Below are 72,089 nucleotides of genomic sequence, written 5' to 3' on the forward strand. Positions count from 1 at the left end.
CAGAGCTCATGAGGAATGGTGTCATTGTGCAGCCCAAGGCCATCAACAAGGAAGAACTTACCATGCTCCAAGCCACTCAGTACCTCTTTGTGGTTGATACCTTGCAGAAGATGGGGCTATTTGATCTTGTGTGCTTGAAGCCTGGCAGTACATAGGGTGTTGGGGTGTATTGCCCAATCCTTGTCCGTCAATTCCACTGCATTGTTTTCTTTCATGATGCTGCTGCTCGCACTGTGACTTGGATGACTGGACAGGAGCAGTATACTTGCAACTACCTTGACTTATGTCAATCCATGGGATTTGGTAGTGGTTGCGCTCATGGTTTTCAGATTCACTCTCAGGAGCAATTCACTCATGGGGACATTGCTTTCTGCTACCCTCCTGAGCCTACACATGCTCCTCCAACCATCTTAGGGATGTACTACTCTTATCTAGTGCTTGCCAAGATATTCCGGGAGAGTCTCATCAGCAAGTCACGAGACTCATGTGAATGCCGAGCCTACCATCTTAACCTCATGCACTACAGCCGTCCTAAAAATATTAGGACGATTGATGGCTGTGACTTCCTCTACTGTGAGCTGAGGCGCTCAGTTCGCAACCATATGTCTCCAAACTATGCTCATTATGTTCATCAGCTCATCAATACAGTTGTGCCAACTCCTAACAACAAGAAATATCAACTAATCAAGATGGAACCGTTCAAGATTCCTCAACGGGGAAACAAACTGGAAATCCCATCTATGATGCCTTCTGAGCGCGGGTCCAAGGAAAGGAATGACCCTGCAACTAGCTCCGGCTCTTCTATGCATCCCACGTGGGGTGCCTCTCGCTTCTTGGCTAGCCTATGACAGATGTGCAGGAATACCAATGATGTTGCTCATCAAAGCCTTGCCCTGAACCAAGAGACTAGGAGGCGCCAAAATGAATTCATGGCTGCAAGAAACCATCCTATTCCTCCATCTGGACCTGAGATGGAGCATGTGGTTGCACCAACTTGGGAGATGCCTCCCATTGATGATGAAATGCTCCAGAACTTTGATATCTCCATGTTTGCTCATGGTGGTGCTCCTCCTCCTAGGACTAGATCTGCTCCTGCTCCTGATGCTGCTGGATATGGAGATGATGATAAAGATAATGAAGAGTATGATGAAGATGATGATGAGGATGGTGATGAGGACTCCCCACCCACTGGGACAGAGTTCTATTGATGGGAACGCTAGCATCCCTACTCTTTTCTTCGCCTTTTAGGTGTTTCGATGCCAAAGTGGGAGAAGAGAGTAGAGTCTAGGATCACGGGGTTCCTCGGTTGGTGCATAAGCCATGCCATTGATACTTTATTTGCTTCTTACTTGGCTTGTGCTATTTGCCGGCTTTCATTTCTAGAACCATTTGCTACTTTGAATAATTCGTGTATGGACAAGTTATTGTATGCTTAATCTCTATGTTACGATGATTATGCTTTATGCTTATATATTGATATATATCTGTCCATACCATGCTTGTTTCCTAAAGATATTGGGGGAGCTTCTCATATTCTACAAATGGTGCACTTTGCATTCAAACGCAAACTCTCCAAGTGCACACATTATGGTGGAGCTGTCTTAGTATCTTATATGGAATCAGGGTTTGAACTTATCATAATATTTATATGTGACTCTAGCTCGGGTTTCCATCGTATACCAAAAGGGGGAGATTGTAAGGGTATTTTACCCTTATCCATTATTTTGGTAACAATGGCACCGTTGCTAGAGTAATCGGACTAATACAAGTCTATAAGATTATTCTGAATCCATCCGAAGAAGTTCATCTATCATCGACTCAGCCACAGGAGTTACCATCTCATCGATTGAGTCGATATCATTCTTTCGCCGCGATTTTTTGGCCAAGCAATCAGATGCAAAATTGTGTATCAATGGAACAAGAAGGTAAAGGGAAACCCCCCACTTCGACAAAAATGAAGAAAGGTTGTTCTGCCTCTGGTCGGTCTGTGATCCGGTTGGACCGGCCGTGGCACCGGCTGGCCCGGCGCCGACCGGCCCCTGGACCGGTGCCATCCGGGCGCTATCCAGTAACGCCTCCACCTCCACCTGGTGCTGGCTCGGCGCACGGTCCGGTTTGGACCGGATGGTCCGGCCTCACGCTCGGCCACGCCAGCCTGTGGACCGGCCTCCCCGGCACATGCCGGCTCCTGCTCCGGTGACTTATGGAGCCATGTACTGTAAGCCAAGAATCCGCCCCGATCTCGGCGCGGCGCATGATTCGGCTCTGGCCGGATGGTCCGGCATATGGCCCGGTTGGACCGGCCCCTGGGCCGGATGGCTCAGCCTCACGTCCGGCTGACCGGCTCCCTCGACCATTTGCTGAGCTGGACAAGTCACAATGCCTGGATTTCGAGGGACCAGATAAATACCCCTTCACCTAGCCAGAACACTTAGGCACTACATTACAAACTGTTCTTGAGCTCTCTCTCTCTCTCATACTCAATTGATAGAAACACCAAAAGTCTCAGATCTCCCTCCTCCTCCACCCAAACTCGAATCCCTCCAGGGAAAAGATAGAAGAGGCCTTGATCTATAGTTCCACCAAGCCAAATCTTGTTCCCCTTGTATTCATCGATATACCTGTTCTCTAGGGTTCCTTGGAAACCCTAGGTGGGCAAAAGAAGTCTGGAAGCATCCGGGCTTTGGATTTGCTCCTGACAAGATTGTGAAGGTTTGGAGGCTGCCTCAAAGTCTACCACAAGTGAGAAGAGCTATTCCTTCACGGGATAGGCTCAGGAGAAGAAGGTGAGCCTTTGTGGCGTTGGGGAATCCTTCGTGGGACCCCCACCTCTCCAAACGTGATGTACCTTCTTGCAGAGGAAGGGAACACGGGAATAAACCTTCATCTCCGCGTGCTATCGGTTATTTCTAACCGAACTCTTACTTGTGATATATCTGCCTGTGAGAGCCTTCGCGCTCGAGTTACTTTATATTCCGCAAAGCCTAACATTGCAAAGAAAGAATTAAAATTTGTAGAAACCTATTCACCCCCCTCTAGGTTTACCATCTCTGAACTTTCATATATACACAGTGAGAAGAGAGAAGAAGCTGCTAGAGCCATCAGAGCTTCAAAGAAAGCATAGAACAGAAATTTCTCATTTCTCCTTCATATCCTAAGCTGAGTTGAATCCGTATGAGTTTAAATCAGCATGGTATCAAAGCATGTGGCAAGATCTTCTGTTGGCCGTCCTGATTGAGGACCCTTGGTCGCGATGGTCGGCGTTGGGCGGCCGATTTGGAGGGCTAGCAGGAGGGCCTCTGGCTGCTTGTGTTTCATCACCTTGGTCACCTTGAGGACCATTTTTTGCGGTTGCATCTAACATGATAGCTGGTGGCCGAGACAGAGCTTCTTCAAGGAAGGCAAGGTGAGGCTGTAGCAAGCTTATTGAGAGGTTGTGGTTGTTGTGCATTGGGGTGCACCTCGCCGATTAGGTATTGTGAAGGTGGAAAAGGAGGTTTCAAATAAGAATTTGGGAAATTAGCTCGAAGAAGAAAGTAATCAGAGAAGGATTTAGATAATGGTAACAAATCTACAAAGGCTCCATCTAGTGTTATGGTGGGGGAACTTGCAGCAAAGTTGCAAGCGATGGATGAAAAATATAAGCCTTGTCACCATGATCTTCTTAGTAAAGAGGGAGGAAGCTTAGGAACTGAAATTGAGACCAAGGAGGAGATTCATCCCCTACATATGCATCTTATGAAACTTGAAGGGTGTGAAACTTATGCAAATTGGGAAGAACATGCTGAAACAATCCTAGTTTCAAGGAAACTCAAGGGTTATAGGTCGGCACCATTCAGAAGCCACTAGAAGAAATCTCAAAATAAGGCTCAAAATGGAAAACGACGAATGCATTGGTAAGGGCTTGGCTGTTGAGTTCATTATCACCTCAAATTGCCAAGCAAGTTGAGAGGATTAAAGATGCCTAAGAGATTTGGAGGCTTCTGAAAGGCGCCTACTCTAGAGTTGGGAATTAGTTGTTGGCTCGTAGAATTCAGAGGGAGTTACATGTGTTGAGTCAAGGCGAGAAAAGTGGTTGAGTATTTGTTGGAGTTATAATAACGGTGGAGCGATCTTGAGTACTATGATATGCCATTGAATTAGTGTGTGAAAAATGCATTGAGAAGTTATTTTTAAAATGGGGGAATTAACACCCCATCCTCTGCATCCAAGAGATGCACACATCTTGTTTATTAGATTATTTACAACACCTTACAAGAGGTTGCAAGAGGAAATGCATTGATAAGTACAATAAGTGAACATATAGGAGGACGGTAAGGGATTTTCTAAATGGACTCAATCGAAAATTTGAAAATAGGAGGGCTGCACTCTATGGTAGTGCTACATTGCCTAATTTAGAGCAAGCAATTTTAGCAATTATTATTAAGGAAACTCATCTAAAATTGGAGGAAGTAGGGACAACTACAAATGGCATATCACATAGAGGTGCTCTGCATGTTTTGTGTCAGAAGGCACAAACTACCAACAACCAAGAACAAACACATTTGAGAGGAAGTGTTTCGAGTATGGCGAATGAGGGCACTTGAAGGTGTGGCATGTCCTGAATTACTTGGAGGAGGTCGTGGAAGAGGGCATGATTGGCAAGGCAGGGGTCATGGACGCATATTTTATGGTCGTGGTGGTGAACGAGGAAGGAGCATAAGGCCGAGCAAATGTCTCATCTACTATTGGAGAGGTGTCTCAAGTGATGAATGTCAGGATGGCTGCAGATGACTAGGAGAAGTGGGCTCACTTCAAAAGAATGAGTTTGATAAATAGTCTACTGAAGCCCGTGCTACATCTGCATCCTCTATCTCTACCAACTTGGCTGGTAATAACCCTCATACTCTACAATTTGAATACACTAGTGCATCGTGGCTAATAGACTCGGGTGCATCAAGGCATATGGCTGGCTCATATAAATTGTTTTATGATTATATTTGTGACTCAAAAAGATAAAATGTAAAACTGGCTGATCGGTCCTCTCAAATTAGTTTGGGTTCAGGAAAAGTCATGTGCACCCTTAATATGCTTCTCTCATCCGTATTGCATGCTCCCTCATTCCAAATCAATTTATTATATTAAGCTATATCACAAGCGATCTTAACTGTGTTGCCATCTTCTTTCGAACGTGGTGCTTAGGGCATCTCCAACCGCGTGACGCAAACCGCGCCCGCGCGTCCGTTTGGGTCGAGCCGGACAAAAACGCGGCCCAGCGCGCGGACCTATCCCTAAAACGGATGGCCGCGGCGTCCGGGACGACCCAAACCCGGCTCAAATCTGGGACGAGTTTGCGTGGCCGCGGACGCCGGATGCTGGTCGCTCGCGTCCTCCCCTTGTCCGCCCCTGGCCCGCCTGTCTGTCTCCCAAAACACACCCAGTCCACTCCACTCCCAAAACCTAGAGATGGCCGACGAAGCGACTGCCGCCGCCACCGCCACCATCGGAGACGAGGCACAGGTCGCGGCCGTTGCCGGTCCTCCCTTGGCGGAGGCTCCTGAACTGGCCGGGCCGGTGGTCGTGGAGCCCGGGCCGGCGACGAAGAAGGCGAAGGCCGACCTCACCACGGAGCAGAGGAAGATCGAGAGCAAGAAGAGGGCCGACCGCCGCAGGGCGCTCGACCAACGGAAGAGGGATATCGCTGCCGCGGAGGAGCGGCAGCGGGCGGCGGAGCAGCTTCTCCAACTCAAGACGGAGGCCAAGGCGGACGTCATGCAAGAGCATGCCATGCTCTTTTATGGCCACGCAGCGCTCGCTCAGCACTTGATCCTCCCGGGCGCCGGCACGGCCTCGGCGGGGAGCTCGGCCTCGTCCGCGACCCGGCCCCTTCCTCCAAGGTCAACATCCCTGCCGACTGCCCCATTTGGGTACACGCCCAGCGCACACGAATTGGGGACGCAGTCGGCGCGCACGCTGCATTCGTCACGGGATGGGTCACCGGAGGTGGGCGAGTCGTTCACGGGGCCGTCTCCTTCGTCCATTGACCTGAACCGTGCGCCGGCGAACTCCAAAGGCCCCAAGAACATGGGAGCAGCAGCGATGGCCGGCGCACGGAACCTGCTCGACGATTTGTCCACCGTGCAGGCCCCTCCGGTGTACACGCAGCCAATGCCGACCACCATGCCCTCTGCTTCGACCGAGCAGGCTCCCCAGCCACCTCCCGTTGACACACATCAGGACAGCACTGCATGTCCCGGCAGCATTAACATCGAGGAGGAGCCGTTGTTCGCTCAGGAGTTGACGCAAGCCGCAACTGCACAAGCTCGAGGTCGCCGCGTAAGCAAACGAACCAGCAACTACACGGAGAAGGAGGACAAGGTGCTGGTCGAAGGATGGTTGACCATCGGGCAAGATCCATTGACGGGTGCCGAGCAGAAGGGGACCGCATTCTGGCGCCGGATCTATGACTACTTTCATGAGCATCGCAAATACGGAGTGGAGCCATTTGAGAGCGACCGCAGCGACATATCGCTCCAAAAGAGGTGGGGAACAATTCAAACGGAATGCAACAAATTCCAGGCGGCGTATGATCACGTGAAGCGGCTACCCGTTAGCGGCATTGGCGTCAAGGACTTGGTATGATTCTTATCGTTCTTGTCTCGCTTATTCTTCCAACGTTTGCACATATGTTTATCGTTCTTGTCTCGCTTTGCTCTAGGCGTGGCAAGCTTTGGATTGGTACAAATCGGTCAATGGAGAAAAGACCTTTGCATTCCCTCATTGTTGGAAGATACTCACAGGCACCCCCAAGTTCCAGGAGGGGTACGAAGGGTACATGGCGACCTTGACTGGCAATAAGACCGCCAAAGATGCGACGGTCATTGACCTTGATGGTGGCCAGCCTTGCGGTAGCTCCGCTTCTCGTGCAAGTCATCCTCGCGGCCACAAGGCAACCAAAGCCGACTTGAAGCGTGATGCCTCGTCCATGTTATTGTTTGGCACTTTGAAGGAGCTGCATGCCGATAGAGAGGTGTCCACGGACAAGAGGGATGAGAGAAGGCGCCGGGAGAAAGAGGAGGACATGAAGAACTACTTCGATGTCCAAAAGAAGAAGCTTGAGATAGAAGAGGTCAAGGTCAAGACCAAAGCTAGAGAAATTGAGCTCAAAGAGAGAGAAATTGAGCTCACAACACTAGCAAGGGCCCAAGAGGTGGAGTTGAAGGCGAAGGAAGTTGAGCTCAAACGCCAAGCCGAGGACAACCTGATCATGAACGCCGACTTGACCAACATGAGCGAGGCGAAGAGAGCTTGGTTCGAGAAGAGGCAGAAGGAGATCCTAGAGCGTCCAAATTGAGTTGACAATCTCAAATTGTAATTTTTATATTTGTTCGAACTATGGCACATTTTATTTCTTCATCATGCAACATTTTATTTGATATTGTTTGATGCTATTTGATATTATTCTATAATTGTTACATATTATTTCTATATTTTACATACTATTTATAAGTATGTGTGGCCAGATGGCCTATTTCCCAAAGAAATAGGCCAAGGGGCCAAATGGGTGGCCACTGCGTTGGGCGCAGCGTGCGACCCAAACGGACACGCGGACGCGGGGCGCTGTCCGCGTGTCCGGCCGGCCACGCAAACGGCCCAAAACAGACGGCCCAACGCGTCCGTTTGGGTCGCGCGGTTGGAAATGCACTTATTTCAGAAACTTGGGACGAGGAGCAGGCATGATGGGTTGTACTATTTGGATGACAAATTGCTACAACTGCCTTGCGCCGCTCTCCGGTTGAGTTTATGTTGCAACATCGTTTGCTAGGACACATGTATTTTGTCACTCTTGGACGGAACTTTATCATGTTCTTTATAATAAAGTTAGTAAGGATATGTAAGTGGGAGTGATGTTTTGGCACATGGGAGCATATGCTCCCTTTATTTTGAAATATATGTTAGACACATTTTAAAATGTCAAAAAATTGAAACAAAAATTTCGCACGTACATCTTCATGTGCTATGCGTTCACAAAGTCGTTTCATGAAAAATCGACATGTCATGTGGCGTGTGTAAAAAAGACAAAATTCGGTGCTGAAATAAAGACTTGTCACAAGATAAATTTTCTCTTTTTCGCTTAGACTACAAAAAATATTATTTTTTCGTGAAACTTGACGAATACACATATATTGTGGAGATGTACATGTAAACTTTTTTGTCAAAAAATTTTAACACTTGGAAATATGTTTTTATGGTAGAGGGATCATACGCACCCGGGAGCCGAATTGAGTTTCTGTAAGTTGAGATGTGATGCTTGCCAGTATGTACAAGTAGTGTACCACTCCAAACTCAGAGTTCTTATATATTATCCGATAATACAAGTAGTGTACCACTCCAAACTATTCACTCGGATGCATAGGGTCCTAGTGGAGTTCCATCTATTAGTGGGTATCGTTATTTTATGACTTCTATTGACCGTTGTAATAGAACTACTTGGGTTTATGTGTTAAGAAATAAGAGTGACATGTTTGAATGTTTTAAGAATTTTCACAATTGAATCATGTCCCAGCAAGCTGCGTGTGTGAAAATATTACACATAAGGGTGTCAAGTGGGATTCCACTTTTGTCCCACTTGTAGTATAATTTGACTTTTCTAGTACAAATTTTGACATCAAAATTTGAACTACATAGTACAAAATGACATCCCACTGGGATCCCACCTTGACACCCTAATTACACACTGGTAATGGTAACGAGTATGTTAATAAGGAGTTTGATGGATATTTGTCAAGTTTTGGAATCATACATCTTACTATTATATTTCAGTTGGTCGTACGTCATACAACGCGTTTGGTGTCATACAACGCGTTTGGTGAAGGAGATTGAGACTATCCCATCCATCCAAACTAGATCTGATGGTACGTAGCATCCTCACTCAATAGTTAGATTAGCTAATTACGTTGCCGTGCCACCGATAAGTGGAAAAGTACCGATTCGTCATAATAGAATATATATGCAACCAAAAGAGAAGGGCCTTGTAAAAAAAAACCGAAAAGAGAAGGGCGGCCCATCGTGACCTCCTCACAGGATCCCTAGAACAGGTCTCGCCGCCGCCATCCCCACCCCTATTATCTCACGAACTCACTCATGCCGAGCGAGACCCCCAATGACCGCCGTCGGAAATCCACCGCGCTCGACTAGGGAAGTTCAAATGCACTTGCTGCTCCGCCGACCCAGACCTGCCCGAGCACGCTGCCCATCCCCTGCATCATCCCGCTGGTCAGGCGGCGCTCCGCTTCACTGGGCGCGGGTCCGCTAAGATGGCGGCAGCACCAACGACGAGCACCTCGATCAGCTTCTCATCGCGGGGATCAAGTCACTGCGTTGCTGGCCCCGGCGGCGGGGTGCTGGGTTCGACCCACTGGCCACTACTCTATCTGCACCACTTTCTCGACGCCATCTGCTCCTTGACCTCGTGGGATTACTGTGACTAGGTCCTGATTTCAGCTCAGTGGTCATATCCAACAAGCAAGAGGGAGGGCAGCAACTAGATCGATCCGAGGAAATTTTAGATCTCCACAAATAATATGTTCTTTCCTATTCTTGACTGGGCAATATTGTGAGTAGGTCCTGATTTCAGCTAAGTGGTCATATTCCTGATTTAATCAAAATCTTATTCGTATCAACAACGGTTTCACTTGCAGAGTCAATTCCTACCCCCTGCTCTTGTCACATGATCGTAATGAAGAATCTTTGCCATTTTGCTTTCTTCTGAATTAATTTTTTTTTCTGGAGAAGCAAACACTTTTATTTGAGGGAGAAGTAACCACTTGCTATGCAGGGCTCAACCCCGAACTGAAGGGACCGACAGCAACGAGCAGAAGAAGTGCAAATGGCCAAAAGTGACACATAGCTCATCAGATCTGGCCAATAAGAGCCACAACCAGGGGCGTATTTCCAAGTACTCACGAGCTTATGGTACAAATGCTTGGTTTGGTTATCATTAGCAGCAGTTGTAAGATGAACCATGTTATATTAGTACTTCACGAACAGAATCTCTTCCTAGCTTGCGTCGTAGCTCTTGTGCTTTTGTTAATATTAATTCAGTATGTATTTTTCCAACTTCAGATTGTTTATTATAGATAGCGGCATCTTTGTTGTTGGAACAGGCTTAGTCCAATTGGCCATGATGTGCAATATTTGTTTGCTCCACTAAATAGTTATTTAAATTCCTTTATCATATAGCTATTTAATTAAGGAAATAACTTATGTGTCATAATCAAATATGTTTGGTTCGTACCTATATTTGTAAAGGAAATCATTTAATATTTTGTAAACATAGTTTTTGCCATACATAGTATAAGCATATTAATTCTGTATGGATAGATGGAATCACAGAAGGAATAGGAAGATGCGTTTAGATTTTCCCTAGGCTTTCATGTGATGTTTGCCATTTCAGTGTTGGTACAGGTAAAACAAGGATGAGAACAAAGAGCTTGATTTTAATTTCGGGTTTAAGTTAATGAGGCCGTATTAGAAGTCCCATCATTTCTCATGTTTGATGCTGCCAGTGGTGCAAACAAAAATATAGCCTTGCAGAATGCAAATATGTTTTATAGAGGTAATAAGATTGAAAAGGTATATTTTTGGACTGGGTATATTAGACTTTAGAGCACATATAATTGTTTGCAATGACACTCTTTCTTCTCAAGACAAGTGTTTACATAGTTCACGGTAGTGAGAAAGCATGGTTGTCTTGCTTGGAAAATTTTATGTATCTGTCTTTTGGCCACTATTATTTTGTAGTGGGCACCAAATGAAACATATACCCAGAGATGCCCTAAGGTGAAAACAAGTATTCATGATGTCATTAGCAACTTGAACCTTTTGCAATAAAAAATATTTCTTTTGCTTGTAGCTTCCTTGAAAATATTTCTATTTTCTTTAACGTAGAAAACACCCCATTGAACAAACCTCCATGAAAAGACACTACTTTGGTGAGACCTGCCTCTTGCAATATTTTTTCTCCATAAAATTGGATTTCTTATGCAGTGTTTATTTCTATCACTACATAAATGTGTTGCTGCTTGGGAAAATACATGATTCTATGAAGAAGCATTAATTTGGAATTGTTTGGAAATGACATAGATTTTAAATCTGTCGTAAGAAAAGAAATTGAGATGAACGGGCATTCAACTATCATCTATAAAAATGCAAGGATTTCTCCATCAGACTATTCTACTTTTTGTTAATCGTGTGCAAAATTATTTAGATGCCACTAGGCCATTTTTTTTTGTTGAACCACTTATTTATTTATTTATTTCCAGGTTGTAGTAGTTCGACATTTTTGATCGATTACGAAAATGATGGTGCATTGTATCCTTCGGTTCTTTAGTTCCAAAGAAGTTGAGTTAGATTCTCCGATGAACAAAAATGCAAAGCAATATTTCTTTTCCGAGAACTCAGTACACAATGGTCAATATTTACTTCAAGCTAGATGCATGTTTGTAGATGATGAATCTGGGTTGGTACGGCCAAATCTCTGGGCTTGGTGACAATTTTTATGTGAAATTCAAGGATGCATGTTTGTAGATGACGCATTAAATTCAAGCACTCTTTCTTTGTTCGACGTGATTTTGTATAAGTTGCAGCGGTGCTTCATTGCTTGGCAAATTGGCGTGAAAAGAAAATAGTTGATCGATTCATGTACTAGTATGCGAAACATGCAAGCTAAGCTAGTATCAACAAGCAATATGCGTAGAGCTGGCCATTTCAGTGGATACGTGGAGATAGTAAATTAGCAATTGATGGATCCTTCGAGCTTCATGAGGCTATGACACAGGCAGCTTTCACCTTCACGAGCGCCTAAGCTAGCAACGTGAAGCGACTAACTCAATTATGTTTATTATTTTGATTTCTACAGGCATACGAGTACAAGCCCAAAAGTAAATACGTACATCCGTGCATATACACCGGCCAGTTCGTGTATACGCACTACGTCACGTCTCCACATTGCCGGCACTTTGCTGCAGGCATTTTTTATAATTTGCCGTTAATGTTAGGTTTAGCTGGCAGTTTAGGATTAGTGCCGCTAATGATGATCTAATTACCGGCGATTAGGAAAAGTGCCCCTAATTTTGGATGAATACAGGCACAATTAAGAGCACCGCTAGTCATTTGCGGCAGTTTTAAAAGATGCCGCCAAAGTTTCCCTGATTAGCGGCATAGAAAGTGCCGCAAATATTATTATTTTTTAGATCGATGACACCCGCCAGAAGGGTACCTTAGTAATTTAAGAAAGAGCCGGACGAAAAAGAAGAAAAAAAACCCGCTTCGCTCTCGTCCAGGGCCACACGGGGGCGACTCCATCTCCCGCTCTCACCGTCCCCGCCTCTCCCGCCGCGGCGAGGATCCATGGCGACCGGCGCCGCCGCCGGGCGGGCGTCGGTGCGGCCCGTCGACAGGAACGGCGCGGCGCCACGCGGCAGCGCGCGCTCCAAGTCGGTCTCGCCGCGGCGGCCGCCATCCCCCGCCCGAGCGCGCCCCGCCGCTGCCGACCACGACGGCGCCGCTGGTACGTCGGCTCCTTCCTCTCCCGCGAATGTATCGGATGACGCCCCGCCCTTGGGCGCTCTTCCTGTTTTGGGGTCAGCAGTAGCAGAGGATGGCCAAGGAAGGAGCGGGGGGAGGGCCCGACTGGAACGGTCTGCTCAAGTGGAGCCTCGCCCACGGCGGCGACGGCACCACCCCTTCGCGCGCGCTCAGGTCCGTCCAGATCCCCCCCAAACCCTCCCTCTCCCCGATTCAGATTTTAGGGAAGGCTAGAGTTGCTGGTGTATCGGTCAATTGGGATTCAGATTTTGCGGCTAGAGTTACCAGTGGGTTCTAGTGTGTATCAATCAGTCGGGGTTCAGATTTCAGGGCTAACGTTACATCTCAGTTCTAGTGTGTATCAATCAGCTGACTAGTGGAATGAAACCGTAGCAGCCGTAACACACTGAGTCATTAACTTGTTAGTTTTATCTAGAAGTCTAGGCACTATTCAAGCCTCTGAAATTTCTTGCTTGGGGCAGATGAGTTTCCCGGATTTTAAAATGGCTGAAAGACATTCCGAGCGGGGCAGGTATTCCTGTCGCTAACACTCCCTCGATATTCCGTTTGCAGCGAGGAGGACAGGAAATGGTTCATGGAGGCGATGCAGGCGAATACAATCGATGTTGTCGGCAGGATGAAGGAGATCGCCCAGGTGATGAAAACCCCTGATGATGTGTTGCAGTCTCAAGGCGTGACTACAGAGAACATTGAAGGTACCTTTTCAAGTGATCATGTCCTCTTCTTGCCATCTCGATTCGTTCTCAAAGAAGCATTTGCTTTATCATGGCTTCTACATTCTGGCTGCTACATAGCTGTTGTTTTGTTTTATACAGAGTTTGTTTATGTACCCAACACACTGTTTAGCTGCTAGTGCTCACATCTCTAAGAGCGTTTTCAACATTGCAATAGAACCAGTGCTGTACAACATGCAAATCTTTCATTAGTTTTATAACTAGGACCTAGGAAGTTTACTTAAGTTAATAGTTTTTCTATGCTAGAGGATATGATAGATGAATAAAATGTGGCAAACGGACAAGTGACTACAGCGATGAGCAATATTTCCTGTTCTGATTTTACACAGTTGGCTTGCTTTTCTGCTGCCTTTATGATGTGAATTTATTTTTCTTTTATTTGATTGTGCAATTGTGTGCCTTGTCGGATTGTTTGACACTTTATGATATACATGTGGTTTGAGGGAAACATTGTTGCAAGTGCCATCAAGTTTTTCTGCTATGTGTTTCTGTATCTATTTCCTTCCTGCTTGGCCGCTTCATGTTCTAAATGCAGTATATGACTATTTGGACTAGCTACTGCTTTTCCTTTCATACCCTCTGTACATGTTTAGAATTCCCTTTTGCACCTGAATCTGATTTTTATGTGCATGCTAAAAGTCCATTGAGCTAACCATTCTATAACTTCATGACCAGATATGTTGGATGAGTTACAAGAGCACGTGGAATCCATTGATATGGCAAATGGTAAGATCATCGTTGTTGAATCAAATCATCTCTCTGATCTTATATGGTCATTTTGTGGTTAATCATATGAATTTTTTTTTGCGAATTAGTTACATCATGATAACTGGCACATTACTGTTCTTATTACTACCATTTACAATTTCTAGATCGTTTTCGGAATTGATAAATGGTGCGCTTCTCAGATGTGTGCAGAGTAAGGGTCGCGGGAAGGATCCGGCCGAAGAACGCCGATGAACTAGCTCAGGGCGCTGACTTCGATAATATTGTGGAGTTGCAGCCTGAGGTTAGTATGTCCGGCCTATTTTACTCGCTGAGCCCGTGCTTCTTTATTAGCATCACCGACATCATGGATTAAAGTTCTTTTGAAATTTTTGCTCGCTATTGCAAGTACATTGTATAGGATTGGTGGATTTTGCAGATCATTGTTACTCCATGGTTGAGAGGAGAGATTCCTGTTGCATAGTTAGCACTATATTATAATAGATCACATGATTAGTCCACCTACAAAAGTGATGCCATAAACTTGTTAATTTGGTATATGTAAAGTGAGTTATCTAAATTTGTGAACAATCTCTCTGCTGTTTGCTAAGAAATTTAACTGTAGCTTTACGGGCTTGGCTAGTCGATTCTATGTAGTTCCCTTGTGTTTGAGATTTTGGAATGTAGACAGAGGCACGCTGATGATAGCTGAGTCCGCACGCTGATGAAATTATATCTCGTATTGGTGATAATGTTTTTTCTTTCTTTTATCCGCAAGTTCTGTTTATACTCAACAAAATCTGTGCACTTAGCAGCACCTATTATACATCTTCAGAAATCGTAACCTAGCCGGACACTTACTATTTCCTATGTCCTGAATCTAATTCACATGAACTGGATTTCAATTTTTCTTGCCCTTCTTCTCTTGTTCATGTTCATGCCTTTTATGTCTTATTATTAATCCTCTTTTCAACTTATTACTAATCTGGCATCTAGGTGAGACGTAGAGCAGTTGTACCATCTCTACACAAAATATTTCTCCCAGTGATCGTTCGTCGTCGTAGCTTTTATATCTTACTTATTAACCCTTTCTTCAACTTATTATTTGTCTGGCATCTATTTTAGGTGAGACGTAGAGCAGTTGTACCATCTCTACACAAAAGATATCTGTCAGTGATGGTTGATAAAGTATTTTGTAATTGTGCCGAGAGATTAGTGGAAAAGCTTGAGACATATGCTTTGAGTGGTGAACCTGTTAATATGGAAGCGAGGTTTTCTCAAATGACTCTAGATGTGATTGGTCCCTTGTTCAACTACACTCCCATAAATTTTAGAAGTTTACCATATATATCAGTATCTGGTTCCAAACACTAAACTAACTCTTAGAAGTTTGCTGCTCATCACTTTCTCGTGTTCCCATGTAGAATGTTGAATTAGCTCTTATTCTGTACTCCCTCCGTTCCCTATTAACTGACTCTGATTTATTACAACTTTTTACTAAATCAGAGTCAATTAATAGGGAACACAGGGAGTACTTGCTTGCTTAATGCTACCCCCTACAAAAAAAGATTGGCAATTGAAATTCTTTGGACAGTTAATCAACAGTTGACAAAAAACATTCAACCTGCTGTCGACGATGTCCAGTCTTATTCACTTGCATTTCTTTTCACATTTAATGACATGCCACTTTCCTTTGAATCTTTTACTAGTTCATTGCTCTCTGATCTGCTTATATTTTGGTTAGTTTTCATTTAACCTTTTGTTGTGTAGAATAAGATTGTATAGGGATCTGTCGATGTCGAACTATTCTTAGAGGCTGCACTTGGTTTATATTATGGAAAAGTAAACAAACCTGACAGGCTAAAGGTGATCATTGTATTGCTTACTGGTTAGGGACATGTTACAGTTACACAATCAAACATGAATTGGATTTATTGTGTTCTCAGCTACTCAACTTACCTCTAATTCGGAACATACATTCTGTAGGCTCTTTTACTTCTTGCACGCTCCATTGAGGCAGATCCAAGCACATTTGTGTTTTATCTTCATATTTACTATCAAAAGGATGAAGGACTTGGAACATTTTCAGTGAACTGCAGGAGGATGGGTGGAGGGTGGAGGGTGGAGGGCGGAGGGCGCGCTCACCGGTGCTCTGGCATCATGCTCGACGAGGAAGAGGGCTTGGCGTCGGGGACGTGAACCTGGCTGTGGCGTCGGATGCATGGCGTAGCTGGCGCAACTTCCTGTTTGCAGGCAGTATAGCAACCTTAAAAATGCCTAAGAAAATAATCAGCGGCACCAGAATTTAAAGCCTGAAAAAGTAATTGTAGGCATCCTTTAAAAGTGCCGGCAAAAAGTTTAGATGGTATCCCTAGAAAAGTGCCAGGAAAAAGATTTCGTGATATTTTTCGAAAAGTACCGGCAAAAAGATTCTATGGCATTTTTGGAAAGTGCCAGCAAAAAGATTCCATGACATCTTTCAAAAGTGCCGGCAATATTAACTAGCGGCATTTATGGAAGTGCCTTAAAATATAATTAACGGCACTTTTGTAAAAAAAAATGCCGGCAAAGACCTACCTCGACTGGAATAAACGCAGCATTTTTTTTTATGCCTTGAAAAATCTTTACCGGCACGTTTGGTGCCTTTGCCGGCACTTTTTTGTGCCGGCAATCTAGGTACCTGACGCAGTGACGCGTGCGGGCCGGTACACTGATCGGTTTGCCTCACAAGATATTTTGGCCAGCTGAAAGCGATCTGATAAACATCAAAAACAAGATCGCTATTAGCGCGCGCGTGCGAGCGTAAGATAAACATTGCTGCCGCCATAATCGCGGAAGGAGACTCCGCGCAGCTATCCATCGCCGGCTGCCTATAAAAGGAAGACACAGCTCGTTCTTTAGGGGAACAGCCGGAGGACGGAAGAGACTCACGCAGAAGATACGAAGACGGAGGAGAGGAAGGCAGCATCTGTCACACCAGAAGGGAAGGAGGTCATCGATCGTACCCGGAGGCGCAGCTCTTTCGTCGACACGAAGCAAACACCATACACGCACATCCATCTATCACCCATATTAGCCCAAAACACATACACAGGACCAGAAGCGAAGCAGGAGACAGCGGCCATGGTGGAGAAGATGACGGTTTCTAATGGTGAGAATGGTTAAATCTCTTTTCCCTCTTTCTCCCTCTTCCCCATACGCATACATATCACTCTATGGCGCACGGAGTTGGCGATGACGGTGTCCGAGCTGCCGGCGTGCAGCCGAGCATCATCTCTACTTCGGCAAGCCGCGATGAAGCCGGACACGACGAAGCCGGCGTGCAACCCGACGCCACCTCTACTCCCGCGGGTCGCCCTGAAGACGACCACGTCGGGGCTGTCGGCGTGCAGCGCGCCATCTCCATCACCCATGAGGCGCGGCGATGACGTCCAACGACCACGTCGGGGCTGTCGGCGTGCAGCGCGCCATCTCCATCACCCATGAGGCGCGGCGATGATGTCCATGCCGGGGCTGCCGGCGCGCAGAGCGGCGCCATCTCCACTACCCGTGAGGCGCGGCGACGACGTCCGCGACAAGGCTGCCGACGCGTAGCATGGCGCCATCGACACCACACCCGCGAGGCGCGGCGACGACGTCCATGCCGGGGCTGCCGGTGCGCAGAGCGGCGCCATCTCCACCACCCATGAGGCGCAGCGACGACCTCCGCGAGGAGGCTGCCGGCGTGCAGTGCGGCACCATCAACACACCCACAAGCCGCGACAACGACGTCCGCGATGAGGCTGCCGGCGCGTATAGCGCCATCGACACCACACCCGGGAGGCGCGACGACGACGTCCGCGACGAGGCTGCCGGCGCGTAGCATGGCGCCATCAACACCACACCCGCGAGACGACGACGTCCGCGACGAGGCTACCAGCGGGTAGCGCGGCGCCATCAACTCCATGGCACACGCGAGGCGCGACGACGACGTCTGCGACGGGGCTGTAGGCGCGTAGCATGGCGCCATCGACACCACACCCGGTAGGCGCGACGACGACGTCCGCGATGAGGCTGCCGGTGCGTAGCATCGCGCCATCAACACCACACCCGCTAGGCGCGACGACGACGTCCGCGACGAGGCTGCCGGCGCGTAGCATCGCGCCATCAACACCACACCCGCGAGGCGCGACAACAACGTCCACGACGAGGCTGTCGGCGTGTAACATGGCGCCATCAACACCACATCCGTGAAGCGCGGCGACGGCGTCCGCGACGAGGCTGCCGGCGCGTATCATGGCGCCATCGACACCACACCCACGAGGTGTGACGACGACGTCCGCGACGAGGCTGCCGGCGTGTAACATGGCGCCATCAACACCACACCCACGAGGCGCGACGACAACGCCCAGGTTTATCGGCGTGCAGCACGATGCCATCTTCAACTACACACCATGCCACCGACGATGACGTCGGGGCTGCCGGCGTACAGCCCGGCGCCATCCGCCATGGCGAGGACGACCTCGACCTTGACGAGGCTGCCAGCGTGCAGCGCGGCGCCATCAACACCACACTTGCGAGGCGAGGCGAGACGACACCTTCGACGCCCCTCCCCCACTAGTCCGTGCGACGGCATCCTTGTCTATGCCGACAAGCATTAACTTGGCGTTGGTCCAAGACGAGGCGCCGACCACATTGGCTACACCGACTGGCGTGTGCGTCGGTTTTCAAACCGACGCCAATCTCCAACGACAACTTAATCCCGCGAGACATATACCCCTTGCGCACCTCGACGAGGCTGCTGGTCGTCGAGAAATCCCAGCTGAGCGGACCCATGCTACTCCAACCCAACCTACACCAACATCGTCAAGACCGACGAGGCACGACGACGAGGGCGGGCGTGGCCGGAGCAAAGGCCACGCCACATGCGGCGCGTGTACCGACGAGGACACGGGCTCTGCCGCCGCCCACACACACCACCACATCATGCATGGAGAACGCGAAGCGAAGACGATGAAGACGACCACACGGCTTAATCGGAGGTGTCTCGCGGCGTAACCCGCGGGAGTAATTAACCGGGTGCCTTCCGAGGCCCCGGGAACCAGGAGATCGCAATCGCCATAGTCAGGCTGGCCGCGTAAGCAGGCCACGGAGCCCTTTGTATTCGGGGACTTGTACTTTGTTTCTCCAAGAGAGATTAATGAAATGCATGCTTCCCTATCTTTTTCTTGTGTACTACGGTACACTGACACGCCCGCACTTCTTTATTTTACCCCGGCGCATGAGAGAAAGACGCTACCATCCCCCCCTCAACATAGCGCCTCTGTCTTTCACAGACGTTTTTCTCGTGTCAAACATTCTTATTGTGACAACCCATTATAGATGGATCATTAAGGGTCTTGTGTGTATTACTATATGAAACCTCAACTGATGACATTTTTGTTTTTCATATTGCGTGTGGGTCTCCCACCAGTATGGTCAGCTGCGATTGTAATCTAAAGGTATATATGATGCCCCCCATAGGGGGTCTCACAGAGATTAGCTGCTCGTGGCCGTTGGATCTTACCCGTCTGGCAATCTTGTCCGTCTTTTTTTTCACTGGTGGAGTAGTCTAGGACGAGGCCCTCGCGCGAACCAGCTTTTTATCCATGGGTCGATGAAGCCCTCCCGGCCCAGCCTCTCGCGTCGCTCGTTACCCTCCTCTCCCCTCGCGCCGCGCCGCCGCCTCGCGCTCGCCGTCTCCTCCCCTCCCGTTCCCGTGCGCGTGCGGCGGCCGCCGCCGCCATCCCCGCCGCCAGCCTCTCTTCCTCCCCCACGTCCCTAGCCCACTTTCGCCCAATCCCCGCGCGAGATCCGTCCTCGCCCATGGCGGCGGTTTCCTGCCGCAACTCCTCTTCGCTGCGCCTCGCCTCCCACCTCTCTCCTCCCACTCCTCCCTCTACCTCATCTCTGATGGCTCCGGTTCGCCTTGGGCGCGGCCACCGCGCAAGGCGCGAGCGGGGCGTCGGCCTTGGGCGCGAGCCCTGCTATGGCACGCCCCGTCTGCCCCGCTCACCGCTGCAACGAATCATCGCGTTGCCGGGAGGAGCCGCGCCGCGAGCTGCGCCGGCTCGGCCAAGGCGACGAGGACCAAGATCCGGGGCGGCGTCTTTCATCCTCGCCTTCCTCTCCCACTTCCCCACTGATTCGGGGAGAAACATGGCAGCAGGAGCGACATGGAGCGACCGAGCGTCGGCGGTAGGAAGCGCACGCCTGGGCGACAGCGGCGGCAAGCGCGGGCCTTGGCGACGGCGGCGCCCATCGGTGAGCAGCGAAGGGGTCTCCGACGGCGGAAGGAGTGCTGCGCCCGGCGTCCGGACAAGCTCCCATCCTCAATCCCTCCATGTGCGCCGTCGTCCGCGTCCCGTCGCCGTCACCTTCGTCTCGACGCAATGGGGCCAGGCACTCCCTCGCACGCGCTCATCCTAGGTTGGAGATGCGGATGAGGCAGTGTGGCGCTGTGTGACCCAGCTCCTACAGCTGCAGACCGAGATTAGGGAGAAGAGGCAAATTCAGGTACGCATCTGCTAGATTCCTTCATCCACGCCCTGCATCCGTCCAATGGCATGTGTAAACTTTTGCTCTCCTATCATTTGTTCATCTTCTACACCACTTTCTGAAGAGAGATGCCACACAAGGACATGGGAGACCAACGTGGAAGGAGGCTCAGCCAAGCCGTGGCCATGGTGCAGCTCTCTCCCAATTTACAGAGCGTTCCATTTTGTTCAGATGTATTTGATAAATTTATCTTATATACTGGCTATGATGTTGCTAAATCCTGATTGCCTAGACATGTAACACTTTGTTCCACTACTCTCTTTTTTAGGTTTGTTTGTGGATATTTTTTTTATCTGTGCCTACCAGTTTTTGATGAAAATCGTGGCAACCTAAAGGTGAATATTCATCCATGAAATGTTTATGCTCGCTTACTTAATAAATATTTCGTTTATACTGTTAATGCTTCGCTGCATACTAAATAATCAGATAAATGTCATGCATAGTCCAGTACTTATAAGTTGTTCTCAGTTAGCCATTTCTTGGATTGTATTATTGTGTCCTCTTGGTCATTTGCATTCCAGTGGTTTGAGGAAGAGGGTCTAAACAATGTGTTTGTTGATGGTCCGTAGATAGGTGTACTAAAATGCAGTCTCCCCCTTGCTAGATGTGCATCCATGGATGGAGCTTACCCGGTGGCCTTGCTAGATAGCTGAGACAGGTTGTACTTGGAGTGAAGGTAAACAAAAGTAGCAAGCGATTTCTGAATTGTGAGGTTATGGTTCATACAAAACAATTTGTTGTAGACCTACGACAACAACTACAAATGTCTAGCTTTCGGTTCAGTTTATGTTGTGGCGCCAAAGTACACATCAGTTTAGTTCTGAAATGCATAATTACTATTTGCAGTCCATGGTTGATAAGGTTCTTAGTTAATTTTCTGTGTTTGTATTTCGTTTCGCAGATGATGATGATAGATCAACGATTACAAGTACTGAGCCACTCACAGAATATTCAGCTCTTCGGTTCATGTGGTTTTATCACTTCTTTCAGACCATGTGAGCTGATTCCTTTTCCTTTATATGCGCAGATTATTTACTTGCTTAGGCTACAATTTTACCTGGTCGGTTATTAATGCATGCCGAGATAAGAAAATTTATCCAGTGTTTCTTGCTATACCAAATCAGATAACTAACTGAGTATTGTAGTTATATACATCCGATGATTTTTATTACCATGTTTGTCAGCTATGGTGATGGAAAATCAAGCAGAGCCACTTGATTTTTTTAGTCTATTGACGTTTTTTCTGTGGTTACCTTTGCTTCTTTGACTGATGTCAGTCTGATTAGTACAAGGGTGTTGTTTGCTGTGTAGTAAGGTACTGAGGTGCTGTTTGCTTTGCAGTACAAATGATAGCTTGGTTGCTTAAAATGCAGATGTTGTTTGATGTTTAGCTTCCTTACTTGAAAATCAGAATTTGACTGCAAAATGGGCAGTCCACGGCTTCTCCTTAATTTGCACATCCTGGAAAAACAAAACTGGAGCTGTAGCCCCTTTTAACACCACACTGTGATCTAGCCTGCTAAGATAAAAAGAAAAAGAAAAACTAAGCAACCCAGGACAGATTAAGTATTACTAGAGAGACATGCTCTAGAATAACTTTTACTCTACAGAAAATACTTTGGTTATATCAGAACCATATGCTAATTACTATTGTAATGTATTATGTATCAGAACCATATGCTAATAAGTATTGTAATGTATTTTCCTATTTCAGTTGTGCTATGTATGCAGTTGCTGCCCTGCCTATATTTACGTGTGAATCTCTTGGGAATTTTATTGGTCACCCTCACGTGATGTTATATATTCTTATTCGCTACTTCTATGTGTCACATTTCAGCGTCGCACCACCTGGTAATCCGCAAATGGTTCTTCACTTTGTTTAGCCTGTACAAGTCATCGATGAACCATATGAACCAGAATTAGACAAATACCGATAGTACGATTTTTTTTACTAAAATAAATATATTACCAGGTCATTAAAACAGCATACTTACCCCCTCTATTTCATTTCCTCTTTCATCCCCATCTCTCTGGCTCGGTGGCGGCATAGCCTGCGATCTGCCGAGCTGGTGTTTTCGCTATTATGGTCCATTTCGTTTCGACCATTTTTTCTATAATATTGTTTATTATCTTTTTATTTCAACTATTTTATCGATTGTTGTACACGATGTGTTACTTGAGGTTTTTTTTTTTTAAAATTCTTACCAAAATTGAGATAGCATTTCTGAAAAATTATCCACCAAAGATGATGCATGAGGAGCAACTAATATATCATCATTTCTATATTTGGTTTTGTTTCCTATGAAAGTAAACAGAGTTCTGAACAGAACATTCATCTTTCTATGGCCATCAGATTGAATTAGAGTTTGTTTGTGCTTATGTTATATTTTTTCGATAAAGGGAATATATTAATATCAAAAAGATACCAATTACACCCAGCATCTGCAACAACGCACCACCCTAATGGCACTACGGATGCACACAGCCAAAAAAAGGAAAAGAAAAACTAAGAAACAAAAGTCCCGCTACAGTGTCTCGGGCCTAACAACAGCAATACATCCACCGCCAAAACAACACCTGAAATACAGACTCTCCAAAAACGACGCCTCCAAGAAGGGAACAGTGCTCTAACACCGTCGTCGCCCGATCAACGATCTTAGGTTTTCACCCTGAAGATAGTCCCCGCTCTCAAAACAATGCCTCCAACAAGGTCATTGCCAGGCATAGTTTTATATATTCTCGGAAGGTATGAAAGGTCATCAGATTGGGTAAGAGTTTGTTTATGTTTATGTTATATATATTCTCGGAAACGTTTGAATAGCGACTTGTGTGGAATAGTTTTTGTTTAGAAAAATCATGTGATCTCATATATTCATGCCCTTACATAGTACCAATGACTTTTACAAAACGGATGCAGAGTAGTCAGCCATCTCATTTATGCTCTACACATGCTTCTATGTAAACCAGGGGCCTCCCTACATGTGTCATGCCATTCCTTTATTCTCTCGCTTGTCTTTTAATTGCAACTTTAATATTTGTTTAATGGAGAATATACTAAGATGAAGAGTGAACTGAATCATTTTGAATTTGGTGTCCTTTTTAAACGACTTCCATGGTTTTACAATTTTACTTCACCATGAAGTCATATATCAAGAAATTACGGCTCATCAACAAAATAATGTATATGAATATTATCAGTTCATCGTGCTTTGGATAGTTGCAGCTTCCGGATAATTGTATCATATAGTAGATTTAGATATTACTTGGTTGAGCTACAGTTTTACATATTACTGTCTCGGTATTTAGCCACATCTGGTCATATTTCAGCTGGGATATGCTGGTTTTTAAGTTTTGGTGCTTTTGCACTCCTTTTATTTCTACCAAGTTAATTATGCGATTTTACTTTACTTTTGATATTTCAACTCTAAGCTTGTCGTGCCATGTTATTCAGGTTTCCGTCCAATTTAGTTCTCCTTTCTTTTTTGCCTTTTTGGTTCATGCTAATTCTTTGTGAGTAAAACATCTCCAGGCAGCGGAATTTTGCTTGAGGTGCACTAAGTTAGCACATGAATGGGAAGGAGTCGAGCAAATTATAAGCGGCCAATCAGCCATTTCTAAGGTATATCGTTATCTCAGCTCAGTCACTTGCGTTCCAATGGTTTGAGGAGGTTAGAAGATTTGCATGATACGCTTCTATGTGTTTAATTATTATTCTTCTAGGTGTTTTTTGTTGCATCTACGTTCAGTTGTATTTCTGTTTATTGCACATCTCTTTATCGAAAGACATACCAAACTATCATATCTCAAGGTTGAATATTTGCATTATACATCCTATATTTCCATTCTAAGGGCCTGCTTGGAATGTTGTTTTAAAAACCGTTCGGAGCCGGATATTAGGGAGCATGCCGGAGGTTTAAGCGTGGCTTCCGTAGGTCCATAATAATTACCTCCGTTTTTAGCTAAAAACAAGGGAACCAAGCGGGGCCTAAGGGGTTTACTTTTGTTGGAGTTATGTTCTAGGTGAAAGGATGATAAACAATAAGCCAAGGTGATTAACCTTGGTGGTAAGGGGATACAGGGAGGCAGCAAGTACAAGTGCGATGTGGAGGATGACAATTTTTTGACATATAGTACATTCCCAAGGATTTTTTGGGTGCAAATTACGATAGAGCTCTACTGCTGGTTCATATAAAATTGATTACTTAGATACTTCCATTCTGAACCAAAATTGTTATTTTAGGTTGATTTTTTATTATATAAAATCTATTGCAAAGATGATCATCACTGCGAAAGAAGGTGGCCGCGCGCCAAGACATGCACCTAAATCTATAACACGCCGTACCAGCGGATAGCGCGACCCTGTGTATTGGAGAGCAATGTGTTTTGCTTCAAACTTAAATGTCTATAATATTGTTTATTACCTTTTTGTTTTGACCATTTTGTCGATTTCTGTACAAGGTATGTTAGTTGCGGTTTTTAACGAAATGTTTATCAAAACAAAATCGGGGGCAACCAATTTTTTAGGCTTAATAGGTTTTCTCCATCAGTAATATGTAGCTTTTTTATTCACCAGTTTATGGAACTAAAAAATTCCACGGTATCTAATTAAATTATGCCAAGCAGCCATTACTTGGATTTATTAGAAGGGATGTGTCCACGAAAACTGAGTTTGTACTTCAACTAGGTGTTCAATGGTTTCCCTGGTTGGCAGTGCCTTAGATTCTGCACAACTTGATAGCGAATTTATAATCATTGTATTTTGTATTGTCAGGTTCTGGATATGGGGAACTATCATGTAGCAATGGATGCAAGAAAGGTCTACCGAAGTTCATTTTCACACCCTTGAATAAGTAAGGGAACTATCTACGTATAGCTGTTTTTAAATTGTTTATCAGTGAGGTGTAGGTCTTTGTTCTCTAGACAAATGCTAAATATTGTGTATCTTAACTATCTTAGTGGACAAGAGACATGCTAACAAGTCTGGAAAAGCATTTGGGGGAATGTGAAAGAACTACTTCTCTTAAATCTGCAACTGAGTTACACCTGTCGTATTTTTTTTTATCAAACATGCATTAATCTCCAACTCTTAACATTTCTTTCATTTTTGGTCTAAAGATTCAACAGATGACACCAATTTGTGGAAGGTTTAGTAACAAAATACAATACTCCTATGTTGTTATGTACCACTAATTAGCTGCTAAACATGGGTTGCTCGTGCTACCGCTATCCTTACGAAAGTACAAGTCATTGTTGAGATATATTCTGTGTTTTGTACTTAACTTTAACTAACATAATAGTGCAAGTACTTATTATGATGATCCCATGAGTTCCTCAAAACTGAGCTGAACTGAGATCCATCATTTCTGCAAGTGGTAAATTTAATTGGGCTAGAATCTTATGATGATCCAGCCGCGCGGGTTGTCGGCGTGGGACGATGACCTCGGGTCTGGCATGGCGTGGTTACCAGGCGCCATAGCATGGCCTCTTCAGCGATGGCTTGGCGGGCGGCACTGTGGCGTTGTGCAACCTTGGAGGGCGGCACTCTGTTCGCCACGTGGTACGAGCCGGCAACTGTGGTTTGCCTAGCGACGGGGCTTGCTGGAGCCCGATCTGGACCGTAGCACCACATACATATGTGAAAGATGAACTTGCTTGCACTTTGTACAGAACATTGATGTGATAACTGGAGTGCACCAAAATTTTTTCTACCTTTACACCACATATACATATGGTCTAACCCAAAAGGTTTCTTTGTAGTTGGTGCCCCATAGCCTAGGTTACCAGAAGCTGGTAGTTAGTTAAATTGTGTTTCTTTCGCAGGTAACTTTACTATAGACAAATGCAATATGCCAGATATAACTGTAGTATGTATTGCTATTTCATATTCATCGTTCTCGGTTCCTCCTTCACCAGTACTTCTATCTTTGTTACTCTGATTGACAAATTTCATAGATTCCATATATTTAGTATTTCTTTTCTGTAATGTTGAATAATTGTGTCCTTGAATGAATCTGATATCCTTTTATTTACTATGGTTATATTTTGCAGGTCCAGATAAGTATCTATCCAATGATATTTAATATCACACTTGATAGTTCCAGATTTGGAAGATCAACTGGATGCATATGCCTCATCAATGTATTCGATTAGTAAACATATTTTTACAAGTACAGTAATTGTTGAGGTAGTGATTACGGATGATGTGCATGATCATGCTATCAATTACCACTGTAAGATTGTACATAACAAAACTAAATAGTACTTTACATATGTGATAATTTTCTGTTCCTATCCTGCACTTAGAACACTTTCCACAATTATTGATAACTCTGGTTAAACATCGGCAGCCGGAGATCTTGGGAAATTGTTGTTCTGGTGTAGAGAAAAAATATTTAAATTGTATGAGGCCAAAGTTTTTGGCTATCTGATACATTATAGGCACACAAGTTGTTATTATTTGTTGATTCAATTCCTTTTTTTTCCTTTTGTAGAAATTGGAGTTTATATACAGCAGCCGAATGAATCAAAATAATATCTCTGCTCTGCTTTTTTTTGCAAGAATTAGGATTTCCGTTTCTCATGTGCATTATTACTCCATAGACAATCTCACTAACAAACGAATTGGATTTGAGCCATCCTACTATCCATTCTTAGTGTTCAATTTCATTGGTGAAAAAAAGCCACCGCTCAACTTGCATCCCTGGCCGCCGGTACCGGTGTCGCCCGACCGCCAAAGGCGGTGAGGGAGTGCGCGCACCCTGGCAGGGCTCCTCGTGCGAAGAAGCATCGCCTTCTGGGTCGCGCGACCTCGGCGAGGCGGAGTGGAAGCAGTGATTCAGAGTGTTGGAAGGCGTTGTGGCACGGTGCCAGCTGCGCGAGAGGTTGGCGGCAACGCTCTGGCCCGACCTGGGCTGGACGGGCCACGACCGTGCACCCCCCGTTCTAATATCCTTCCACCGATCCTCCGCTGGTGGAGGACGCCGTGCATGCGAGCAGGAGCCTATTGTTGTTATGGTCTATAGTCGAGGGCACCTCCTTACCAAGTTGTATTCGCTTGGTGAGGACGACCGTGTATGTGTGTGTATCGTGTGTATTCCCCTGATGTCTTCTTCCTATTCAATGAAATCGAACGCAAAATCTCTTGCGTTTCCTTGAAAGAAAAAACTAAAAAACATATTACCATTTTCTCACTTAATTTTTTATCACCGTTATATAAAATGTAGATCAATACGAATTTTACGGGATCGTGCGCCAAGGCGCACATCTAAATCTAGTATCATGTTATTGCAGTCATATATGGGATGTTTATCTGGCACAAATAATTTGTTCATTTTGGTAAAAAGCAGTAGGGAAGGATCCCATCGTAGATACATAATTGTACATGAAAGGATCTATGTCATTCTATCGATTATGTATCAGGTGTTCTTCCTGCAGAAATTTTACTTTCTTTTTGGATAATTTTTTTTTGAATAACTGCAGGAGAGCTGCTGTGTTCATTGCATTAGAAGAAAAAGGTACATAGACCAAAAACTGCTCAGTTTATTGAAGGAAAACCGAGCGAAAACCTTTGCATCCACAAAAGCACCGCTAGACATAAAGGACGTCAGGAAGGTTAGGAGCGAAACAAACATAAAAGCACACCACCGGGGCAAGCAGCGTCACCGAACATCATTCATCGTGCTTACGATGGGACGACTTCGACTTCATTGCAACAGCACCAAGGTCACTCCAATCATGTTGCATCGATCACATTTGCCACGAGCTTGTTCGTCGGCTTCAACAACACCAGAGAGAGAAGACATAACCGAAGGGAGGCGGCATGTGCCGCTCTGGTCTTGAGAGGGCGGAAAACAGGACTCGTCTGACGCCGTCTGCATGTCGAGAGTGCTCTTGCTATCGCCACCACGGGGCAACCCACAATCACCACAGACTCGAAAAACGTCCGCCATTGATAGTGCCCGGCCAACCGCTTGACCACAGCCCAGGTGCTCCCATCGGTACTAAGTCTCCAAAACGATGCTTCCAACAAAGTCGCGACATCGAGGATGCCGCCATCGCCAATCCGACAAGCGGATTTAGGTTTTCACCCAAAGACAAGAACCAGGAGTGGGAGAGGTGCACGATCTCCTCAGTGACGCCTTCAACAAGGCAAACGACACCCAACAGTGACGTCGTCACCAGCACCGACGGAAGTCGAGCAAGATTTTCATCCGGAGAATCGCGCATCTCGCCGGAACCTGAATTCCGGCACACCTCAGTCACACCCAACTGCTCCACATACCTCGCCGGAGCACCATGGAAGGACGCCTTCATGACCAGTACCTCCGCCGGCAACTAAGAGCCTGAGTGCTCCGCACCAACTTCCGGCCGTCAGCCAGGCAGCATGCAAACCGCCTCAGCCGCCAAAGCTCCGGATCTGGAGCAAGGACCGCTTGGCCATCCGCTCCACCATGACTGGAAGCAGCCGGAGCAGTGCATCGTGCCACCGCGGAAAGGCCGCGGCCCGGGCTGCCCAGATCCGACCCAATCGGGCCCGCGCGGCCAGGCGCAAAGCAGCACGCCAGAGCGCCGCAGCTGCCGACCACCATCGGCCCGCCTGGAACCGCCGCGCCCCGTCCCACTTCCGCACCGGCGCCCACTTGGGCGAGGCCGTTCTCATCCGCGCCGACGTCGTCCGCGCTGAGCAGCAGCCTCACATCGCCGACGACCACCACCGCAGCTGGGCCCACCGCCCCGGCGCACAACCGCACCAACGCCCGCGTGGCGCGGCCGGCCTCGCGGCCGCTTGGCCGCGGACGGCCCTGCCCGCACCGCCGCCCGCTTGGGCGCGACTGACATCACCCGCACCAACCAACGCCCGCTTGGGCTCGGCCGGCGCCATCGAGGGAGGGCCTTGCATCATCGCTACAGGGAGAAGACCCGCCGCCACCGGCCACCGTACGGGCTTTGCCCGGCGGCATCCACCAGCGGCGGCGCGGGAGGAACCAGGGGGAGGGGGTGGCTAGGTGGTGCTGGTCTGGGATCCGCCCGAGCCGCTCCAGGAGGAGCGCGACGCGGGGGCTGCTTCAGGAGACGGCGCTGGCTCTGGTTTCTCGTTGTCTCTCATTCACCTCTTTTTGGATAATGATGTGGTACTATGGCACTATTTTTTCCTTACGGATAGATCACACCAGATAGGACCAAGGCAGTCATATATGGTGCGCCTTTGCCCAACCGTGCCCCCACTAAAGAAGATTTGAATTCAATTTAAATTTTATTATATACTACAAATATAAATAAATTTAGATAAAATTTAAACTAAAATAAACTAAACTAATGTGGTTGTTGATGTGCTAAGGAGGGCTCGATGGTGCGCTCTGGGACCTCCCACTATCTCCTAGCTAGCTTGGTTCTCCTTTGGCGGCGAGACCAGGCCGACTTCATGGCGCATGAGCTCGAGCTCTTGTCGCTGGCGGAAGAATAGCTCCCTCTGGGCAAGGTGTTTGGCATCCTAGAGTGGCTTGCCATGCTTCTCGGCCGTTAGTGTGGTGCGGAGGGCATTTTTCTCGAACGCTTAGTGGCACCGGCGACATGCTGATGCCGCCCGCGCTCATCCTCCATCTCAAGGGTAGGCACATATCGATCTGAAGGGTAGGCACACATCTAGCACGGGTACCCATTTTAATACATGACCCAGGACAAACACTTTATTGGGCCGCCTCAAACCAAAAACGCATTTCAGGCTCGCGGTTGGGTGTAAAAATTTGTCGGACTGCATCATAACCTATTTAGGGAGGCTGATTTGTGGTGCGAGTGGAGATGCTCTAATGTGAGGAAATAAAGATAACCCGATGTTGAAATGTAATGCTTGGAAAAAAGAGGGTCCGTGCATGGGCATTCAACTAGTCAAACTAATTGTTCAGTTACATCAGAACAAAATGGTTTAGCCGAGAGGAAAATAGACATATCTTAGTAATTACACGATGTATATGTTAGCTATGAATGTCCCTAAATTTCTATGGAGTGAGGCACTAATGGTTACAAGATATTTGATGAATAAGATGCCATCAAGGGTACTTGGTTACAAGACACCGATAGAGTGTTTGAGTGGCAAAACAACATATGTGGTTCCACCCAAGGTTTTTGGGTGTGTCTATTTTGTTAAGAATTATAGGACATCTGTTGGCAAGCTACATCCAAGGGCCCTAAAGTGTGTGTTTGTAGGGTACTCAGGAAAACATAAATGCACTGCAAATCGTGTAAGCAGTTAATTGGGCCAAAAAGATTGTTCCTTGACAATCCAGAAACATAAGGTTTTTGACAAGGCATAATTCTGACAGAATAGATCCAGCCAACACGTTCCCTCTTAATTTCAAGATGGCAAGACTTGGGAGTGCATATATGCAAGCAGGGAGAGAGCCACTCAAGTCATTATTGCTAATATCAAGCACAGTAAATTCCTGGCAGCGACATATATCCTCAGGAAGTTTCCCAGTGATTTTATTGTCATTTACCACCAAATGAGAAAACGATACTGAGAATTCTTAATGGAGTAGTACATTCATCATACATCATGTATTTTTATTATTTAATAACCCAGAATAAACATACTTTTTCATGAAATTTTATGAAATAAAAGTACACCCTTGTGTAAAAACATCAGATTTTTCCTAAGCTTTTAAATGTGGATCTGAACTATTCTTTAGATCCCCAGAACCCACAATGTGCGGAGCTTTCTAACACATCTTGCTCAAATGACTGGAGCTTTATTTATGTTTTTTGCGGCACCAAGCTTATACTTTGCACACAACTGTCTTTTGCTGATTGAACAGTCTACCACTGAAAAAGCCATAAGCATCAGAACAAACATGGATAACATGTAATGAACAAATAATTTGTCAATACACTCTTCCTGATTGCTACTATTATGCAAAAAAGAAGAGGACGATTTGTATCCAACCTTTGATTTCTATGAGTGTACATATGTGCAACCAACCAACCAACCCAACAACTTACATGCACCAAGAAATGGTCCTAACCTAACTGCTACAGACTTACAACTCCTGCAAGTAATTAAGTCTCCCACAACCCACAGGAAAAATCAAGTCTCCAACAATTCCGAAGCATCAGCAAAGCAAACGAAGCCTAATGCCTGGCACCGATCTTAGCAACTATCTCATCTCTCGCTATGCGTATCAAAAACACGAGGGCGAGCGATATGGACAAGATCAGCATGAAGAACACGCTGTTCCATCCTCTGGTCGAGATGTATCCCGTCAGTAAGGGTCCTAGCGCAGCGCCGACAGAGCCAGTGCCATCGATTATTGCAGATACCGTAGCCAGCGCTCGTGAGTTCCCCTTGATCGCATCCTGGGTGCCGAGATCTGTTGCCACAGCAGTGGTGATGAGGGAGTAGGGGCCATTTACGAAGTAACCAGAGATGAACATGAGGGCAATGTTGTGGCGCATGGATATGCTTCCGAATGCCCGGTAAAGGATAAGGGAAGGGATTGACAGGAGAAGAAACAAAACTGATGTTATAGCACGGGCACCTATTGCGTCCGAGAGGTAACCAGCTGAAATCCCTCCCAAAACTCCGCCAATGTCGAATACGATTGACAAAATTCCTGAAGCCTTGTGCGACAAGAACTGGCCAGCTACAGCTGCAATATAGTGGCATGTGATATAAGTATATGCACCATGTGTGCTAAGACTACAAATGATACTTTGGAAAAGTTCTGTATTAAAAAAAATGGTTGCAAATATAACAGCAATCTCCAAATAGCACTCATCACTTGTATTTTTTGTCTTTCCGTTAGACTTCAGACATGAAACAAAGAAAGTGTGGGTATTTTACACTACTACAAGCTGGATTAGTCGCCTGTCTTGTTATCACATTACTACCCGCAAAACAAGACAGATAATTGATATTTGGAGCCATTGCTGTTGATAAGACTAATCTCAATCAACAAAAGAGGGTTCTTCACTATGCAAAGTTTTGACCGCTCACAAGTCAAACTAACACAGCTACTCCATTACTTTTATATGTGTGGAAAATGCTGACAGGGATGTGATCCCTGGTAATCACAAGAGATCAATATCCCCCTTGTCATAGAACTACTGATTATGTTGTCCAATCAGAAGTAACCAGCTAATCATGAAATCAAAGTGAAACTACTGGTATATCCAGCTGCTAAGGTAGGATGGATGATTTAACAGTTCAGTTTGAGACTTTTGGGTTACAAACTTACAATGTCAAATGGTAGCAGTTCAAACTAATTATGATCTATTTCTTCATTTTATTTGACCCAATTTCACCAAGTATCCAAGTAGTGAACAGCAAGCAGCAGATAACAGTGTGGTATTTTTCACGTACCATTGTTCCGTATATAGAATGGCAACCAGTAGAGGAAGGTATAAGCAACAAGCTTGGAGAAGAAGAGGCAGAACGCATAGGGCGCGACACCGGGCAATCTCCATGCCTCCAAGAATCCAATGGCCCTAGGAAGAGGAAGTTGAGACCCCATCTCCACTTCAAACTCGTCATCATCCACATGAACCTCTTTCTTCTCGTCCACGAGAAGCTCCACCTCCTCCCCACCTTCCCCATTCATCTCAACCTCCATTGCATCCAGCTCCAAACCAGCATCACTCGGGTGGGCGACCAAGAACACGAGCACCACGACTCCGAGCGCGGCAATGAAAAATGCTGGCACCAAGAAGGACCACCCCCAGCCGAACTCGAGCACGGCGGCGGCGAGGAAGGAGCCCGCGATGTTGCCGACAGAGGTGTGCGAGGTCCACACCCCCATGATGGTGCCGCGGCTGGAGGCGTGGCCGAACCAGTTCCCCACGACGGCGACGACGCAGGGCCATCCGGCGGACTGGACCACGCCGCTGGCGACCTGCGCGGCGAGGAAGAAGGCGAGGCTGTGGATGTCGAGGAAGTAGGCCGCGCCGAGCGCCGCCGACGTGGCCGCGGAGGCGAGCATGGCGGCGCCGAGGAGGACGCGGAGGTCGGCGCGGTCGGCGAGGTGGCCCGCGGCGAACATGGCGGCGGCGTAGGCGGAGAGGAAGGCGAGGTCGAGCTCGCCCAGGTGGTGGGTCCCGCTGGGCCCGGAGAAGGGCGCCCAGTCCGTGGAGAGGACGGCCTTGACGATGCTGGGCGGCTTGCGGGAGGCGTGGAACGCGGCGTACGCGGCGAAGGTGAGCGCTAGCACGGCGTACTGGCGGCGCCGGAGGGCACGCGCGGCTGTGGCGGCGGTATGGCCGCCCTGAGCGCTCACGTCAGAGGCCGGCGGCGCCGCCGCCGGTTCCATTGGAGGAGACGGGAGCTAGGGAGGTGGTGCTGGGTTCGGGGGCATTGGAGGCAAGGGAAGGTGGGATCTGAAGAGAAGGAGACGACTGGAAGAGAAGTAAGATCGAAGGAATTGACTCTTCTTTGTCACAAATAGAACTTTCTTCATTCGCAAAAAAAGGTACTAACTTTCTTCATTGTTAAATTGAGAAGACGAGAAGAATTTCCTTTCTCACTCCTATTGATCTATCTTCAGTAATTTAAAACAATAGCGTACTTGTATTCCCTGGCAAAACATATTAACCAGTTAGCCAGAAGATAACAATCACTTGGGTAAACTAGGTAAATGAGTAAAATATATCACTTCCAACTCATTCTAAGAGCCCAAACCGCGTCGGATTGAGCGTTTGGGGGACGTGTTTTTTTTGTGCCGTCTTTGGGGGACGTCGCTCCCCAGCCGCGTCCCCCAAACGCCGCCCCCAAACATCTAAAATACTTTTTTTGGCTTTTTTATTTTAATTTCCACAAATTAATACATAATTTGGAACGTGGTTTACACGAAAACACAGTTAGGCACATGGTTTTCCACAAACTAATACATAGTTTGAACCGTCATGGACACAAATATAAAATTTTGCAAAGAAATTAAACCTAACTAGGCTGTGCATCGAAGGTTTCCTGTGTTCGCTGCTAAGAAAGAACACTCGAGGGCACACTCAGTCACCTAAACTGGAAAATCCAGCGGGAGGATGGTGCCCTTGTTGGTTCTACCGATGAGGCGAACATCCAGAAACCTCCGTGCACGTGTTCGCTGCGAAGAAAGAACACTCAGTCGTCCTCCTCGTCGGTGTTGTCGCCGTGGTAGTCCCGGCGGCACCGCGTCTCGTCGAAGACCTTGGCGCTCATGTCCCTATCACCGAAGTAGGAGAACAGGAGGATGAAGCCGGCTTCGAGGCTGTGGTGCCGCGCGAACTTCTCCCAGCCGATGTTGAGGTACATCTTGCCGCGCGCGTCGTAGATCACGTCGACGATCCACCGGTAGTAGCCGCACGCAGCCTCCCGCAGATGCATTGTGCGCGGGCGGTCGTCGCCAGCGACGTAGTCGGCAAAGGAGTCCGGCAGCCTCTGGATGCCGCGCGGGTCGCCCTTGAGGACGAGGACGAACTCGAACCGCACGTCCGGCTCCACGTCCATCTCCGATGATGAAGCCGGCGGCGTGGAAGGCGACGGCGAGCGTTCAGCTATGCGACCACGACCACGACCACGGCCGCGAGGTCGGCCTCCGCCTCTACCAGATATAGCGTCGAGTCTTGTTGAGATGGTGGCGTCTAGGGTTTGGGAGAGAGGTGCTGGCGTGCAGTTGACGTGGGAGATAGAAATCTTTGTGGTGTAACTTTTCTTCAGGTCCCCGGCAACGGCGCCAGAAATTTGCTTGATGCGTGTGGTTGACACGTCCGTTGGGAACCCCAAGAGGAAGGTGTGATGCGCACAGCGGCAAGTTTCCCTCAGTAAGAAACCAAGGTTTAATCGAACCAGTAGGAGTCAAGAAGCACGTTGAAGGTTGATGGCGGCGGGATGTAGTGCGGCGCAACACCAGAGATTCCGGCGCCAACGTGGAACCTGCACAACACAACCAAAGTACTTTGCCCCAACGAAACAGTGAGGTTGTCAATCTCACCGGCTTGTTGTAACAAAGGATTAACCGTATTGTGTGGAAGATGATTGTTTGCAGAAAACAGTAAAACAAGTATTGCAGTATAGAGAATTGGACCGGGGTCCACAGTTCACTAGAGGTGTCTCTCCCATAAGATAAATAGCATGTTGGGTGAACAAATTACAGTTGGGCAATTGACAAATAAAGAGGGCATGACCATGCACATACATATTATGATGAGTATAGTGAGATTTAATTGGGCATTACGACAAAGTACATAGACCGCTATCCAGCATGCATCTATGCCTAAAAAGTCCACCTTCAGGTTATCATCCGAACCCCCTCCAGTATTAAGTTGCTAACAACAGACAATTGCATTAAGTATTGCGCGTAATGTAATCAGTGACTACATCCTTGAACATAGCACCAATGTTTTATCCCTAGTGGCAACAGCACATCCATAATCTTAGAGGTTTCTGTCACTCCCCCAGATTCACGGAGACATGAACCCACTATCGAGCATAAATACTCCCTCTTGGAGTTACAAGCATCTACTTGGCCAGAGCATCTACTAGTAACGGAGAGCATGCAAGATCATAAACAACACATAGACATAACTTTGATAATCAACATAACAAGTATTCTCTATTCATCGGATACCAACAAACGCAACATATAGAATTACAGATAGATGATCTTGATCATGTTAGGCAGCTCACAAGATCCGACAATGAAGCACAATGGGGAGAAGACAACCATCTAGCTACTGCTATGGACCCATAGTCCAGGGGTAGACTACTCACACATCACTCCGGAGGCGACCATGGCGGCGTAGAGTCCTCCGGGAGATGAATCCCCTCTCCGGCAGGGTGCCGGAGGCGATCTCCTGAATCCCCCGAGATGGGATTGGCGGCGGCGGCGTCTCAGTAAGGTTTTCCGTATCGTGGCTCTCGGTACTGGGGGTTTCGCGACGGAGGCTTTAAGTAGGCGGAAGGGCAGGTCAGGAGGCGGCACGAGGGGCCCACACCACAGGTCGGCGCGGCTAGGGCTTGGGCCGCGCCGCCCTATGGTGTCGCCACCTCGTGGCCCCACTTCGTCTCCTCTTCGGTCTTCTGGAAGCTTCGTGGCAAAATAGGACCCTGGGCGTTGATTTCGTCCAATTCCGACAATATTTCGTTACTAGGATTTCTGAAACCAAAAACAGCAGTAAAACAAAGAATCGGCACTTCGGCATCTTGTTAATAGGTTAGTTCCAGAAAATGCACGAATATGACATAAAGTGTGCATAAAACATGTAGATATTATCAATAATGTGGCATGGAACATAAGAAATTATCGATACGTCGGAGACGTATCAGCATCCCCAAGCTTAGTTCTGCTCGTCCCGAGCAGGTAAAACGATAACACAGATAATTTCTGAAGTGACATGCCATCATAACCTTGATCATACTATTTGTAAAGCATATGTAGTGAATGCAGCGATCAAAACAATGTATATGACATGAGTAAACAAGTGAATCATATAGCAAAGACTTTTCATAAATAGTACTTCAAGACAAGCATCAATAAGTCTTGCATAAGAGTTAACTCATAAAGCAATAAATCAAAGTAAAGGTATTGAAGCAACACAAAGGAAGATTAAGTTTCAGCGGTTGCTTTCAACTTGTAACATGTATATCTTATGGATATTGTCAATATATAGTAATATAATAAGTGCAATATGCAAGTATGTAGGAATCAATGCACAGTTCACACAAGTGTTTGCTTCTTGAGGTGGAGAGAAATAGGTGAACTGACTCAACAATGAAAGTAAAAGAATGGTCCTCCATAGAGGAAAAGCATCGATTGCTATATTTGTGCTAGAGCTTTGATTTTGAAAACATGAAACAATTTTGTCAACGGTAGTAATAAAGCATATGTATCATGTAAATTATATCTTACAAGTTGCAAGCCTCATGCATAGTATACTAATAGTGCCCGCACCTTGTCCTATTTAGCTTGGACTACCGGATCATCACAATGCACATGTTTTAACCAAGTGTCACAAAGGGGTACCTCTATGCCGCCTGTACAAAGGTCTAAGGAGAAAGCTCACATTGGATTTCTCGCTATTGATTATTCTCAACTTAGACATCCATACCGGGACAACATAGACAACAGATAATGGACTCCTCTTTTATGCATAAGTGATGACCCACAAGTATAGGGGGTGTATCGTAGTATTTTCGATAAGTAAGAATGTCGATCCCAACGAGGAGCAGAAGGTGTTGACAAGCAGTTTCGATGAAGGATTCACTGTAAATGCTCACATACAAGTATTCAGGGGGGTTTGATGTAACAGTTGAATAAAGTACAAGTAAGTAAAGTGCGAGAGTAACAATTGCAGCGAGTGGCCCAATCCTTTTTAGCACAAAGGACAAGCCGGTTTGTTTACTTATAATGACCAAACGTTCTCGAGGACACACGGGATTTTAGTCTAGTGCTTTCGCTACATACGGCTAAATAATCTTCATTGTTATGATAAGTGTTGTGTGGGTGAACCTATGCTAATGCACCGCCCTTCCTAGGACTAATACATACTTGTGATTATACCCCTTGCAAGCATCCGCAACTACAAGAAAGTAATTAAGAATAAATCTAACCACAGCCTTAAACTCTGAGATCCTGCGATCCCTCCTGCATCGATATACCAACGGGGGTTTAGGTTTCTGTCACTCCGGCAACCCCGCAATTAGCAAACGAATACAAGATGCATTCCCCTAGGCCCATAAATGGTGAAGTGTCATGTAGTCGACGTTCACATGACACCACTAGAAGAATAACACCACAACTTAAATATCATACCATTGAATATTACTCAACCATAGTTCACTACTAACATTTAGACTTCACCCATGTCCTCAAGAACTAAACGAACTACTCACGAGACATCATATGGAACATGATCAGAGGTGATACGATGATGAATAACAATCTGAACATAAACTTGGTTCAATGGTTTCACTCAATAGCATCAACAACAAGTAGAGATCGATACCGGGAGAGTTTCCCCTATCAAACAATCAAGATCAAACCCAAATTGCTACAGCGGTGACGAGGTGCTGCGGTGGAGATGGCGGTGATGACGGTGGAGATGATGATGATGGTGATGGAGATGATGTCCAGCTCGATGACGGTGACGATGGCGTCGATTTCCCCCTCCCGGAGGGAATTTCCCCGGCGGATTCCTGCCCGCCGGAGAGCTCTTTTCTCTCTGGTGTTCTCCGCCCCGCAGAGGCGGCTGTAACTCTCCGTGAGGAACCCTCTGTGGCTTAGGTTTTCGGGACGAAGGATTTCGCGAAGAAAAGGAGGCGAAAGGGGTCGTGGGCCCCCAAACCACATGGCGGCGCGGCCGGGGCATGGGCCGCGCCGCCTAGGGTGAGGGCCCACCCTGGGTTCTCCTGGCTCCTCCTACTGGCCTCCTTCGTCAACATGAAAAATAGGATTTTTGGTATAATTTCCTTCCACAGTTGATCTTCCGAAATATCGCGTTCTGACGGTGCCTTTTCCAGCAGAATCCTGGCTCCGGTGCTTGATCCTCCAATAATGATGAAACATGCAAAATAGATGAAATAACAATAGTATTGTGTCCCAATATGAAATATATCAATGAATAACAGCTAATTATGATATAAAATAGTGATGCAAATTGGACGTATCAACTCCCCCCAAGCTTAGACTTCGCTTGTCCCCAAGCGAAACTGAGCTCGATAGACAGGACCACATGTTTATGGAGTGAAGAGTCGATAAATAAAATACGGACAAGAAGCTTCATATTCATTCACACAAGACATCATAGTAAACACCCTCTTATAATTCAACTTGAAACAAGTATAAGGTAATCACAAGTAAAGGTGCATAAGAAATCATAATTGGTGATGGCAAACTTCGTTCTTGGTCAGAGAACAATTAACAGATTATATTTATCTCATTGAGCAGCGCTCTCATGTTAAAGTTTATAAGGCACAACTTGCATACTCAATCATAATGGTCTTTTCATAATCATTGATAACTTGCAAAGCTATATTCATTCAGATAAAACTTGTACTAAACAAGGAAGAATAAAAGACATGATGAAGCAAATCACAATATAATGGTTTGATCACAACTACTCAAATGCTTGCTTGAGATGGAGGGAAATAGGTTTACTGACTCAACATAAAGTAAAAGACAGGCCCTTCGCAGAGGGAAGCAGGGATTAAATCATGTGCTAGAGCTTTTTCAGTTTTGCAATCATATAAAGAGAATAAAAGTAACATTTTGAGAGGTGTTTGTTGTTGTCAACGACTGGTAGCGGGTACTCTAACCCCCTTGCCAACCAACCTCCAAAGAGCGGCTCCCATATTATTTTCATTTTGTGTGGCACTCCTTCCAACCTTTTCTTTCACAAACCATGGCTAACCGAATCCTCGGGTGCCTGCCAACAATCTCATACCATGAAGGAGTGCCTTTTTATCTTAGCTTTATTATGATGATGACACTCCCCCCAACCTTTGCTTACACAAGCCATGGCTAACCGAATCCTCGGGTGCCGTCCATCAATCACATACCATGGAGGAGTGTCTATTTAGTTTAATTAATTTGGGACTGGGAATCCCATTGCCAGCTCTTTTTGCAAAATTATTGGATAAGCGGATGAAGCCACTAGTCCATTGGTGGAAGTTGCCCAACAAGATTGAAAGATGAAACACCACATACTTCCTCATGAGCTATGAAACATTGACACAAATAAGAGATACTAAGTTTTGAATTGTTTAAAGGTAGCACATAAAGTATATACTTGGAATGGCAGAAAATACCATGTAGTAGGTAGGTATGGTGGACACAAATGGCATAGGTTTGGGTTAAGGTTTGGATGCACGAGAAGTATTCCCTCTCAGTACAGGTTTTTGGCTAGCAAGGTTAATTAGCAAGCATAAGAGTCGAGGGAAACAAACAAATATACATGTGAGAGAAACAATCATGCATCTTCCTTGTAAGCACAAACAATCTTGACTTCAGAATAATAAGCTATGAGCTAACAAGAAAGAAAGACAATGAAACAACTACATGTATTTCTCTTTTCTATTTAAACCTCAAAGTGTTGTGGCTATTGACCAATGCTAAGTTTGCCAAAACCAAATAGATTTATTCAATGCTCCCAAAGTGATACCAATACTAACAACAAGGTAAATCATATAATAGAGATTGCAAACTAAAATAAGATGTGCAATATGTAAATGATAAGACTTCTCATTAATATTCCATAACGATAACTCACACCAAGGGATACATAGATAACCAACTAAAGGAGAGACACTTCCAAACTGCAACCCATCTTATATGATAACTTCCCTACTCATGATATGACACTACTTGACAATAAAAGTAAAAGGTAGTGATAATGTGATACTGCGGCACTCCCCCAAGCTTGGAACAAACCAAGGGGATGCCAATACCGATGATGAATTACTCCTTCGGCGATGGTGGTGATGAATTTCTGATAAGCTTCTCAACGAGCTCCTTTAGCTTCAGTTTCTCAGCTTGGCAATTCTGCACTAAAACTCGAAGATATTCATTGTTATCTGAAGTTGGCGATGATGACCTTGTGATGCGGATCGAATGGTATTCCAGTATTCTTCGGAGACGGCAATTCTCCTCTTGGAGTATCTCCACTTCTCTTCTCAGAGCCCGATATTGATCACAAAACTCATCGGTAGTCCGTAGAGCTTCTTCCAACACAGGGAAAGAGTCGAGGCTACGAGCGGGTGGTAAAGGTCCCTGCAAGTTATGAGAAAAAGAACGTCGAGTGTCAACAGATCCCACCAAGATTTGCTTGCTCCCTCCGGCTTGCTGCTCTTGTCTTGATGGCACCTTCTTCACTTCTTCCTCCGAAAGTCCCTTGCCCTTGTTGTTGGAGGCCATGGTGCTTCTAAACCGAAAATAGATCCTGGCAGAAACAGCTCGAAACAAAACACGTCGAGAAAACGATATACGGACCTCCAGGGGTCCGGGGGATTATATAGCAAAAAATTTCGCGACATAAAGAAAGTACCAGATCGAACCAGAGTCGGAAAGGGGCGACGAGGCGGCCAAACCATAGGTCGGCGCGGGCCCAGGTCAGGCCGCGCCGCCCTATGGTGGCACCCCCTCGTGCGTCCTCTCCACTCCGTTTCGAACTCGTAATTTTTCATATTTTCCAAAAACAGCAAAAATATTGTTCGGAAGGTAAATTGCGTACTTTTTATTACCAGTACTGTTACCTATTCAAAGTCGGGTTAAAGCGGATGTCAATTTGCCTTTTGATGAAAGCCTCTGGTGTTTCTACTTGAATAATATCAACATCAACATTATAGGAATCACCTGAGATATAATGCTTGAGTCTTTGTCCATTCACCACTTGCGTAGCATTGCCTTGGAGAGAGCTAATTTTAATTGCTCCTGAACGATACACCTCCTCGACAACATATGGTCCTTCCCATTTTGAGAGTAATTTCCCTGCAAAGAATCTGAGACGAGACCGATACAATAGGACTTTATCCCCAATATTAAATTCTCTTTTGATAATCCTCCTATCATGCCATTTTTTAACTTTCTCTTTAAAGAGTTTAGCATTTTCATAAGCTTCACTTCTCCATTCATCTAGAGAACTTAATTGCAACAACCTCTTATCACCAGCAAGTTTAGGATCTTTATTTAACTCTCCAACTGCCCAATAAGCTTTGTGCTCTAGTTCTAAAGGTAAATGACAAGCTTTCCCATAAACCATTTTATAAGGTGACATTCCCATGGGATTTTTATAAGCAGTTCTATAAGCCCATAGTGCATCCTTCAATTTACTAGCCCAATTCTTTCTAGTTTTATTAACGGTCTTTCCCAAAATATATTTAATCTCTCTATTTGATAATTCTACTTGACCACTAGTTTGAGGATGATAAGCGGAAGCAATTCTATGATTAATACCATACTTAGCAAGAGTTTTTCTAAAACCTCCATGAATAAAATGAGAACCTCCATCAGTCATAATATATCTAGGCACTCCAAATCTAGGAAAAATAATATCTAAAAGCATTCTTAAAGAGGTCTCACCATCAGCACTTTTTGTAGGTATGGCTTCCACCCATTTAGTAACATAATCAACAGCAACAAGTATATGAGTGTTACCTTCTGAAGAGGGAAAAGGTCCCATGAAGTCAAATCCCCAACAATCAAATGGTTCAATAACAAGAGTATAATTCATAGGCATTTCATTACGTCTGGAGATATTACCAACCCTTTGGCATTCATCACAAGATAAAATAAACTTTCTCGCATCTTTGAAGAGAGTTGGCCAATAAAAACCTGATTGTAGAACCTTTTGCGCGGTTCTTTCTCCGGCGTGATGTCCTCCATAAGCACTACCATGACATTTACTCAATATCTCTTGTTGTTCATATTCGGGAACACATCTTCGCATAATACCATCCACTCCTTCTTTATATAAGTGTGGGTCATCCCAGAAATAATGCCTCAAGTCATAAAAGAATTTCCTCCTTTGCTGAGCTGAAAAGGTTGGAGGCAAGTACTTGGAAACAATAAAGTTAGCATAATCAGCATACCAAGGACTGTCTCGCGAGCTCACCTTTATTACAGCCAATTGTTCATTTGGAAAACTATCATTAACAGGAACAGGATCATAAGCAATATTTTCCAATCTAGACAAGTTATCAGCAACAGGATTATCAGCACCTTTCCTATCTACAATATGTAAATCAAATTCTTGCAAAAGAAGTACCCATCTAATAAGCCTAGGCTTAGCATCTTTGTTTGTCATAAGGTATCTAATTGCAGCATGATCAGTATGAATAGTAACTTTCGAATCAACAATATAAGGTCTAAATTTATCGCAAGCAAAGACTACAGCTAATAATTCTTTTTCAGTTGTAGCATAATTTCTTTGAGCAGCATCAAGAGTTTTACTAGCATAATGAATAACATTCAGTTTTTTATCTACTCGCTGTCCAAGAACAGCGCCTACAGCAAAATCACTAGCATCACACATAATTTCAAATGGTAAATTCCAATCAGGAGGTTCAACTATAGGAGCGGTTGTTAAGGCTTTCTTTAGAGTTTCAAAAGCTTCCTTACAATCATCATCAAAAACAAATGGTACATCTTTTTGAAGAAGATTAGTAAGAGGTTTTGAAATCTTGGAGAAATCTTTAATAAACCTCCTATAAAACCCAGCATGACCAAGAACACTACGAATACCTTTAACATCCCTTGGATAGGGCATCTTCTCAATTGCTTCAACTTTAGCTCTATCAACTTCAATACCTCTCTCAGAAATTTTATGTCCCAATACAATTCCTTCATTGACCATAAAGTGGCATTTCTCCCAATTAAGAACAAGGTTAGTTTCTTCACATCTCTGCAAAACTTTATCAAGGTTTCGCAAGCAACTATCAAATGAATTCCCATAGACGGAAAAATCATCCATGAATACCTCTACAATACTCTCACAAAAACCATGAAAAATAGCAGATGCATCTTTGAAAAGTAGCAGGAGCATTACATAAACCAAAAGGCATACGTCTATAAGCATAAGTTCCATAGGGACAAGTAAAAGTGGTTTTCTCTTGATCTTTAGCTTTAACAGCAATTTGAGAAAACCCAGAATAACCATCAAGAAAACAAAAATGAGTATTTTTAGACAATCTTTCTAACATTTGATCAATAAATGGTAAAGGGTAATGATCTTTCTTAGTAACTTTATTAACTTTTCGAAAATCAATGCACATTCTATACCCTACAACTACTCTTTGAGGGATGAGCTCATCATTATCATTAGGCACAACAGTCATTCCTCCTTTCTTGGGAACGCAATGCACAGGACTAACCCATCTACTATCAGCAATAGGATATATAATACCAGCTTCAAGAAGTTTTAATACCTCATTCCTTACCACTTCCTTCATCTTCGGAATTAGACGACGCTGGTGTTCAACAACAGGCTTTGCATCATCTTCCATATTAATAGCATGTTGGCAAATAGAAGGAGAAATCCCTTTCAAATCATCAAGAGTGTAGCCAATAGCTCCTCGGTGCTTCTTCAATATTTCCAATAACCTTTCTTCCTCAATCTCTGAAAGCTTAGAACTAATAATAACATGATATATTTTCTTATCATCAATATGAGCATATTTAAGGTTATCAGGCAAAGGCTTTAAATCAAAAACAGGATCTTCCTTTGGTGGCGGTGTTGTACCCAGATCTTCCACCGGTAAATCATGCTTGAGAATAGGTTGGCGAAGAAAAATTTCCTCAAGCTCATCTCTTTCTTTCCTAAAGACTTCACTCTCGCTATCCTCCAAATGTTCTTTGCAAAGGATTATTAGGAACAAGAACAATAGATGCACATTGCTCCATTTTAAAATCATTACTAGGCAAGTCAGCTTTATAAGGAGTTTTAGTAAATTTAGAGAAGTTAAACTCATAAGATTCACCAGCAAATTTAGTCAAAATTTTCTCTTTCTTGCAATCTATAATAGCTCCACAAGTATTTAGAAAAGGTCTACCAAAAATAATAGGACAATAATCACTAGTGCAGAATAACCAAGTACCAAAAAGTCACAGGATATTTAATCTTACCGCATAAAACTTCCACATCTCGAACAATACCAATTGGAGAAATAGTTTCTCTATTAGCCAGCTGAATAACCACATCAATATCTTCAAGTTCGCAAGAATCAATTTCGTGCATAATCTCCGTGTAAAGCTCATAAGGAATAGCACTAACACTTGCACCAATATCACATAATCCATAATAGCAATGATCACCAATTCTAACAGATAGCATAGGAACACTAGCTTGTTTGGGTTTATTAGGATGTGAAACAATATTAGAAGCATCTTCACAGAAAATAATATGACCATCCTCCACATTTTCAGTCACAAGATCTTTAACTATTGCAACAAAGGTTCAACTTTTATTTGTTCTTCAGGTTCTACGGTGTTTCTTTTCACTTTTATGAACCGCACTATTTATAACAGAGTACTCCTTCATTTTAGCAGGGAAAGGAGTTTTTTCAATATAAGCTTCAGGAATAACATGATCAGCAGTTTCAACTACAATGCATTTATTAATAGATGAATCAATTTTATCTTTATACGGTTCATGATACTTATCAAAATTCTTCCTTGACAATTCATAATGAGAGGCAAAAGCTTTATAAAGATTTACAACAACTTGAGAATCAAGACCATATGTAGCACTCATATTACGAAATTTATCAGTATCCATAAAAGCTTCAATGCATTTATAATCATAAATTATACCTGATTCTCTATCCTTGTCGATCTCCCAACCTTCAGTATTTTCTTGGATCCGATCAAGAAGGTCCCTTTTAAACTCTTCTTTGTTGCGTGTAAATGATCCAGAACAAGAAGTATCCAGCAAGGTCTTGTCTTGAAAAGAAAGTTTTGCATAGAAATTATCAATAATAACATTACCAGGAAGCTCATGAATGGGGCATTTGAGCATTAAAGACTTCAATCTCCCCCAAGCTTGGGCAATACTCTCTCCATCATGAGGCCAAAAATTATATATGCGATTCCGATCCTTATGAATTTCACTTGGAGGATAGAACTTAGAATAAAACCGGGCACAATATCATTCCATTCAAGAGAATCCCCATTATCCAGTAATTTATACCAATGCGCCGCCTTACCAGACAGCGATATAGAGAATAGTTTCTTCCTCACTTCATCCATAGCAATACCTGCACACTTGAATAAACCGCATAATTCATGCAAGAACAATAAATGATCTCCAGGGTGGACAGTTCCATCCCCTTCATAGCGGTTATCCATAACACGTTCAATAATTTTCACAGGTATTTTATATGGTATCACTTCCTCACCTGGCGCCTCATCCACTACCGTTGCAGTAGTAGTAGATTTCCCAAATAAAAATTGAAGAGAAGATCTCTCCATAATGACTTATAGTAGCAGGCAGAAATAAAATCAGCACCATCAGGAAGGGTTTTCCTTTCCAATTCCACTTACCAATAGCGCTTCACTCCCGGCAACGGCGCCAGAAAATAGTCTTGATGACCCACAAGTATAGGGGGTGTATCGTAGTATTTTCGATAAGTAAGAATGTCGATCCCAACGAGGAGCAGAAGGTGTTGACAAGCAGTTTCGATGAAGGATTCACTGTAAATGCTCACAGACAAGTATTCAGGGGGGGTTTGATGTAACAGTTGAATAAAGTACAAGTAAGTAAAGTGCGAGAGTAACAATTGCAGCGAGTGGCCCAATCCTTTTTAGCACAAAGGACAAGCCGGTTTGTTTACTTATAATGACCAAACGTTCTCGAGGACACACGGGATTTTAGTCTAGTGCTTTCGCTACATACGGCTAAATAATCTTCATTGTTATGATAAGTGTTGTGTGGGTGAACCTATGCTAATGCACCGCCCTTCCTAGGACTAATACATACTTGTGATTATACCCCTTGCAAGCATCCGCAACTACAAGAAAGTAATTAAGAATAAATCTAACCACAGCCTTAAACTCTGAGATCCTGCGATCCCTCCTGCATCGATATACCAACGGGGGTTTAGGTTTCTGTCACTCCGGCAACCCCGCAATTAGCAAACGAATACAAGATGCATTCCCCTAGGCCCATAAATGGTGAAGTGTCATGTAGTCGACGTTCACATGACACCACTAGAAGAATAACACCACAACTTAAATATCATACCATTGAATATTACTCAACCATAGTTCACTACTAACATTTAGACTTCACCCATGTCCTCAAGAACTAAACGAACTACTCACGAGACATCATATGGAACATGATCAGAGGTGATACGATGATGAATAACAATCTGAACATAAACTTGGTTCAATGGTTTCACTCAATAGCATCAACAACAAGTAGAGATCGATACCGGGAGAGTTTCCCCTATCAAACAATCAAGATCAAACCCAAATTGCTACAGCGGTGACGAGGTGCTGCGGTGGAGATGGCGGTGATGACGGTGGAGACGATGATGATGGTGATGGAGATGATGTCCAGCTCGATGACGGTGACGATGGCGTCGATTCCCCCTCCCGGAGGGAATTTCCCCGGCGGATTCCTGCCCGCCGGAGAGCTCTTTTCTCTCTGGTGTTCTCCGCCCCGCAGAGGCGGCTGTAACTCTCCGTGAGGAACCCTCTGTGGCTTAGGTTTTCGGGACGAAGGATTTCGCGAAGAAAAGGAGGCGAAAGGGGTCGTGGGCCCCCCAAACCACATGGCGGCGCGGCCAGGGCATGGGCCGCGCCGCCCTAGGGTGTGGGCCCACCCTGGGTCCTCCTGGCTCCTCCTTCTGGCTTCCTTCGTCATCTTGAAAAATAGGATTTTTGGTATAATTTCCTTCCACAGTTGATCTTCCGAAATATCGCGTTCTGACGGTGCCTTTTCCAGCAGAATCCTGGCTCCGGTGCTTGATCCTCCAATAATGATGAAACATGCAAAATAGATGAAATAACATAAGTATTGTGTCCCAATATGAAATATATCAATGAATAACAGCAAATTATGATATAAAATAGTGATGCAAATTGGACGTATCAATAAGCATGTAACAACAATTAATAATTTTCTCATATGAGATTGAGGATATATGTCCAAAACTGAAACTTCCACCATGGATCATGGCTTTAGTTAGCGGCCCAATGTTCTTCTCTAACAATATGCATGCGTAACCATAAGGTGGTAGATCTCTCTTACTTCAGACAAGACGAACATGCATAGCAACTCACATGAAATTCAACAAAGAATAGTTGATGGCGTCCCCAGTGAACATGGTTATCGCACAACAAGCAACTTAATAGGAGATAAAGTGCATAAGTACATATTCAATACCACAATAGTTTTTAAGCTATTTATCCCATGAGCTATATATTGTAAAGGTGAATGATGGAATTTTAAAGGTAGCACTCAAGCAATTTACTTTGGAATGGCGGAGAAATACCATGTAGTAGGTAGGTATGGTGGACACAAATGGCATAGTGGTTGGCTCAAGTATTTTGGATGAATGAGAAGTAATCCCTCTCGATACAAGGTTTAGGCTAGCAAGGCTTATTTGAAACAAACACAAGGATGAACTGGTGCAGCAAAACTCACATAAAAGTCATATTGTAAACATTATAAGACTCTACACCGTCTTCCTTGTTGTTCAAACTCAATACTAGAAATTATCTAGACTTTAGAGAAACCAAATATGCAAACCAAATTTTAGCATGCTCTATGTATTTCTTCATTAGTGGGTGCAAAGCATATGATGCAAGAGCTTAAACATGAGCACAACAATTGCCAAGTATCACATTACCCAAGACATTTATAGCAATTACTACATGTATCATTTTCCAATTCCAACCATATAACAATTTTAACGAAGAAGAAACTTCGCCATGAATACTATGAGTAGAAGCTAAGGACATACTTGTCCATATGCTACAGCGGAGCGTGTCTCTCTCCCATAAAGTGAATGCTAGGATCCATTTTATTCAAGCAAAAACAAAAAACAAACCGACGCTCCAAGAAAAGCACATAAGATGTGACGGAATAAAAATATAGTTTCAGGGGAGGAACCTGATAATGTTGTCGATGAAGAAGGGGATGCCTTGGGCATCCCCAAGCTTAGACGCTTGAGTCTTCTTAGAATATGCTGGGGTGAACCACCGGGGCATCCCCAAGCTTAGAGCTTTCACTCTCCTTGATCATGTTGCATCATACTCCTCTCTTGATCCTTGAAAACTTCCTCCACACCAAACTTAGAACAACTCATTAGAGGGTTAGTGCACAATCAAAATATACATGTTCAGAGGTGACATAATCATTCTTAACACTTCTGGACATTGCACAAAGCACTGAAAGTCAATGGAATCGAAATATCCATCGAACATAACAAAACAGGCAATGCGAAATAAAAGGCAGAATCTGTCAAAACCAGAACAGTTCGTATTGACGAATTTTATTGAGGCACCAGACTTGCTCAAATTGAATGAAAGTTGCGTACATATCTGAGGATTACTCACGTAAATTGGCATAATTTTCTGAGTTACCTACAGAGAATTTTGCCCAGATTCGTGACAGCAAAGAAATCTGAAACTGCGCAGTAATCCAAATATAGTATGAACTTTACTATCAACGACTTTACTTGGCACAAAAAAACAAAAAACTAAGATAAGGAGAGGTTGCTACACTAGTAAACAACTTCCAAGACACAAAATAAAAACAAAGTACTGTAGCAAAATAACACATGGGTTATCTCCCAAGAAGTTCTTTCTTTATAGCCATTAAGATGGGCTCAACAATTTTAATGATGCACTCGCAAGAAATAGTATTTGAAGCAAAAGAGAGCATCAAGAGACAAATTCAAAACACATTTAAGTCTAACATGCTTCCTATGCATAGGAATCTTGTAAATAAACAAGTTCATGAAGAGCAAAGTGACAAGCATAGGAAGATAAAACAAGTGTAGCTTCAAAAATTTCAGCATATAGAGAGACATTTTAGTAACATGAAAATTTCTACAACCATATTTTCCTCTCTCATAATAACTTTCAGTAGTATCATGAGCAAACTCAACAATATAACTATCACATAAAGCATTCTTATCATGAGTCTCATGCATAAAATTATTACTCTCCACATAAACATAATCAATTTTATTAGTTGTAGTGGGAGCAAATTCAACAAAGTGGCTATCATCAAACATAGGAGGCATATTGTAATCATAAAAGAAAATTTTCTCCTCAATGCTTGGGGGACTAAAAAGATCATGCTCATCAAAGCCAGCTTCCCCAAGCTTAGAATTTTCCATAGCATTAGCAACAATGGTGTTCAAAGCATTCATAGTAATAACATTCCCATTAGCATGCATATAAAGTTCCATGGGTTTTTTTAATTCTCTCTTCAAACACATCATGTCCTAATTCAAGATAAAGTTCATAAAGATCTCTCATATTTTTGTTGTTTTCCATTATGCTTAACTAGTGAAATAAAAACATGCATGATATTAAGTAAAGTAAAACAAGTAACTAATTTTTTTTTTGCGTTTTTAATATGGAGAACAGGATAGTAAATAAAGTAAAGCTAGCAACTAATTTTTTTGTGTTTTGATATAATGCAGCAAACAAAGTAGTAAATAAAATAAAGCAAGACAAAAACAAAGTAAAGAGATTGGGAAGTGGAGACTCCCCTTGCAGCGTGTCTTGATCTCCCGACAACGGCGCCGAGAAATTTGTCTTTGGCGTGCAGTTGACGTGGGAGATAGAAATCTTTGTGGTGTAACTTTTCTTCAGGTCCCCGGCAACGGCGCCAGAAATTTGCTTGATGCGTGTGGTTGACACGTCCGTTGGGAACCCCAAGAGGAAGGTGTGATGCGCACAGCGGCAAGTTTCCCTCAGTAAGAAACCAAGGTTTAATCGAACCGCATGGGAGTCAAGAAGTACGTTGAAGGTTGATGGCGGCGGGATGTAGTGCGGCGCAACACCAGAGATTCCGGCGCCAACGTGGAACCTGCACAACACAACCAAAGTACTTTGCCCCAACGAAACAGTGAGGTTGTCAATCTCACCGGCTTGCTGTAACAAAGGATTAACCGTATTGTGTGGAAGATGATTGTTTACGAGAAAACGATAAAACAAGTATTGCGATGGGATTGTATTTCAGTATAGAGAATTGGACCGGGGTCCACAGTTCACTAGAGGTGTCTCTCCCATAAGATAAATAGCATGTTGGGTGAACAAATTACAGTTGGGCAATTGACAAATAAAGAGGGCATGACCATGCACATACATATTATGATGAGTATAGTGAGATTTAATTGGGCATTACGACAAAGTACATAGACCGCTATCCAGCATGCATCTATGCCTAAAAAGTCCACCTTCAGGTTATCATCCGAACCCCCTCCAGTATTAAGTTGCTAACAACAGACAATTGCATTAAGTATTGCGCGTAATGTAATCAGTGACTACATCCTTGAACATAGCACCAATGTTTTATCCCTAGTGGCAACAGCACATCCATAATCTTAGAGGTTTCTCGCTCACTCCCAGATTCACGGAGACATGAACCCACTATCGAGCATAAATACTCCCTCTTGGAGTTACAAGCATCTACTTGGCCAGAGCATCTACTAGTAACGGAGAGCATGCAAGATCATAAACAACACATAGACATAACTTTGATAATCAACATAACAAGTATTCTCTATTCATCGGATCCCAACAAACGCAACATATAGAATTACAAATAGATGATCTTGATCATGTTAGGCAGCTCACAAGATCCGACAATGAAGCACAATGGGGAGAAGACAACCATCTAGCTACTGCTATGGACCCATAGTCCAGGGGTAGACTACTCACACATCACTCCGGAGGCGACCATGGCGGCGTAGAGTCCTCCGGGAGATGAATCCCCTCTCCGGCAGGGTGCCGGAGGCGATCTCTGAATCCCCGAGATGGGATTGGCGGCGGCGGCGTCTCGGTAAGGTTTTCCGTATCGTGGCTCTCGATGATCGGGGGTTTCGCGACGGAGGCTTTAAGTAGGCGGAAGGGCAGGTCAGGAGGCGGCACGAGGGGCCCACACCACAGGTCGGCGCGGCCAGGGCTTGGGCCGCGCCGCCCTATGGTGTCGCCACCTCGTGGCCCCACTTCGTCTCCTCTTCGGTCTTCTGGAAGCTTCGTGGCAAAATAGGACCCTGTGCGTTGATTTCGTCCAATTCCGAGAATATTTCGTTACTAGGATTTCTGAAACCAAAAACAGAAAAAACAGAATCGACACTTCGACATCTTGTTAATAGGTTAGTTCCAGAAAATGCACGAATATGACATAAAGTGTGCATAAAACATGTAGATATTATCAATAATGTGGCATGGAACATAAGAAATTATCGATACGTCGGAGACGTATCAAGAGGCGCTAGGGTTTGTGTGTGAGAGGGACGATGAGAGGCGGCCCTTTTATAGGCCGGAGGGAGGCGGAGGAGCGGTGGCGCTCATTAACGCCGGCACGCAGAGCTAGGCGCGACGGGACGCGTCGCTGCGGGAACTGCACCATCGGTGTGTCGTTGCGGGAACTGCACCGTCGCTGCGTCACTGCGGGAACTGCACCGCCAATAACTTCCGTCGCGAGGTAGGCGACGGTTAGGTTAAAAATTTATTGTGCCGCTGACGAGTCGGCCCCACCACTCCCCGCCTCGCTTTTCGTTGTGTCCGGCGTCCCCGGTGCGTCCCTTGTGGGACGGGGACGGGCTCGAGGCGCCGGACACCGTATCGGGGCGCGCCGGACAAAAATGGCCTTTGGGGGACGCGGCTGGAACGGTTTTTTGTTCCGGCGCGCCCCAAATCCCTTTGGGGGACGCGGCTGGAGATGCTCTAAGGCAGCCACTTATGTTACTCAGCAAACTTGATTCATGCATTTCACCTTCACTTCAAATGGAAAAAACAGGTACAAAGAGATGATTAGTGTGTCTTTGCCTAAATGGCATTCTATGCCTGACTTTCCTGAAGCAGAAAAGAATCAGGATGAAGTCAGGCATGAGGATCAAGAACCAGAAGAGCTTAACACACCTCTCACTCATTTACATTGGACTTTTCACCTACATTTACAGACTTTTCACGTAAAACATATTTAGCCGTAGTGTATGTGTATTGTAACATATACCCACAGGGATCATATTGACTTGCACTAATTCAGTTTTAGGCTATCCAATCCCTCAACATACACTTGGTGATCCAAGCAGAAATCTATGGTGTCAACAGCTCTGGGTAAGCCTATATATGAACCAGTTGTCCAAGCTTCAGCGGTGAGGGGACAAAATTGAATGGAAATGCCAAGTATCAGATTATACAAGGTCACTCGGCTGCATAAGATTCCCAGTTGGGTATGTTGGCCGTTGCTTCGTTCACCATTTTCACAAGTGTCACCTATGGAAAATACAAAATCCATTATGTGTGTTAGTAAATGTTACTAGTAAACTATTCCAAGAAAATAGGAGCATGGTATAGCAAAATAATGCCTTTGTAGTATGCATGAACGATCTATTATCCCTCGTCATTCCATCACATTTAGGTACCTTAACTGACTGGAGAAAAAGGAATAGTGAAGGTATTCCCAGCACATAAATCGTAAAAAACTGACTTGTTTTGGATGATAAATCTGAAGTATCGCTAATAACGGATGAAGGGTAATGGATGAAGAATAACGGATGCCTTGTATTATTCTGCCATGAAACTGACATACTTAAACTTGCACCTAATTACCTAATGGTCATCCTACTGCATCGCTGCTACTTCAGTAACTATACCAATCCTATGTTTATCCTTTGTAGTTTATGTAGTGTGTATTGAGTACTGACTAAGACAACAAAACTCCTTGAAAGAGTGGATAACAAGGACAGGACAGGTACGCCGTGGAAAAAGAACACCGTCGAAAATTCAGAATAATGCCCACTAGAATGAACAATAAAAAGGTCTTCAAGCAGAAAATCAATATTAGATATCTGCAGGTAGAGCTGGACCATACCACACTTCTAGGTACGCCATTCGGAGGTAATGGCAAATTTCTAGGAGGAGGTTTATTCTCATAGGATCTTTTGTCAAACCTCCACTCTCCAATTTTGCCGTAAGTCAATTCACCCTAGTTCAGAGAAGAACATGGTTAAAGAATGAACTTATAAGACGAATCCTGAAATTTTGCATCAAAGAGAAAACTATATACCTTCATATCATAATCACACCCATAAGTATAATGTATGATATATGAATCACCAATTTCCAAGTCCCATGGTGGCTAAAACAACAGAATGGAATTATCAGCTCAGAACAGAATTGCACAAGCTCCCCAATATGCATGCTCACATCCTACTGAACCAAACAGTCAAATACTAAACCTGAATCATGAAATCCTTGTGTAAGATATTCCCCACTCCATGCAGAGCTGATGCTACAGCATATGCATACCTGCTTCCCGGGATAGCAGCATAGAAACATCAGTATACAGAATAGTCACACATGCAGTGCATTGACTAGAATAAACATCAACAGCAAGATTTCGAAGGCATTTCTCAAAGCCTGATTGAAAGCTTGGACCAATCGTGGAAATAAGATAATGAATGGAAGTACTTTACATTTCAAGAACCCATCCAAAAGATTTATCTGCTTCAGGATCTTTCTTCATGGCTAACGACATATTCATCCATGTCGGTGCAATCCTAGAAAGAGATTCCTAGCAAATTAGAGAAAACATAACTGCTTAATTCATTCGGTATGAGTACACGCGCAGAATATATTCCACAGGGTAAAACTACCTTCTCAATGATGACAGGAGAATTTCCTATGGGATCAATGTTTGCTATTGGCCCTTTATTTTCAGGAAAGAATTTACGCAACACCTTTTCAAATTTTTTGGGCTCTATATAGAAGAAAGGGAAAGCTGCTGCACGGCCATCTCTTGATAAGTTTGGGATAGGCTTGATAATAAGATGATCTGGCTCTGCCATCAAGATATATCTACAAAATATATAAAAGTTAACCAAAATATTGAATCTGAAGGTTGGTGTATGCTTATTATATGAACTTACTGAACTCACTCTTCCTGTATGTCTGCCTTCTGGAGCCATTGAACAAATGCCCAGGGCCTATTAAGAACAATGTATCCCTGAGATTTAGGATGAACTCTGTTAAGATAAAATTTTCAAAGAGCAGCGTTTTGGGAACAGTTTGCAACAGAAAAGCAAAAAAAAAAAAAACATTTGCAAAGAAAATAGTACTCCGTATATGGTTTTAGTACTAAGGCTTGGTGAGTAACTTTGAGAGATCCTGAATTGTTCATCCATCAGTATATTAGTATGCATTGCTACACCAAAACTGAAGAATGGATAGGACAAGGATATAGCCAAACAGTGACTGTTCCAGTTCACCACAGGATTTCTACCATGATGAGAGACCCACTCTGACCACATCATTATTGTCAGCTGGCATCCTACATCGATAGTTCTTGCCTTGGACGCCACATGATGCAAAGTAGGTAACAGCAGGGTCCAATCCTGTTTACTCATCCTAGCTGCCAGTCAGTCTTTTCCACCAACTTGGCCTCACCATTTGCTCATATCCACACAGGTACTTGATCCCCACACCACATGTTTGCATAAGGTAAAGTAGGACAGCTGTTATTTTGTCCAGAAGTTAATGATCATGTATCTGTCTCCAGAATTATTATTTCAGTCTTAACCTTTCCATTGAAACAGGAAGGCAGGACTTAGGACATGGGCAGTACTGTGTTAGTGTTATGGAGGTCAAGTTGAGCATTAAAGTGAACATAAACCAGTATCTAGACAATTCCAAGAACTGCTACGATGCTGCTGCATTAAAGCTAATTGTGCCTACCTCTCCATATCAATCAATTCACATGATGCCGAATTAACAAGTTCAGATTTCTCACTTTCACCTAATTTTTACCCACATTTCTTGTTTCTTCAGAACCAGTAACAACAACTAGTAACAAGAAACCAGGGAACCAGGGAAGCAACAAGGAAAACAGCAAACAACCTGGTAAAATTGCCGTTTCATGTAACCAAGCAACCGAGCGCGCATTACCTGATCCGTCCCTTCGGGGAGTGGTTCGGCGACGAAGGTGGGGATCTCGCGGACGAACTCGTCGGGATTCCCGGAGTGCAGGATCCTGGTGAAGCCGCCCATGTCGGCGCCGCGCGCCTGCCGCCGCGCCTCCTTGAACCAGTGGTACATGACGCGGCACTGCCACGTGTTGTAGACGGAGCCGGAGGCGGTCACCGCAGTGTGGAACAGCCTCGGCCCGCCACTGCCGCCGCCAGAGGCGAGGCGGCGGGACGACGAGGAGGAAAAGGCGGCGGTGGCGTCGGGGAAGGAGGTGGGGAGGGGCAGGACGGCGCGGGACGAGAGGAGCACGTTGTAGGTGAGGAACGCCGCGGAGAGCGCGATGAGGACCAGCGGCGGGGCGCCGCGGCCGCACGGCGGTGCCATGGCGAAGCGCCGGAGCGGAGCTGGGAACGTGCGCGTGCGTGGGCAGTGCAGTGCAGCCGCAGTATACAAACCTGAAACACTACTACGCCAAAGCAAACCTCCACTCCATCTTCTAACGTACACCTGATCCAGTTACGATGCCAGGAGTTGGGCAAGATTTTTTTTTCTTTTTTTTTTACCAACCACTGTGAGGCAACAGACACGGCGAAACTTTATTCGAAACCAAAAAATCTTATGTACAAATCAAAAAAGAGAGATAAAGGAAGAAAAAACCCACCTACACAGGATACCAGACTCTAAGGCAGAGTCCTAATCCAATCTAACAAAGCTTTCCTATGCTTGACTTTAATTCTATATCTCAATAAATACATGTCATGAATAAAATCAGCCTTCCACCTTGCAAAGGTAGGCCTCTCACTTTGAAAAATCTTCCCATTTCTGATAATCCAGATGTGCCAACATGCCACCATGAGTACCTCCATAAAAAATGGCTTTGCAAACTCCTTCCTAGCGTGATCCAAAACCAATTGCACATCATGATTGGCCACCCATTCAAATTGGAGATAGTTTCAGATCCTGATACAGAAATTACACTCAAAAAAGAGATGTATCCTATCCTCATGCACATGCAAAGGGCATAATTCACAGTGATAAACATCTGTGACATTCCAATACCGACGCTGCAGCAGGTCTCTAGTGTTCAGACGATCCACCAATAAAAGCCAAGCAAAAACCTTAATTTTCATCACGCAACTAGACTGCCAAATCCACTTATATGCCTTGGGTACCTTAATATGCTCATGAATATGCGAGTAAAATTTAACTGAGGCATAATTACCACCCAAACAGTATGTCCATTCATCTTTGCTGCCAGTGACTGGATTTTGCTGCATCAAGGTCTGTAAATCTTGTAATTCTGTGAAAAGCAGACTGAGACAAAGGTGTATAGAACAACTCTGCTATATTGTCCATAGCATAAACCTCTGCAGCCATTATCTCCTTATTCAACACAAAGGAGAATAATCTTGGAAATTTATTTTGAAGAATGAGTGAAACACCATCAATTAACCACTTATCTGACCAGAATAGAAAAGTATCCCCAAAATCCATTTTGACTGTAGCCACAGCTTTGAAATTATCTACTTGTCTGAGCACATCCTTCCACCAGAATGATCCACACAAATTCTCAGCATGAGGTACTTTACCAGCATAGTGTTTTTCCCATATTAAGTTCACCCAAGATAAATCTTTTTTTATTATAGAACTTATCCAAAAATTTGATAAGTAATGATACATTCTGCTTCTGAAAATTAGCAATGCCCAAACCACCTCTCACCTTTGGCTTACAAATAATTTCCCATGCAGCTAGAGATTGGTTTGGCTCTCCTTCTCTATCTCTCCAAAGACACTGCCTCAAAATCCTATCCAACTGAATAGTAAGGCCCACTGGCAATTGCAGAGAGCACAAGAAATTCAGGGGCATGGAAGCAAGAGCAGAATTAATCAGCTGCAATCTAGCTCCTTGAGAAAGAAAACTTGAACTTGCAGATAATTTCCTTTCCAATCTACAGACTAAGGGAGATAACTCAGTAATTGTTGGTTTCACTGTCCCCAATGGTAAACCCAAATAGGTAAAAGGCATTGTCCCAACCTGACAGCCAAAAACCTCTCCTAACTGTTGCATTACTTCCTCTGACACATTTATAGGGACCATTTGAGATTTATCAAAATTAATTCTCGGACCAGTGGAATGTGAGAATTTGTTTAATACCTCTTTCAAAGCCAATAACTGATCTTTATCTGCTGGCAAACTTAAAAGTGTGTCATCAGCATACTGAACTATAGGAAAGTCCATGTCATTTATCTCAATTGGTCTACTCAACTTGCCAAGATGAACCAACTCATTTATTGCTGACTGCAATAGATCTGATCCAAAGAGATAGAACAAGGGAGAAATAGGATCCCCTTGTCTTACTCCTCTTCTACACTCAAACTGTCTGTCAGGGACACCATTTAGGAGAATTGATGAAGTTCCCGTGGTGAGAATAGCTATTGCCCACCCCAACCACTGATCATTAAATTCTTTATGTTTCGTGACCTGCAGAATTGCCTCATGTTCAATGGTATCAAATGCCTTTGCAAAATTATAATAGGCTTTTTGGACAAATGACAGAGATACAGATACTCAAAAGCCTAAGCAAGACAATCTTGAACTGTCCTATTCCTCAAGAAACCATACTGGTTTTTATGCAAGCACTCAAGAATTCTTGATTGCAATCTATTTGCAGCAAGCTTAGTCAACAATTTAACACAAACATTCGTCAAAGAGATTGACCTGAAATCATTAACTGTCAGGGAGACTTGCTTCTTTGGTACCAATGTAATATAGGATCCATTGATATTTTGCGGTTTGATTGTCCCATTATGAAAATCCTCCGCTAACTTGTAGAAATCTTTTTTAATAATAGGCCAACATTTCTTCAGGAACAGACCATTGAATCCATCTGGGCCAGGTGCTCTATCTATTGGCATTTATTTCACCACTTCATCCATTTCCTTTTCCTGAAAGGGAACAGTTAATTCCTCCAAAACATCCACTCTCTTTATCAAGGAGTGCAAATTAAATTCCATGGTGATACCATCTGACCTCCCCATCCTTTTCTTGTACTCTGCCCATAACAAAGATGCCATGGCATGGTGGTCAGAAACTTCATTTCCATCAGCATCATGCAGTACTGCAATGTTATTTCTCCTAAACCTCTCAGTAGCCATGGCATGAAAGAATTTGGTATTGTCTTCCCCTTGCTTGATCCAACGAATTGTACATCTTTTTTTCCAGTAATTACACTCTGCCAACAATATATCCTCCAAATGCAGCTTCACAATTTGCCTAAAGTTAAATTCCTCCTTATATAATGGCCTCTCCTCTTCCAAAGTATCCAAGATCACAATTACTTTATTGTAGTTTTGTATTAAGCCTTTGAGTCTAGCCAAACTCATGTACCATTTTTTCAACTCATGCCTTAGTCCCTTCAGCTTGTCTGCAATGATAGCTGAACTATATGCCTTAACTGAACCTCTTTCCCAGGATTGTGTAACACACTCTTTAAATCCTGGCAAATCCACCCAATAATTCTCAAATCTGAAGATCTTGGCCTTTGGTATATTAGTGTCAATATTAACCACACAAGGATCCTTTCTTGGCCAAAGGTAAAACCATAGTGTAAGGATATACAGAGATCCAATTCTGACTAGTAAAAAACCAATCAAGTGGCTTCAATAATGGCTCTCTTTGCATGTTTGACCAAGTATATCTTCTACCTTTCAAAGGAAACTCAAGCAACCCCAAATGGCCAATAATTTCATTAAACAAGAACATGTCATTCACATCCCCTCCTGGTTTATTCCTATTTTCTTGGGATCTGATGAAATTAAAGTCCCCAAGCAATAACCAATTTTCAGTGCAAGGAATGGATAGATTATACAACCAAGAAACAAACTGATCCCTCTCAACACCTTGACAAGGGCCATATACACAAACCAAAGTACAATTCTCACTATTATGTGCAGAGGTAAAATCAATTCTGACTCCAAATCTTTGCACCTCCACAAGCAAATCATTAAAGATTTATGAGTTCCAAATGACTAAAATACCCCCAGAAGCTCCCACTGATGGAATGAAAGGAAAACTATCAAATCTTTTAGGACAAAAAGTCCTAATTAAACGCCAGTCAAATTTCTCACATTTTGTTTCTTGGAGGCAGATTATGTGACAATCACTTTCATCAATTTTTGCTCTTACTTCTCTCTGTCTACTTTCACAATTTAAACTAACATTCCAGCTAGCACAGTATACTCCATTTTCTCTTACTCATTTGATACATAATAAAAACTGAAAGAGAGAGAGATAACATGTAGGGATACATAGCATCCCACATTCCAGGTGTTTACGTGTGCTTCTATTCTTGTAGACAGTGTTGGGCCTCCAAGAGCAGAGGTTTGTAGAACAGCAGCAAGTTTCCCTTAAGTGAATCACCCAAGGTTTATCGAACTCAGGGAGGTAGAGGTCAAAGATATTCCTCTCAAGCAATCCTGCAATTAAGATACAAGAAGTCTCTTGTGTCCCCAACACACCTAATACACTTATCAGATGTATATGTGCACTAGTTCGGCGAAGAGATATTAAAACACAGGTGGTATAGATGGTGGTAAACGGTAATTGCGATCTGAAGTAAATATTGCAGGAAGTAAAGATGCAGTAAAACAGTAAATAAGCGATGTTTGCAGTATTTGGAAACAAGGCCTAGGGATCCTACTTTCACTAGTGGCCACTCTCAACATTGCAATCATAATTGAATATAAATATAAGCACTTCATCATACTACTCTCATGTTGGATAAAGAACTCAAATTCATTGGGCAAGTGTGCAAAAGCACACCTCAAAGGCGTATTCCCAAGTACTAGTAAACACCCCACACTGTCACCGTGAGCATTCATAGGAGGTACTAACACACCACAATTCATAAGGGAGTTACACACGGCGCACACACTGTCACCATTACACCGAGGTCACAGTAACTCCAAAGTTCACATAATAAAACACTTGAATAGCATATGACATCTAGATTGCAAAGCCTATGATCACATAGATGAACAAATAAATGCTACTCTCAAACACTCTCTTGTTGGATAACAAACACCATTCATTGTAGGGCTACAAGAGCTCCCTCAAGCCGGAGTAAACAAGCTCCACAACATCCGGAGTTCATATTTAAAGTAACCTCTAGAGTGCATAATAGACAAGAGTAACATCTACATATTCATAAAGATCACACCATGGGAGAGAGAGATGAACCACATAGCTACCGGTAGAGCCCTCAGCCTCGGGGGAGAACTACTCCCCCCTCATCATGGGAGACAGCAACGACGATGAAGATGGCGATGGAGTCGATGGAGATGACTCTGGGGGCAATTCCCCGTCCCGGCGGCGTGCCGGAACAGAGATTTTGTCCCCCGAAACTTGTCTTCGCGATGGCCGCGGCTACGGAACTCTTCGTGGAATATGACTGTATTATTTAGGGTTTTCGCGACCTTGGTCGCGCCGCCAGGTGGTGTGGGGCCCCTGCTGGCCGCCTCTGACTCTCCTTCGATGTTCTGGAACCCTCCGTGGAAAATAGGGCCGTGGGCTTTTGTTTCGTCCAATTCCGAGAATATTTCCTGTGTAACATTTCTGAAACCAAAAACAACAGAAAACAGGAACTGGCGCTTCGGCATCTTGTTAATAGGTTAGTCCCGGAAAATGCATAAAAACATTATAAAGTATGACTAAAACATGTTGGTATTGTCATAAAACTAGCATGGAACATAAGAAATTATAGATACGTTGGAGACGTATCAAGCATCCCCAAGCTTAGTTCCTACTCGCCCTCGAGTAGGTAAACGATAAAAAGAATAATTTCTGAAGTGACATGCTACCAAAATAATCTTGATCAATACTATTGTAAAGCATATGAGATGAACGAAGTGACTCAAAGCAATGGTAAAGATGATGACTAAACAACTGAATCATATAGCAAAGACTTTTCATGAATAGTACTTTCAAGACAAGCATCAACAAGTCTTGCATAAGAGTTAAATCATAAAGCAATAGATTCTTAATAGAAGGTTTTGAAGCAACACAAAGGAAGATTTAAGTTTCAGCAATTGCTTTCAACTTTCAACATGTATATCTCATGGATAATTGTCAACATAAAGCAATATAACAAGTGCAATAAGTAAACATGTAAGAATCAATGCACATAGTTGACACAAGTGTTTGCTTCTAAGATAGAAAGAAGTAGGTAAACTGACTCAACATAAAGTAAAAGAAAGGCCCTTCGCAGAGGAACGCAGGGATTACTCATGTGCTAGAGCTTTTTATTTTGAAAACATGGAAACAATTTTGTCAACGGTAGTAATAATTCATATGTGTTATGCATAAAACCTCCTATAAGTTTCAAGCCTCATGCATCGAATACCAATAGTGCCCGCACCTTGTCCTAATTAGCTCGGACTTCCATGGATTATCATTGCATTACATATGTTTCAACCAAGTGTCACAAAGGGGTACCTCTATGCCACCTGTACAAAGATCCAAGGAGATAGATCGCATTTGATTTCTCAATTTTGATAGATCTCAACTTAAGGACATCCATACCGGGACAACATAGAAAACAGATAATGACTCCTCTTTTATGCTTTAAGCATTCAACAACAGATAATATTCTCATAAGAGATGTGAGGATTAATGTCCAAGCTGAAACTTCCACCATGATACATGGCTTTGGTTGGCGGCCCAATGTTCTTCTCTAACAATATGCATACTCAAACCATTTAATCATGAGAAATCTCCCTTACTTCAGACAAGACGAACATGCATAGCAACTCACATGATATTCAACAAAGGTGTAAAAGGTTGATGGCGTCCCCAGAAACATGGTTACCGCTCAACAAGCAACTTATAAGAACTAAGATACATAAGCGACATATTCATTACCACAATAGTTTTTAGGCTACTTTCCCATGAGCTATGTATTGCAAATACAAGGAATGAATTTTTAAAGGTAGCACGCAAGCAATTTACTTTGGAATGGCAGAAAAATACCACATATAGGTAGTTATGGTGGACACAAATGGCATAGGTTTTGGTTCAAGGTTTTTGGATGCACGAGAAGCATTTCCTCGCAGTACAAGGCTTTGGCTAGCAAGGTTGTTTGAAGCAAACACAAGTATAAACCGGTACAGCAAAACTTACGTAAGAACATATTGCAAGCATTATAAGACTCTACACTGTCTTCCTTGTTGCTCAAACACTTTTACCAGAAAATATCTAGACCTTAGAGAGACCAATCATGCAAACCAAATTTCAACAAGCTCTACAGTAGTTCTCCACTAATAGGTTTAAACTACATGATGCAAAAGCTTAAACATGATCTACTTGAGAGCTCAAAACAATTGCCAAGTTTCAAATTATTCATGACAATATACCATTTACCACATGAAGCATTTTCTGTTTCCAACCAAATAGCAATCAACGAAGCGGCTTTCAAGTTCGCCAGGAACATTAAAGTAAAGCTAAGAACACAAGTGTTCATATGAAAAAGCGGAGCGTGTCTCTCTCCCAAACAAGGTATGATCCAATTTATTCAGGGAATGAAAATAACAAAACGAAAATAAAAGCATACAGACGCTCCAAGTAAAGCACATAAGATGTGACGGAATAAAAATATAGTTTCACTAGAGGTGACCTGATAAGTTGTTGATGAAGAAGGGGATGCCTTGGGCATCCCCAAGCTTAGACGCTTGAGTCTTCTTGAAATATGCAGGGATGAACCACGGGGGCATCCCCAAGCTTAGACTTTTCACTCTTCTTGATCATATCATATCATCCTCCTCTCTTGACCCTTGAAAACTTCCTCCACACCAGACTCAAAACAATCTCATTAGAGGGTTAGTGCATAATCAAAAATTCACATGTTCAGAGAGGACACAATCATTCTTAACACTTCTGGACATTACCCAAGGCTACTTAAAGTTAATGGAACAAAGAAGTCCACTCAACACAGTAAAAGAGGCAATGCGAAATAAAAGGCAGAATCTGTCAAAACAGAACAGTCCGTAAAGACGACTTTTTTCGAGGCACTTAACAGGCTCAGATGAAGAAGCTCAAATTGAACGAAAGTTGCGTACATATCTGAGGATCACGCATGAATGTTTTCAAGATTTTACGAGTTTCCTATAGAGAGATCAACTCAAATTCGTGACAGCTAAAAATCTGTTTTTGCGCAGGAATCAAAATCTAGTATCAACTTTACTATCAAAGACTTTACTTGGCACAACAATGAAATAAACATGATAAGGAGAGGTTGCTACAGTAGTAACAACTTCCAAGACACAACAAAACAGTAGCAAAACAAAACATGTGCTTTCTTTATAGCCATTAAGATGGGCTTAGTAATTTTAATGATGCTCTCGCAAGAAATAAGAGTTGAAGCAAAAGAGAGCATCAAAAACAAATAAGAAACACTTTTAAGTCTAACCCACTTCCTATGAAAAGGAATCTTGTAAATAAACAAGTCATGTAAGCATAATGCAACAAGCATAGAAAGGCAACACAAGCGCAACTTCAAGATTCTCAACATAAAGAGGGGAAACTTAATATTATTAAGATGCATATAACCATGTTTCCCTCTCTCATAATAACTTTCAGTAGCATCATGAACAAACTCAACAATATAACTATCACATAAAGCATTCTTATTCATATGCATAATAGTATCATTACTCTCCATATAAGCATAATCAATTTTATTAGTAATAGTGGGAGTAAAACTATCACAACCATCATTGTAATTATCATAAATTGCAGGCATGGTATAATCATAATAAACTTTATCCTCCATAGTAGGTGGCACCAAAATACCACTATCATTATAATCATCATAAATGGGAGGCAAAGTATCATCAAAGAAAATTTTCTCCTCAAAACTTGGGGGACTAAAAATATCACAACCAGCTTCCCCAAGCTTAAATTCTTCCATAGCATTAGCAATAATAGTATCCAAAGAATCCATGCTAATAACATTGCTACAACTATTTTGCAAACAAAGTTCCATGGGTTTTTTAATTCTCTCTTCAAACACATCATGTCCTAATTCAATATAAAGTTCATAAAGATCTCTAATTTTGTTGTTTTCCATTAAGCCTAACTAGTGAAAATAAAAACAAGAAACAAAAAGATATAATTGCAGGATCTAAAGGAAATAGCTTCGAGCACTCACACACCGGCAACAGTGCTAGGAAATAGCTTAGTAGTCGGAGGATGTGAATACCTTTTACCTTACCTCCCCGGCAACGGCGCCAGAAAATAGCTTGATGTCTACGTGTGCTTCTATTCTTGTAGACAGTGTTGGGCCTCCAAGAGCAGAGGTTTGTAGAACAGCAGCAAGTTTCCCTTAAGTGAATCACCCAAGGTTTATCGAACTCAAGGAGGTAGAGGTCAAAGATATTCCTCTCAAGCAATCCTGCAATTAAGATACAAGAAGTCTCTTGTGTCCCCAACACACCTAATACACTTGTCAGATGTATAGGTGCACTAGTTCGGCGAAGAGATATTAAAACGCAGGTGGTATAGATGGTGGTAAATGGTAATTGCGATCTGAAGTAAATATTGCAGGAAGTAAAGATGCAGTAAAACAGTAAATAAGCGATGTTTGCAGTATTTGGAAACAAGGCCTAGGGATCCTACTTTGACTAGTGGCCACTCTCAACATTGCAATCATAATTGAATATAAATATAAGCACTTCATCATAGTACTCTGCTGTTGGATAAAGAACTCAAATTCATTGGGCAAGTGTGCAAAAGCACACCTCAAAGGCGTATTCCCAAGTATTAGTAAACACCCCACACTGTCACCGTGAGCATTCATAGGAGGTACTAACACACCACAATTCATAAGGGAGTTACACACGGCGCACACACTGTTACCATTACACCGAGGTCACAGTAACTCCAAAGTTCACATAATAAACCACTTGAATAGCATATGACATCTAGATTGCAAAGCCTATGATCACATAGATGAACAAATACATGCTATCTCAAACACTCTCTTGTTGGATAACAAACACCATTCATTGTGTAGGGCTACAAGAGCTCCACAACATTCGGAGTTCATATTTAAAGTAACCTCTAGAGTGCATAATAGACAAGAGTAACATCTACATATTCATAAAGATCACACCATGGGAGAGAGAGATGAACCACATAGCTACCGGTAGAGCCCTCAGCCTCGGGGGAGAACTACTCCCTCCTCATCATGGGAGACAGCAACGACGATGAAGATGGCGATGGAGTCGATGGAGATGACTCCGGGGGCAATTCCCCATCCCGGCGGCGTGCCAGAACAGAGATTCTGTCCCCCGAAACTTGTCTTCGCGATGGCGGCGGCTACGGAACTCTTTGTGGAATATGACTGTATTATTTAGGGTTTTCGCGATGGAGAGAATATATAGGCGAAGGGGCGATGTCGGTGGAGTCCCGAGGGGCCCACACCCTAGGGGGGCGCCCCCCTCTTGGCCGCGCCGCCAGGTGGTGTGGGGCCCCTGCTGGCCGCCTCCGACTCTCCTTCGATGTTCTGGAACCCTCCGTGGAAAATAGGGCCGTGGGCTTTTGTTTCGTCCAATTCCGAGAATATTTCAGGTGTAAGATTTCTGAAACCAAAAACAGCAGAAAACAGGAACTGGCGCTTCGGCATCTTGTTAATAGGTTAGTCCCGGAAAATGCATAAAAAATTTATAAAGTATGACTAAAACATGTTGGTATTGTCATAAAACTAGCATGGAACATAAGAAATTATAGATACGTTGGAGACGTATCAGTACCCACTGCAACTGACTGAAACTGTCTTAATGTCTTACATAACACTGCACACCCACACTGATCAAGGCACCATACATAGCATAAAACCCACACCACAGAACTCACACTGATCATGTTGGCATGTTGGCACAGCACAAAACTCACACACCAAAAGCACCATACATAGCATATAACCCAAAAGACTCCAGACAAGGTCTCATCATGGTGCAGATTACACATCATCACTCTTGTCTTTGGCAGCAACCTTTGGAGCAGCTTCAAGCTTCTCCTTACTCAATTTCTCCTCAGCAATACCCAACTGTCTTCCAATCCTTTGCAGAACATGAATAGGTGTTGCTGGGGTTCTGATAAACCCTTCTCCATTCTCAGTGTGATTATTGGTATCAGAAGGAGGAGAAGTGGAAGAGCCAGCCTGCTGTGTATCAACTTGTACCACCAACAATTTTGCTCTGCCTCTAGCCTTCTTCTTTGGTGGTACCTCTACAACAGGAACATGTCTATAGCCATCCTTTAGACAGCTCCTAGTGAAGCGACGATCTTGGGACTGAACCAAAGGAGTAATCGCTTTCCCTGCTCTTTTTCTTTTTGGTCACCAAAGGAGTAGCCTCAAATGTCATAGGCAGCACTGCAAGATCATCCTTTTTCTCCTCCAATAATTCCTTTCTTATTACTGAATTCCTCCTTGGTGAGTACTTGGACCTATGCTGTGATTTGATGCACAAGCACTTAGGAGTAAGCCATCCTTCTTCCTTGCCAAATACAAAAGCAGTTTCCTAGGATCTTTTTATCTGAAGAAAAGGTGATAACTGAAGGGACAAAGGAACAAAAGCAGACAATAACTGTGGAATCATGTGCTCAAATAAATTTGCCCATTGCATATCAGGAGGAATCATGCATGGGACCAAAAACCACTCTATCCAATAACTGTTGTGGGATTGCATGACTGTCCAGGTGTTGCATGAACTGCACCACCACGTGATCTTCATGCATCATATTGACTGAATCCCCAGAAATATCAGAAGGCACCAAGACCATAGATTCAGCTTCCTCTTCCTCTTATTCCTCCTCTTGCTGCTACTGCTGTTCCACCTCATCTTGCTGCATATCATGATGATGGTGCTGGTGATTATTGTGTCCCATTGGGTCCTGCCCCATTGGCCCCAGCTCCACTGGTACCATATTCCACCCTATCTCAGGATACTGTGGAGGAATGATACGTCCAAAACGTATCTACTTTCCCAAACACTTTTTCTATTGTTTTGCCTCTAATTTGTGTATTTTGGATACAACTAACACGGACTAACGCTGTTTTCAGCAGAATTGCTCTGGTGTCTCGTTTTTGTGCAGAAATTCAACTTTCAGGAAAATCCTCGGAATTTATGTCGAAGGGCTTATTTTTCCAGAAGAATCACGGAGCCGAAGGGCAGGCTCAGGGGAGGCCCGGGCCCCTGCACACTAGGCCGGCGCGGCCTGGAGGGGGGGCGCGCCGCCCTAGCGTGTGGCCCCCTCGGCCAGCCTCTGACGCCCCCCTCTGGACTACTTAAGGGTTTCGATCTAAAAACGCGAGGGGAGAAGTCGAAGTCGCCAGAAACCATCCAGTACGCCGCCACCGTCGCGAAACTCCATCTCGGGACCAGAAACTCCGTTCTGGCACCTCGCCGGGACGGGGAATTGGAGGAGATCATCGCCATCATCACCACCGACGCCTCTCCATCGACCAGCCATGTTTCCCCCATCCATGTGTGAGTAATTCCCCCGCTGTAGGCTGAAGGGGATGGTAGGGATTGGATGAGATTGGTCATGTAATAGCATAAGATTGTTAGGGCATAGTGCCTAGTATCCGTAATTGGTACTTTTATGATATTGTTGCAACTTGTTATGCTTAATGCTTGTCACTAGGGACCGAGTGCCATGATCTCAGATCTGAACATGTTATTGTTTCATGATGATATGCATTGTTTTATGATCTTACCTGCAAGTTGTATATACATGTTGCCGTCCGGAACCCGAGGCCCCAAAGTGACAGAAATTGGGACAACCGAAGCGGAAGGCGGTGATATGAGGATCACATGTGTTCACGGAGTGTTAATGCTTTGCTCCGGTGCTCTATTAAAAGGAGTACCTTAATTTCCAGTAGATTCCCTAGAGGCCCGGCTGCCACCGGCTGGTAGGACAAAAGATGTTGTGCAAGTTTCTCATTGCGAGCACGTACGACTATATATGGAACACATGCCTATTGATTGATTAGTACTTGGATACCGCTTTATTACTATCTGCAAATGCCTTGCTTTGATTGTTACATGAGTTTCTCTCATCCATGCAACACCCGTTATCCATCCCTGTGCCTACAGTATTTTAATCCTGCTGTTTACTATAATCACTACTGCTGTCTTTGTTACTCTGTCGTTATTTCACTATCGCATCGCTATAAAACTGTTACTACTGATAAACTCTTGCGAGCAAGTCTGTTTCCAGGTGCAGCTGAATTGACAACTCCGCTGTTAAGGCTTTCAAGTATTCTTTGTCTCCCCTTGTGTCGAATCAATAAATTGGGTTTTACTTCCCGCGAAGACTGTTGCGATCCCCTATACTTGTGGGTTATCAAGACTATTTTCGGGCGCCGTTGCCGGGGAGCATAGCTTTATTTGGAAGTTCACTTGGATTGATATTGTTCGCTGCAAATTCTCCATCATGGGTAAACCTCGCGATACTAAAGTCGCCATATTACCATCCACTACAAGAAAAGGTACAACTCTGAGTACCTCTGCTGCTCTTGATTCACCATCTGTGATAGATAAACTTGTTTCACCACCACAAGCTTCACATGCTAGTACTTCTACTAGATCTGAAAGTTCCTCTTGTAATTTTGATGATGCTTCTGCTGTGCTTGATAATGATGGTTCATTAGGATCTTTTCTAGATGCTACAATTGCTAGGTCTAGACAAATTGAAAATACTGAAACTCCTAATGAAAATGCTGCTACACCTGTTAATTCACCTGAGTCTGTTGAATAATCTAGTGATGATCCTGATGAAGATTATGTGGAACTTGATGATGATTTTATTGATAAATGCAATGCTACTACTGATGCAAGAAAAATTAAAAAGTTGCTTGCACAACATACTGTTAGATATAAGCTATCTCCTGATCCTAAATTTGCCACATCTCCTATAAATATTAAGGATAAGGATTATGATTTTTCTCTTGATCTATCTCATATATCTATTGTTGAGAAAATACCTTTTTGTGGTACTGAAAAAGAAAGTGCTGTAGAACACATGATTGAGCTATCTACTCTGAGTAGCTTGTTTTCTGATGATGTTAAGAAGCGTACTTATTTTGTTGCTAATTTTTTTCCATTCTCATTAAAGGATGATGCTAAAACTTGGTATAATAGTTTGCCTCCTGGTTCTATTGATAGTCCAAGTGATTTGCCTGATGTTTTCTTTCAGAAATACTTTCCTGCTAGTCCTCAACATATTGCTTTGCAGAGAATTTATAATTTTGACCAGGAAGATGGAGAGAAATTGCCTGAAGCTTGGGCGAGATTTTGCTCTCTTATCAGAGCTCATCCTGGACATGATTTGGAAAAGCATGATTTACTTGATATATTTTATAGTGGACTAACCATTGAGTCTAGGGCATACCTGGATAGTTGTGCTGGTTGTGTTTTCAGGAAAAGAACTCCAGACGACGCTGAAGAATTATTGGCTAGAATAGGCCGGAATCATGATGATTGGTCTGCACCTGAACCAACCCCGACACCTATATTGAAGAAGAGGGGTTTAATTAAATTAAATGATGAAGATATGAGGGAAGCCAAGAAGTCTCTTAAGGAGAAAGGTATTAAATCCGAAGATGTGAAGAATTTTCCTCCCATAGAAGATTTATGTAAGATAACTCCCCCTTCATCCATGATTGAGGTACACTCTCTTCAACGCTTTACTAGGGAAGATATTCCGTATTCAAAACCTCCTGCTCAATGCTTAGATGAGTTTGATAATTATATTGTTAAGCAAAATAATTTTAATATGAGAGTAGAGAATCATTTAATGGAAAATTCTCGAGCTATTAGTGAATGGCATGGTATTGTGGAGAGAACCTCCAATGATGTTAAGATGCTTGTTAAACATTTTCATATGGTTCAAACTCAAATTGATCAACTCACTAAAGTGCAAAATGACTTGTTGAAAAATAGTTCTAAAGAAAAACATGCTTATGAAGTAACAACTAGAGGCGGTGTTTCTACCCAGGATCCTCTATATCCTGAAGGGCATCCCAAAAGAGTTGAACAAGATTCTCAACGAACTGAAACTAGTGCTCCATCTAAGAAAAAGAAAAAGAAACATAAAACTGTTGTAGAATCCTCTGAGCTTGTTAATGATCCTAATAGTATTTCTATTTCTGATGCTGAAACTGAAAGTGGTAATGAACATGATAAAGCTAACGATAAGAATGATGCTTCTGATAAAGAAGAGGTTGAAGAAGAACCTGAAAAGCATGCTAAAAATAAAAAGTATACCAAAGAAGATTTTATTGCTAAGAAACATGGTAATGAAAGGGAACCTTGGGTTCAAAAGCAAATGCCTTTTCCTGCTAAGAAACTAAAATCAAAGGAAGAGGAACACTATAATAAATTTTGTGATTGGATGAAACCCTTGTTTTTGCAAATCCCTTTGACTGATGCTATTAAATTGCCTCCTTATTCAAAGTATATGAAAGATATTGTCACTAACAAAAGGAAAATTCCTAATGAGGAGATTTCTACTATGCTCGCTAATTACTCTTTCAATGGCAAGGTTCCAAAGAAGCTTGGCGACCCAGGTATACCGACTATTCCTTGTTCTATTAAGAATAGTTATGTTAGAACTGCTCTATGTGATTTGGGAGCGGGTGTAAGTGTTATGCTTTTTTCTCTTTATAAGAGACTTTATTTAGATAAGTTGATACCAACTGATATATCTTTGCAAATGGCTGATAAATCTACTGCTATTCCTGTTGGTATATGTGAGGATGTTCCTGTTCAAGTTACTCAAAATTGCTTAATATTAACTGATTTTGTTGTGTTG

General features: G+C 43.8%; 3 protein-coding genes across 30 annotated transcripts; 1 reads left to right on the forward strand and 2 right to left on the reverse strand.

Annotated features, from left to right (window-relative positions):
• Positions 1 to 12,302: 12,302 nt before the first annotated feature.
• On the forward strand, positions 12,303 to 27,777 carry LOC127317975 (uncharacterized). Of its 28 annotated transcripts, none has more exons than XR_007861581.2 (12): positions 12,557 to 12,741; positions 13,141 to 13,283; positions 13,998 to 14,048; positions 14,231 to 14,331; positions 15,153 to 15,327; positions 16,117 to 20,561; positions 20,668 to 20,731; positions 20,872 to 20,938; positions 21,208 to 21,279; positions 21,505 to 24,222; positions 25,375 to 25,453; positions 26,652 to 27,777. XR_007861581.2 is itself a non-coding variant. In XM_051348580.2 (6 exons), the coding sequence occupies exons 1-6, from the start codon at positions 12,641 to 12,643 to the stop codon at positions 16,040 to 16,042; spliced, it is 600 nt and encodes a 199-aa protein (XP_051204540.1). In that variant the 5' UTR covers positions 12,557 to 12,640; the 3' UTR covers positions 16,043 to 16,163. The 28 variants fall into 28 exon arrangements, 6 of the variants coding, with proteins under 6 accessions (XP_051204540.1, XP_051204541.1, XP_051204544.1 ...); XR_007861588.2 differs by lacking the exon at positions 26,652 to 27,777 and adding an exon at positions 25,995 to 26,512; XR_007861584.2 differs by lacking the exon at positions 26,652 to 27,777 and adding an exon at positions 26,013 to 26,512.
• Positions 27,778 to 31,435: 3,658 nt separating this feature from the next.
• LOC127317972 (putative glycerol-3-phosphate transporter 5) lies at positions 31,436 to 34,020 on the reverse strand. The gene is made up of 2 exons (XM_051348578.1): positions 32,959 to 34,020; positions 31,436 to 32,245 (listed from the first exon to the last, which is right to left on the reverse strand). Exons 1-2 carry the CDS (start codon positions 33,899 to 33,901, stop codon positions 31,728 to 31,730), a joined length of 1,461 nt encoding a protein of 486 aa, XP_051204538.1. The 5' UTR covers positions 33,902 to 34,020; the 3' UTR covers positions 31,436 to 31,727.
• A 19,024-nt stretch (positions 34,021 to 53,044) lies between these two features.
• Positions 53,045 to 56,676, reverse strand: LOC127317971 (hydroxyproline O-arabinosyltransferase 1). Its single transcript, XM_051348577.2, has 8 exons — positions 56,195 to 56,676; positions 55,189 to 55,256; positions 54,907 to 55,108; positions 54,727 to 54,824; positions 54,490 to 54,559; positions 54,318 to 54,389; positions 54,123 to 54,236; positions 53,045 to 53,524 (listed from the first exon to the last, which is right to left on the reverse strand). The coding sequence occupies exons 1-8, from the start codon at positions 56,597 to 56,599 to the stop codon at positions 53,453 to 53,455; spliced, it is 1,101 nt and encodes a 366-aa protein (XP_051204537.1). The 5' UTR covers positions 56,600 to 56,676; the 3' UTR covers positions 53,045 to 53,452.
• Between the last annotated feature and the right edge of the window lie 15,413 nt (positions 56,677 to 72,089).

Source organism: Lolium perenne, chromosome 7 (assembly GCF_019359855.2).
Source record: "Lolium perenne isolate Kyuss_39 chromosome 7, Kyuss_2.0, whole genome shotgun sequence".
Taxonomy (NCBI): domain Eukaryota; kingdom Viridiplantae; phylum Streptophyta; class Magnoliopsida; order Poales; family Poaceae; genus Lolium; species Lolium perenne.

Coding starts and splice junctions, on each gene's coding strand:
- LOC127317975 (XM_051348579.2), top strand. CDS start 12,641: ATGGCCAAGGAAGGAGCGGGGGGAGGGCCCGACTGGAACGGTCTGCTC. Junction 13,284..13,997: donor GACTACAGAGAACATTGAAG/GTACCTTTTCAA, acceptor CTTCATGACCAG/ATATGTTGGATGAGTTACAA. Junction 14,049..14,230: donor ATCCATTGATATGGCAAATG/GTAAGATCATCG, acceptor TGCGCTTCTCAG/ATGTGTGCAGAGTAAGGGTC.
- LOC127317972 (XM_051348578.1), bottom strand. CDS start 33,901: ATGGAACCGGCGGCGGCGCCGCCGGCCTCTGACGTGAGCGCTCAGGGC. Junction 32,246..32,958: donor ATTCTATATACGGAACAATG/GTACGTGAAAAA, acceptor ACTATATTGCAG/CTGTAGCTGGCCAGTTCTTG.
- LOC127317971 (XM_051348577.2), bottom strand. CDS start 56,599: ATGGCACCGCCGTGCGGCCGCGGCGCCCCGCCGCTGGTCCTCATCGCG. Junction 55,257..56,194: donor TCCCCGAAGGGACGGATCAG/GTAATGCGCGCT, acceptor CCTAAATCTCAG/GGATACATTGTTCTTAATAG. Junction 54,237..54,317: donor GGTGTGATTATGATATGAAG/GTATATAGTTTT, acceptor TCTCTGAACTAG/GGTGAATTGACTTACGGCAA.